Below are 51536 nucleotides of genomic sequence, written 5' to 3'. Positions count from 1 at the left end.
CACGTTCCAATTTTCTTCCTCTCTTAATTAATGTCCGAGTCTTTCAAACAAAGTACACATACAAAATTTTTTGTTTTTTTCTTTAGTCCGTAAATCAATCCATTTAATCGATACATAAAGAAGAATAGTCCATGATTGATTTAATCATGATTAGTCATAACAAAATTACGTCAAAATTTGAACATAACTTTACATACTTATAATCAAAATTAGTCTCATGAAAAAATAATTGCTTAATTATTAATTTAATTCCAGATTATTTTTAATTATTCAATTTGATTTTCAAATTTTTAAAAAATACAATCTGATCTTTAAGTTCTTAAAATTGAATTAATCTAGTCCCAAAAATTTGAAATTCAATTTAATCCTCAAGATTTTAAGAAAATAAATCAATTTGATCTCCAAATCTTTTAAAAAGAACCAAATTAAACCATATAGAATAATTTAGAGAGTTTCTCTTCATCCTTCTTCTATCTATCACTCAAATGTATGGGGAGTTTTCAATTACCCCAACGACTCACTTTACTGTCAATGACCAATTCAAGTTTTTTTTTTATCAGTCAATTCAAGTTTACACATTTAAGAATCACTTTCTACCTAATGAATTAAAAATAACAGAAAAGATTAATTATTCACTCTTTCAAGATTACACAGTAGTTTGTACAAGCATTATTGATCAACATTAAATTTTTGTGCCCGGATAAAAGCACTCAATGCCATTTTCCTTGATCTTGAAGTGAAAATTGTGAGTCTTAACGGTTGAAACTCCATGTCGATGCTGTGTTTCCTTATCTAACACCATCAACTGCATATGAATAACAAAACATAATCAACCGAAAGTTCACATGATATGATTTAATCCTTAGTTACAGATAGCAGTTGCTATACTAAATCATCTTGAACCGAAGAGAAATCCATGCAATCAAAAAGGTAGCATGAGCTATTAGCAGTTGCAATGTACCAATACATTACTACAACATAATTCAACAACGGGAAGATAAACAATAATGATTTATTTTCTCCTTTATGTTTAATTGGTAGGGATCAGAATGCCTTATACATGCCCTGAGTGCCACTGATGATAGATATTTGGAAGGATTCAAATGGTGAGCTGGAAAATTGAATTGTGAAAAATATCATTGTTTTTCAAGGTCTGCAGATCAAGTGCTCCACTTTATTATGAGGTGACCAAGGGCACATGACGCAAATAGAACAAATTTAAGGTATCATAAAAATGAAGACAATTTTCCTCGGTCATTGGGATGTAATACAGGAGGGCGAGCCCTGGTGCAGCGGTAAAGTTGTGCCTTGGTGACTTGTTGGTCATGGGTTCGAATCCGGAAACAGCCTCTTTGCATATGCAAGGGTAAGGCTGCGTACAACATCCCTCCCCCATACCTTCGCATAGCGAAGAGCCTCTGGGCAATGGGGTACGAAGTTTTATTGGGATGTAATACAGAAGGAATGACTGAAATTCGAGGAACAACCCTTGGAGCTCCTTGTATAAAGACGGTAACATTTAATTATCAAGAAGATGAAAAATAGATCAAATACAAAAGACAGATGGTTTGTAGAGGAAGAGTGAAAAACATGGGTCTTGAAAGAGTGACTCCGTGAATTGCTAACATAATGCTGCTTTTGTTTGAATTTCAGCTTCAATTCTTCAATTAACTGTAAAAATGATAAATTTGAAAAGGGTACTAACAATGAATAGATCTAAAGGAAAAGTCAAGTCATTTGATTAGTACCCAAACACCAGAAGGAATCAGAGCGAAATAAGCTCACCATATACCAATAAAACTTAAGATCAAGTTTCTTAGTAAAGATCAAACTCAAGACCTTGTAACCATATTGGCCAAAGGTATATAGCAACTTTAGTAAATTGTCACTTTTTTCTTAGCTTTAAAGGTCCCTTAGACAGTGAGAATGCTTTGTAACAAGTAGCCTCTTGCCTTGAAGATTTTTCCTATTCTGTATTCCAAACAGAAAAGCAGCAGTGGCAGGGTATATATTTAATCAACAAAATGAAATAATGGAAAATGACAGTTTTGTCATTAGCTTAGAAATTAGACCTAGATGGAAAGCTAGGAACTCCAGGTTCCCTTCATGGTGTAGGTGTCAATCTCTACCAAATGGAATTAAATAGGTCGTTCTAAGTAAGAAGATAATATTTTAAAAAAATGTGGAATCATATATAGAGCTGCAGAATGAATTTATTATATTGCTGAATGATACACTATACCTGCCCATGCACATCTTTTGCCAAACCAGTGGCCAATGGTTCAGCCTTGACCAAAATGTCAGCAAGGAACTCCATCTCTAACATAACAGCAGTCCTGTCTCCGTTCAAATAAATGTCCTTATGGTCAAGTGCAATAAATGCACAACCCTGTGTCAAGAACAGAAAAATAAAAAACTAAAAACATTGGAATAGATTTCAAACACAGGTAAGGTAGTATTAACTTACATATTCTGAATCAGATGTTAACGTATGGCAATAATGCACCAAGTTTAAAACATCATTGGAAGAGCCATTAGCAGCAACTTCAAGAAAAGATATATCATCTATCATGATAGAGATGAATTTCTTGTCTTGATGTAATGCAGTGATCACTCTTTCAATTTGCTCAAATACAGAAGCAAGCCCATCATGATTGGCTTTTCCTTCATCTAGTCATCAATAAAATTGATGTTACTCAATCAAGTATATAATCCATCAAATTTTATAAATTTCTCAATTTCTTTATTCTCAAATAATAAATTATGCCAAATACATTAAGGATAAGACTCAAAAGTAAGGATTTTAAGCCACTATAAGACCCAACAATACTAGACTTAGCACAAGGCCCGTGGCAGAAAACTGAAAATGAAAAAAGCAATACTTATCCTCTAGGATGCCAATGTGAACTAATAAAATTGGACAAGTAATATAATAACTATAACAATTTAGAGGGTTTAGACTAGGAACTAGCAAACAAATTGCAGTCCTTTGTTGCATGTGGTTGAAAAATGGCTGGACAAAGTTTTAAGAAGGCACACATACCTTCCCTTTGACTCCCTAGCGTTCTAAGAAGAGGTGAAAAGCCCCCCTAGAATGAATGGCTTTTCTGGATAACTTTTGATCTTTCAACTCATCTCAGGTATTAAAATACACCCAGCGCATGGGGCTCCTACTCTAAACTTTAAACACAATACACTGGTAACAATCAAACACAAACAATTGCAACGAATCCATTCTCACATCATTTAATTTTTATTTCAAACAAACAGTAAGACCAAAGTGTCAAGAAAATAAAAAAGAACCAAATACCACCAATACCTGAGTTTCTCACCTGGACACTGCAACATAAGCATGTCAAGGAAAAACAATCTTCCATTATCTCTTTGAGCAGCTAAGTTGCAACCCTATCACAGGTACACATGAAGATTGTCAAACATCGTAACAGAATACAAACAGAACAATCTGACAAACAATTGACTAGCATGCAATGAAACAAAGAAAAGGCACGGGGACACTATCATATTTCCTTTGGTACTGTTGTCATTAAAAACAACATTAATTGATAGAAGCAAAGACATCAAATGTAAAACGAAACTTTAGTCACCTTATTAGTAACAAAATCAGTTTCACCACCAAATAAACATTAGAACATAGGAGTTATTACAAGGTTGACTTGGTGGTTGAAAGGAGAAGAGGGAGGGAGAGGTTGTGGGTTCAAATCCCTCTCACTAACAAAAACTAACAGACTAACATTTACTGATAAATACAAGGTGTGTTGGGTGGTTAAGGGGAAAGAACGTGGGTTCAATCCTTCTGCTAGCAAAAAAAAAATTATCAATTAACAACTAACATTTGGCGATTAAAAAAATATTAGAACATAAATAACAGAACCAATACACACATACATACTACGAATAAAATGTTTATATAGAGAGAGAAGGAAAGTTACAAGCTTTCTGAGGACGCGATCATAGTGGGAAAAAGGGTGAGAGAAAGCGAGGAAGACGACGGCGGAAGAAGGGTGAGAAGAGAAGGAGCGTTTGAGGATTTGGTGAAGAACGAAAGCGGCGCTTGTGTCAACACAATCTTCCACAAGCACGAAGCGACCACACAGAGGCCATGGCTTCGCATTGTTGTTGTTAAGCCCTAAAGCTTCATCGAGAAGGTTCCAATTTTTCTGCTCCATCTTCTTCTTCTTCTTCCGCTTCCAGTTCTCTGGCTCTCCTATGTGTCTGTATATAAAACTTCGGATCCAAATGCATCGGGTACGACCCGGGAAAATGTTCTTTTTTCTTGACCCAACGACCCTACCCGTTAGTTAGTTATCTAACCCGGAACAGTTGAAGTGTGTGTTTATTAGAGGAATGTTTGCAAAATTAATTTTGAATGAAATGAAATTAATTTTGCAAAATTAGTTTTAGTGTAAAATTTCAACATAACACATGCTGTTTTTATCACTTTTAAGTTTTATGTTCTAATCAAAATGAGGTTTTGAGGCAAAATTAATTTTACTTAACAATAACTAAATATTGAAAGTTTTGAAAAATTAAGTTTGATCAAAGTTAATAAATTCTCACCAACTAGTAAATCAAGCACACTTAATGAATGTAGATTTGTTAAAGTGAGGTATGATGTGGAAAATTAACCTTACCTATCACAAGTTTCATCAAGGTTAGATTGTTATAAATCAATCAATTTTGTTATATATAAAAAGTGAGTTGACTCACTTAGAATTTAGCTCACCCAAGTTGAATCTATAATAAGTTGGATTGGGACTAGAGCATTTTTACTTTACTTTAAAGATTTAACTATAAATTTTATCATTCAATTTTCTTTTTTGCAAATTTTATCATTTAAATTTTTTATTTTTTTACATATTTTATCATGGTTGGCACGTCATAGAAAATGTTAAAAAAATCAAAATGATGTCATTTTGTTACCAATGCAATGATAAAATATGTAAAATAAAAAAGTTTGATTAGTAAAATTTGTGAAATGATAAAAGTTGGATGATAAAATTCACAAAAAAAAAATTAGGTGATAAAATTTATTAAATGATGAAAGTTAGGTGATAAAATTCACTAAAAAAAATTGAGAAATAAAATTTACAATTAAGTTTTACTTAAATGTTAAAAATATACAAATTATAAATATATAATATGTCACCCTTAATTATTTGGTAATTATAATCTTCAATTCCAAATGCCGCAGCATTAGTTTTAAAACTTTATTGAATGTCTAATTATTTTAATATTTTTGTCCCAAAAAATGAAATAATGTATGAATTTTATTTTATTTTTAAAAAATGATTTTTTATTTATTTAAGGTAAACCAAGTTTTAATCCACCCGCACGTGGTGGATTGAGATAGATTGGCTATTTCTTGGCTTGCCAAATAGTGAGTCGGATTAGGCATACTAACCTTTTGAGCAACATGTGATGAATCCAATTTAACAACTTTGTATATGTTTGATTTTGCGTTAAAATCATGCGCATAAAGAGACGTAAAAAATTTAATAAAAAACTTCGAATATATTTTTTATTCCTCAAATTTGCTTTTTTTGTCCCTCAATTTTTTGTTTTGTTTAGTCCCTCAATTTTGAAGAAAAAAAACATATTTTTTAGTCCCTTTTATGATTAAAAAAAATTGCTATAAATTTATACATCCAAACCATAAAAAATCAGTTACTAGGGGCTAAAAAGGCATTTTTTGAAATTGAAAAACAAAAATGATTAAATTTGGGAAGCCAAAAACAAAAATAACCCAAATCTGAGACATTTAGTATCTCAAAAGAAATTGCTAACCTAATTTTAAATGAATTTAGTATCTCAAAAAATGTATACAATGACATTAATGAGGATTAATTTTAAGCCCGCATGCATTTATCCTAACCTCCCACCCATTAGGCTTAGGCTGATCCTAATAGTTTGAATTCAGTGTCTCTAATTTTATGTTATGTTATTCTACCGATACTTTTAATGGAGATCCCACAAATTTTATGCACTTCTCTTCCGTAAACTATTATATAACCACAAATTAACTTACAGGGTTATAAATTTAGAATCAGGTCACCTTAATTGATTCTCATTTTCTCTTTTTTTTTTTTATATAAATCAATTAAGATGATTTAAACATACAAAAAGCTATTGGAGTCACTGGTGACAAAAATAAATCGTATGGATTTTATCCCTATGAAAAGGAGGATAGATGGAGATCAAAAAGGACATTAAAAGAAATAATTAAAAGGGGAAGGGGTCTCATGGTTTTTAATAGAGTCCAAATGTCCAATAGTGTTGTGTTATTCATGTAATCCATTCTCGCCTAGTGGAACAAGATTATTGTTGTTAATGATGTATAATGAACTTTCACATGAGTAGATGCTTTATTAGTAGCTTTCAGTATCAAAATATTTGATGTGTCAATCTACAAGCCTATAGATGTTGCTCCATGTAAGATGATGCATTGTTCTCTAAAGCAACATCACAAGCAGCCCAAAGTTCTCATCATGTTTTCGCAATTTGCAAGACTCAAGACAATTCAGCATTCCCTAGAGTACAGACGTTACTGAGTCACAGGAACCATATATTGCACCTAAGTTTTTTCATATCTACCATGTTTCTGCCATAGTCCATTGTTGGCTTGTTGCCAACCACCATTAATAACATTGGTACTCAATACTTTAATTATGTTTTCTTACTAAATGTAACAAATGAGTAGACACACTTAAATGAATCTTGCTCTAGTGGCCCTGTAGAACAACTGCAGCACCAAAAAGGAAAGGAAAAGGAACCTAAACTAAGAATTGAGACAAAAAGAAACAAAGTGTAGAATAGCATTGAACACATTTATTGGAAAGTCGTCTTGTTACAGCTTCAGAAAACTTCATAACCTCAGTGCTATGATAGATGAACCAGTGATCCTGGTGAACTCTTAACTTTGTTTACTATGATACGATGAGTAAACTCCCGGCTAAGATTTCACGAGAATAAGGATCGGTTTTTATTTCGTTCCAATCGTGCTTCCCTCTGTTAAAACAAGGAGAAGGAATTACTCAACTAGCCTGGATAATAAAAGGATGCTCCCAGAAAAATATAGGCTGTCCGCTGTCTGTTTATATTATATAAGGGAAAATCTAATCATCAAAACTTGTAAAACCATATTTAGCTAGCAGTCAAAACATTTCAAGCAGCATTATCAAGCAATGGGTAAAACAACAAAAAATAATTTTAAAAACAATATTTGATGAGTTACCCAGTACATATACGTCAAAGCAAACACACAGGAAGACTTTGCCAAAGATCTGATGCATTAATGAATTTAAGTCAACAATGAGAAGCTGCCAATAATAAGTACAGCAATGAAATTCAACGTAGGCTTAAGAGATATTTATGACCATTTAATTTATGAAATTCCTTGAGTTTAGAATTTATTTTTATATCTGGTATTACCAGAAGGAAACATTCAGGCAATGTGAAATTTAGAATAAGAACAAAACAACCAACAGACTTCTCTCACTAGGTGGATTCAGCTATATCACCCAATACCATAATATTCTATCATAAAACATGTTTATATATATATATATATATAGCAGAACACCCTGTCTGCCACCAATGCCATGCAAAACCCGCCAAGTGCCATATCCGCTTTTGGACAACATTACAGGAAATAACAACAAAGTTAAACCAACTAGGGATTCTATGACACAATGACTTCAATGGTCAATGGCGTGAAAATTACTTATTTTGACAACATGCTTTGGAAAGGGAGAGCAATATTAGTGCTCTAGCCAGTACAGAGTGTATATGTGTAGTGAGTACCTTAGAATAGATGGGAGAGTACACAAGATAAATAGGAAAATTTGGGTAGTATTTGGCATGTAGACAAAACTGATGTTCTATTCTGTTCTCTTTGATTACATCTTTTTAGTGGGACCAAAAGGGCAAACCCAATGCATGAGGCTCCCAACAAGTGGGGTCTAGGGAGGGTAGATGTATACATCCTTAACCCAAACAAGTAGAGAAGATTTTTCTAGGATTTGAACATGAGTCTGCGACCTTGGCCACAAGAAAACAACTTTACCATTAGGCCAAGGCTCGCCCTCTTTTTAGTGGAACCAAAATGTTACTTTTTTAACCCTATATATATTCCGTCATGTTCTAACCTGTCTATTAAATGATACCATAGGTTGACAAACAGTCAGAAAGGTAGCAATGGATATGCTCAGCTGTTCAGTCATTAGAGGGATTTTACACCAGTGCCGGGTGCATTGTTTGTTCAACAGAGTGGAAGATGCAATTAGAGGTACATCTAGATATCCATACCCTACATGGCATGTTGTTTAAAGGAAGCATAACCATAAAAGATAAATTTCCTTATCATTCTGATCGAAATCACATTTACTACAGCTTTCCAAACTCTACTAGACATGGTTTAACAGAAGCACAACCTTAAGAGATAAATTTCCTTCTCATTTTGATCGAAATCATGTTTCCTACAGATCCCTACAAGGCGTGGTTTAAAAGAAGTATAATCTTAAGAGAGAAATTTCCAGCTCATTCATATTGAAATCATGTTTATTACAGATTACCTAGTATGGTAGAGAAGTACAATCTAAAGTAAACAACATATTTAACCGCCATAGCTTAATCATAGTAAACAAACGCCTATTTATTTCTTTCCATGGTACAACTGGTTTCAACAATCACATTAAAACAAGGGATCAGTAAAAAAACAATAAATACACAACCCAACCAGATAACAAAGATCATAGCTTAAAATTTTGCACACCTAGATGAAGGATATTTTGATTCAAATAATAAGAGATTTGGTATAAAATGAGATTTTATAAACAAAATGTAGAGCAACATGATGTTTTCAAAACCTCTTTTTGTATTTTATATATAGAAAATGCCACTAGATCTGATATAGCTCAGCTAATTGCCCATTTGAAGTAAAGATTGACTGGTGGAGCCTTGCCTAACTCAGCAGTTTGCTCAAAAGCTTAAATTACCATGAAAACTTTTTTCCCCGGTGTTTTTAAGGAAATCTACAAATATTTATGGCTTCCCAGTAAACATTCCCAAGGAAGTGTGGTGAAAGAGAGAACATGGACAAAGGAAGTAGCAGTTATGCTTAAGAACAGAACAATGCTATGCAGACATAATTCACATAAAACCAAAATGATCAGCCCACTTGAGAAACTTCTCTTTTTGTATATCAGCATCACATTTCAGGCAGAGATACATGCTTCATTTGAAACACCTAATCCTCTTAGTCCTAGGATCCATGCTGCCACTTTCAAAATATGCAATGCAAAACATTAAACAAAGGTGCTGAAATTTCCCGTACCTCTTTTTTCTTGCACATCTTGTAAACATCAAAATGTTCTTGACATTTACTCTTATCAGAATTAAATTCTTCTAAACCTGGAAACGTTTAAAAACAATGTAAGATACACTAATAATTGGCTGAATAGCCCAAGGTCAGTCATTAGTTACCAGGCTTTCTCTTACTTCCCAAGCAGTGGCATAGAATTTTCAACCATTTAAAGACATTAGTCATGATCCCATAGAGGAAATGTGAAACATTCAAATTAATCATATAACTATGAACTATCAAACTTGAGTATACCAACAACAGTTGCCCTGGTCCAACATTCACTCCACATTTATACTTAATTCAACCATCAATCAAAAGATGGCACTCGTTGAAATAAACAGTATGATATGAAAGTTTGAAGTCAGAAGCCATAAGTCCACAAGTCCTTCCATTTTCTTTCTTATTTCATCTTTGAAAAGATAACTGCTTGATTCCCACTTGACACAATCAGCTAATCCCCAATTGAAATCACTTAATTATACACAGTTGCAAAACGGTAATACCAAAATTATTAAATATATATATATATATATATATATATATATATATAAGATATTTCTTAGGTATGGAAAATACCCACATTTTTTTTTATTCTAGGTAAGTCACCACAGGTGTCTTCCAACGCACTGGGTTAACCTAATTCCGCTCGCTGACTCAGGAGAATTTTACACACAGTGAAAACCAAATACGGGTTCTTCTCCCACTAAATAAATTGTTCTCACTCGTGAAAACACATCGAGAACTTACACCATAACGTTAACCTTTAGGTTAAAATACCCACATATCTGTGAAGGTTAAAACTTTCTTGGGCCATTTCATAATCAGTCATCAGAAAACGTACCCTATGCATTCAATTGGAAAAGTAAAAAGTAAAAAGGAAAAAAAAAATAAAACTGTAAAGGATGAAGGAGGAGAGGAACAAGAGTGAGTATCTGACATTTGAGAGAAGCGGTGTATTGCGGAAAACACTGAGAATCAGAGATTCTGGCAGCACTGGGATATGGAGCTGTTGGAGCTTTCGACGCCATCACCGTTTTCTAGTTCACAATATTGGATGGGATTTTTCTCGAATCAGATTTCCAAAAAATTTGAACTAGCCTGCGTGATAAGCACGGGATACATTTACTCCGTGTTTGGGAAACACGAAGAAGATAGAGTGAATTTTACAATAAAAAAAAAACAAGAAGAAACTGAGTGAAAATGATAAGTAAAAAAAAAATGAGAACTATATAAGAAGTATAATAAAAGTATAGGTTGTTTGGTCCAAAGGAAATAGAATAAAAAAACTATTATAAGGTTATTCAATTTGAAAGGGAAAAAAACAAAGAAAAGAACTAAATTATTAATAAAAACATCATTAGTAAAAAAAAAATGGTTATATTAACAAGATGGAGTATAATTGATAGATTGGTTGGATTTCTTAAGCAAAACTTACTTCAGAAATCTGAATGACTCATAGTTATTGTCATGGCTTTTGGCTTTATGAGAATATTTTACTTCCAAGAAAAAAAAATAACAGTATAAAAAATTACACTATCAATTAATCAAAAGTATTAATAATATAATTTTTTAAATAATTATTATACAACAAATTTATTATATATGATAATTTATAATTAAACAATATAAAATTATTTTACACTAAATACATAACATATTTAATCTAAATGTAAATATAAATACACGTTATCAATAAGGTTCAACTCAATTGAGAGACCATATATATTTTTAGAATAATGTTCATATTTATCTTTCATACATTTCAAAATAACAGATATTTATTTATTCCTAAGGCATACTAATTAGCAAAATCTTTAATTTCAAGCTAAATATTAAATAACCGATAAAAACAATCAAGATATTAAATATTTAATTTAATTACTCGTTTAATTTTTATACATGCTTATCTCTATGTTTCCTAACACTTAAAAAGTACTCATTCTACGGTTTTAGTCCCCCATATATACACTGTTCAACTTGTTTTAACCCTTATATATACATTTTTTTAATTTGTTTTTAGTCTTTACAATTTTGAAAGCAGAAACTAAAACGGATTAAAAAATACACTTGCAAAAACCAAAACGAATCATTCATAAATGTAGAAACTGAAACGTACATATTATGGAAGTATAGAAGTCAAATGAGTGATTAAACTTAAGCCTGTGAACAAGCATGGGCACCTCTAACATATTTTTTTTTTAAAAATATAGAACATGAAAAGTATCTATTAATGTTTGAATATATATTTGAAACTGGGTGATTATTATAGTAAACAAAACCATTTTTCTAATTTGTTTAACAGAACATACTCATACATATCCCTTTACCGAAAACTAGTGAACACTAAGAAGAAAAAAGCATCGTCAGCTAGTATATTTTAAAACAATTTAGTATGTGGCGTTATGCTTGATTGCATGTCCCTATACACATTGACATGATGCAGATCAATATGCCAGTATATTTTCATGGACAGTTTGAACTTTGAATGATACAAGACTGCTGAAAAAGTAAACCCTCATGAAAGACATGATATATAACTCAGCCTAAAATTTTCAGACGCTTAACTGAACCTTTTATAATTGCAGTGAAGATATGGCAGAAATAATCTTTTAGACAGAAATCCGAACATAAAAATCTCCCCCACCCACTCCCCCATGGAGAAAACCATTTCTGCAAATTTGAGTATCCCCTATTAGTAGCACTAGACATGAATAAATATATTCCTCTATGAGCATCTCTACCCCTAAATAAATTTCTCTAACTTCCTTGATTTAAGAGGTTCGGGTGGCCGGAAGGTCTCCAACCGCAAGTTGGAGCTCGTGCAGATCTCACTCAAAACAGCATCACCCTTTTCCATTTTTATTACCTCCAATGTGCTTCCAAGAACATCAGCTGCAAGTCCAGCTTCTAAGAGGCTCCCCGGTTCCTCTCCACCCTCATGTATTAACCGCCCAATCTCTTTCAAAGAGACTACATGCTCTGTTATAGCTTTGGCAAAAACACGGCCAAGAAACTCTGGTGCTTTGGGGGCATCGTTAACCGCGTCTTCCAAAGTACTGAGAACAGATTCAAACCTAGCCAAGATATAAGAAGAAAAAAAGGGATGAGTGAACAATTTATTTTTTTTATTTTCGGAATGATAGATTCTTACAATTAGTCATCATACTATCAAATAAATCTCACCCTTTGATGAGCTGGGCTTGACCCAAGGGTCCATCCTGAGATTTCACAACCTTGACAAGCAGCTGGGCCAAAAGATCTCTCTCGTTGTCCTTTCTCTCAAATGAGTCTGTGACCCAGAGAGAAACCATGGAAGGATGAAAGCCTGGGGAGTTCAGATCTTTGATGCATAGAACAACTTCATTCACATCTCTAGCACTGGATTGAATAACCAACTGTCAGAAGAATATGCAACAAGACAAAATAACTTGAAAAAATACCATCACCGCAACACTACAAAAATTAGAATCAACTTTCTTTGTGACAACGTAAAAAGCAAGGTTATCAAATAGAGATTCAAATCGTGAATTGCCAAGCTAATTTTTTAATCATGAATCATAATTTGTATTGAATCGTAAGACTCAACAATTAAAAATTACTTCAAATATATCATATAAATGATATTTAGTGTTCAATTCAATGTAATAATTTAAATAGAAATAAATAAAATAAATTAACCATAAGTTCTATAAAATCAAATTATTAGTAGTTATATCTAAGCCTTTATTTTAGACTAATGGAATAGCCAAATAGAGTGCAAGCATTGAAATTGAACAAGTGGGGGATAAATAAAGTAGTGAATAATCAAATAGGATAAATTCAGAAATGATCATCAATTTCTTTTCATTTAACAACTTTTTTATGAGAATTGGGTTAAGTAAAAAAAGAAGAAAAAACAACGGATCACTGAATCATGTGATTCATATCGATGACACAAAATCGCACAGACTCATTCATGTATTGTAATATACAGCATTTGAAATTCAGCTTGTGATACGGATCTATAGATGGCGGAATCATAGGATTCAAATTGTGAATCGTAAGATTCCAATACCTATGCTTACAAGCTTAAACATTAAATCCCATGGTTTGAATAACAATTTCAATAAAATTCTAATAACTATATTATGAAACATTTTCAACATTTACCGGATGTTGCAGCAAAATAACAATTCAAAGTGATTGAAGCAATAGCAACAAATACCCCGTATGAATCCTCAACGGAATAGAACTAACAGCAGGGAGAAACAAAAATGAATCCCATGGTTCGGCCATCACTTTGCACCACGTGGATAAAAAGGTAATGAAATGATGTTAAGATCTTAACATGCCATTTTTTTATCAAATCATAGGGTTGGAAAAAATAACCAGGACAAACAGTGAGAAATAAATAAAATAGTCAGAAATTTTCCTAAAACAGGAAACAGAAGCCAGTTTAACACACTGCAAGTCTGCAGCCATAAAAAAGTAATCATGTACAATCATAAAAGCCATGGTTCAAAACCATAAAGAAATTATTTCGTTTTAGGAATGAAAAGTAAACCCCATGGTTTGGTCATCACTTTGAACCATGTGGATTAAAATAGTAATGAAGGGTTGTTAACATCTTCACATGCCATTTTTTTAATCAAATTATAGGGTTTTATAATAAAAATAATAAGGCCAAACAATGGGAAACAAATCAAATAATCAGAACATTTGTGTAAAACAGTAAACAGAAGCTAGTTAAACGCGTACTGCATGTCTGCAACCATTAAAAAGTAATCACATACAATCATAAAAGTAAGAGTTGAGTGAAACGGTATGATAGAAAATTCATAAGCAACACATCCCACACACCCATAGGCCTAGCAAGAGTCCAAACAAAAACACCCTAATCTATACAGGAAAGACAGCTTTGAGGAACTCGAGCTTGAGGAAGAAAATAAGCAGCTAAATCAACTATGACAGATCTAAATGAAGAAAATAAGATGACACAACATTCAACAAACAAGATTACCTCTTATCCATGTTAGGCCCTCTTTTTCTCAACTAGAATACATTACTTCCAATATTAACTTCAAATGTTAATTTATACCCAACTCATACTCATCCACTTGTAATTTTATGTTTATGTTTATATAGCTATTAAAAATGGGTGTATACATCACATCCGTACTATATGCATATTTCCTTCACATTTACTAATGCCAGAACCCACAGTATCCTGTACATTGAACTCCAACATATCATTTCATTGTTTACAAATAATATAAATATCACAATTCTAACCCCTATAGGATCAGTATTGTAATATGCTTTGAAAGCAATACGTTTACTGAAACAGAACAATACAAGACACAATATGAACCAAGAGAATAAAATCCTTTACCTCAGTAATAATGTCTTGGTGAAACATGGTGTTTTCAAGTGAGAACAAACAAAGAATTTGCCAATAAAGAATTTGAAGAAATTCAGTAAATTTGGAGGTTATAATTTTTTATAAAAAAAATTGGATGCATAAGAAACTATAAATCATTTTTCACAAAGAAAAAGTGCAATTGGCCTAACAACTTGAAACAAAGGGGATAAAATCATCATGAATAGAAAGCAGTACCTATAGTATTCTCTGATTGCTGCCATGGACATGTCCTGCAGTCGCTCTGGAGAAATACTCAGGGAGGCTGCTGTCCCTTGTGTTCGGGCAGGAGGTGAAGTTACAACAGGTTTATCAAGAATCCTATTTGCATTTCTCAAGTCCCTGTTACCATAATTCATATTACGATCTTGAACAATAGATTGATCGTAAGCAGTCGAACCAGCAAATCTATCTGGAGTATATCTTGATGCAGGGTCCTCCCTAGAGCTGTATGAAGTGCGCTCTGACAAATTATTATAACCATTACTAAGACCAGTTGAACTTGAAACTGCAGGTGGACCTCTAATGGACATTCCTCTGGCAAGGCCACCCATTGGTCCCAAGGTTATTGATTCATCACCCAAAGGTCTTTGAGGCAAGGGAACTGACAATGTCCTAGCCTCATAAGTTTGCCTGTCTTCCATGCGAGCATCCTGAGAACCGTACCCGCGAACTTGAGTAGGCAATCCACGCAGTCCACCCATCTGAGCATTAGGAGATAACATTGATGATCCTCTTGGACCAAAATCCATAGGGATTCTTCGAGGTGGATTGTTGCCTGGACCACGACCCAGCCTACTAGCTTGGGCCAGCCTCTCTTGAGAAGCATCTCTGTGCACCTCCTCAATCTTCTTCGGACCTTCAACCTTTCTTCTTTGTTGCCATTTATTCTTTCTCAAATCAATGACATCCTTCAACATGAACCTCAACCTAGAAGATAAATTCATGTTGTTTGATAATGATCTCATCATTTCAAAATATGCATCCATATGTTCCTTGGCTTTGGGATGGTCAATCATCTCCCCAATAGTACTCATCAGCTTGCACAAAGCTTCAATATCTTCTTCATCTGGATCCTGATACTGACCCAATAACTTCTTGATGCATTCATGCATTATCCTTTCTGTCAACATTTTCTTCTTATATAGTTCTCCAATCAATCTGATATTCCCCAACATACGTCTTCTTGCCTTGGTTCGTTTCTCTTCTCTTTCCTCATTAGACAGCTTGACCTCACCCTCATCAGCCTTATTAGCTTCTTCTTGCTCTCTTTCCCCCCTCTCAAATTCTTCCTGGCACTTGTTTAACAATAATCTCTTGAAAGTTATCTTTTCATTATCTTGACTGAGATCAGGTAACACAGCTGCCAGATGAAAACAGAAATTGGCATACATTTCACAGAAGGTAGGCTCCATCAAGGCCTTCTCAAAGATTTGCGAGATGACACCATTGAGAGTGACCACGTTGTCAATATTAACTGCTCTAACCTGATCAAAAAGCTTCTCAAAATTCTGAGGAGTTAACTTGTTTAATATACCCTTCAATTGCCTCTGCTTTGCCTGTTCCTCATCTGTCACTTTACCCACCTCATATTTCTTTTCAGCTTTGTGCATCATCTGTAAAGGAGTTTGAGGAGTAGACGGAGATGGAATTAAACCCCTCTGCTGGAAGCTATTAGTGCGCTGCCACCTTTCTCCATCAGGGCTATTTCTTTGCATTCCTCCCTGATTTACCATGGATTGCATTGGACCAGAAAGAATCCCACCAGCATACTGCAGAGGTGTCTGTGTGCGTGGATTCCTTAAAACACCAAAATTGCCTCCTTGGCCAGGTCGAAATCCTGCATTACCTCCAACACCATCCAATCGCATACCGGAATGAAATGCATTAGAAACTTTATTCCATTTGTCTTCCTCAATAACACCACTCCCACGACGAGACATCCCACCTGACCTATCAATAATTCTTCCAGTAGAAGAATGTTCAATTACATGAGAACTAACATTAGCACCCATCAAAGCCTCAGCTATGTCTGCCGTGATTTCAAACCCTCCAGGAAGATCAGTGCACTGCTCTGCAAATTTCAAAAGGAAATCTCGAGAGTACTTTTTGGCAGTAATTGCACTTCCATCACTAACCTGTCCGGTTTCATCAGAAACTTCTAGTTTTGGTGTAGACATGTCAGCAGCATCCTCCCAATCATCAAGTTCAGCTTTACTCTGCTTAGATTGCTCAGCTACAGCATCTGGCTGAGCAGTATCAGTTGGCAACTGCTCTAAATTTTCAGAAGTGGAACCACATTCTGTTTTCTCTGAACTTAAAACAGTTTCTTTCTTTTCTTCAGGTCCCTTGTATGCATTATAAAGATCAGATGTTGACCCGGCAGCATCGGCCTTCTGAAGAATCTCTTTTCGTTTCTTTTTCCCCTTTGATGTAGGTTTCACCTTACTAGACTCTGAAATTGGTTTGTCCTTGGTACCTGATGCTGGAAGAGACACTGAACCACTGCCAGCATTCTCTGCACTATCATCCTTGCACTGTTTTGAAGTTGTTTCTAGGAGATCAGCAGACTGCTGATCTGATGTGCCAGAATTTGAAGAAACAGCTTCATTACTAACTACACTATCATTTCTATTTAAACAAACATCTTTGGAATCCAAAGTGGTAGAGATAGATATGCCCTTATCATCAGCCGTCCTGTCACATTCTGCACTACAACTGGTAGACTCGTCCTGCCCTTGCCCTTGCTGCACGGTCCTCAAGGTTACAGCCTCAGTGCTTAACTTTGCAGCACCTTGCTTGGGTTGTTTTAATTCTGTTCCACCATCACTAACACTTTGTTTACTTCCTTGAAGAGACAAATTTTCTGTTTTACGAACCATTTCCAAAATATCTGGCTGTAACGGTTTATCCTGTTGTAACAATTCATCTATCTCAGCATTCTTATGATTGTTCAAATTATCCGCCACTAGTGTAACGGGTCCTTCAGCTGAAGCACATGCAGAAACTTGTGTAGAATCATTAGTTTTCGTTTCAACAGCAGAAGTTATGCTCTCACTGGTAGCTGATAACATGTCTGAAGCTGCAGCGGAGAGATCTTCACTGGTAACTGCCGCAGAATGGTTTGTTTTAGTTCCTACAGTTTCAGAAACTTCACCAACAGGGATATCACCATCAACAGCTTGGGAAGGCACATTAGCCACAGAAGGAGATTGCACAGCAACCTGTGAGAAAAAATAGTAACAGAATTTTCACAGTAATTGAAGCAAGCCAAAATCAAATTTGGAAAAAGAAGGTTTAACAAATATTGACGAACGTACCTGATGCTGTGATTGGCCTTTCTTGTGTATTTTCTTCTGGTTATCCTTCAAAGAATTTGACCTACTAAGAGATTCCTTCTTTCTGCCCTCATTATTAGGCAGAACTGAAACAGACTCTTCACTCACAGCAGATGTAGGAAGTAACAAGGAAGCTGATGTAGGCTTCACAGTACATGCAGCAGACAGATTTGGCAATGAGTTCAAAGCTGATGAATCACTGGACACCTTAGACTGTTGTGAAGAGATTTCAGTTGTTTCAGACCCTTTTAGTGGCACAGAAGAGAAAGCATCACCAGATGTCAATGAAGAACTAGGAGATCCACTCTTTTGAGTACTGGAATTGGAAAATGATGAGTCCACAACACCAGATCCACCACTTGGCTTAATAGACACAGAAGTTACTCCTGAAGGAGCTGACAAGAATGTATTATGCACATCCCAGGAAAATTCTGGATTAGGCGGTTCAGCATTGCCAGGAATAGAAGTGCCAGCTTTATTAACAGGCAGGGAACTATGAGATGATGAATTTACAAAACTAACATTTTGCGGGCCATGGTTCACTGCATAATTAAATCTGGGTGGCTGAGAGTTAGGAGTTATCTGGCTACTTGTTAATGGAAGAGAACTGGGAGTTGGATAAAAGAGAGGATTGGTACTGTAGGAACTGGATGGATAGTAATTAATGGGATGGGAAGCTGCGAATTGCTGGGCAGGCTGAGATTGAGAAGGCATGCCAGAATGAGGCCTTGCACCAGATGACCCACCATCTGAATATGCATCTGTCCTTTTATCAAGTCTTAGCTCTTCATGTGTCTCAGGGTGAGTTATCTTGACAGGAGTAGTTTTACGAGGAGCAGCAAATTTTCCTCCTTGCTGTGGTGGATATTGTGGGCTAATTCCAATACCCATGTTGCCTAACTGATGGGGCAACTGAGGGCCAATTTGAGGATTGAAACCCATGCTTTGGCCCTGATGCATGATTCCCTGAGGATGGATAGGATGAGGTTGAAGGCCTGGAACAAAAACCTGTTGTTGCACTTGTGCAGCACTTCCAATCGGTAAAGGCATTGGTAATGGCATCTGAAGAGGTGCCGATGACATACCTTGAGACTGAATCTGTGGATTAGGACCACCAAAGTGTACAGATGCCTGTGACTGGTGATATGGCATTGGCATTGACATTCCAGATAAAGAAATGACAGAAGGCTTCTGCATCTGGCTTGCTGGGGGTAATGGTGACACTTGAGTATCCTTTTTGGCCCTAGTCCCAGTATAAGTCTCCCCAGTGTTAGATTGGTCAGCAACACTTGTATCCTTCTTCACTGCCTGCTGCTTTGGAACTGGAGGTGTTGGCATTGAGGGTGCGGGTCTAAAAGAATCATGTCGAGCCTGTTGAAATTAGGCACCAAACAAATACTGGAATTAGTATGTAAACAAGCGAAGAAGACAACTTCAATAGACTGAGTACAAAAACATAGAAGCACCCCATGGCCCATTGTCAGATTCTATATTCTGCAAAAGAAATCCTAATGAACTTTCCAAGACAATAGAGGAGTTGAAATCAGTGATCAACAATTACACCCCTTTCCTTCTAAAGTATTAGGCCGTAAATTTATATCTATATTGTTGTACATATAACAAGGAGAGGGAAGGAGCAGAGAATAAACTGCATACTTGCTCACGCCTCTGCTCATCTATATTAGGAGGAGCTGAGCTTGTGCGAGCAGGAATCTGCAAGTAATAACAGAACATGATTAACCCCCATAATTCCAGGCATTATGTAATGCACTAAAAATAACTTCAGGTGGACAGTAGGAAATTAGCAGATATGAAACTTACTGCCATCCCATTCATAAAGCCAGGACTAATAGATCCAAATTGGAAAGGGAATGCCTTAGATGCATCTGCTGGGGCATAAAACAACATACAGATCACTCTCACAGGTCAGATGTAATGGATAAAGTTATTTCATAACATGTCACTTAACTATGACCTCAAACTACACTTCAGAAATCATAGAACTTATTCTGAACTTTATGGACAGCATTAAAAACCTAGAAGAGTGACATACCCTTAGCTGGGGTTGTAGGAGCTGCTGGATAAGAACTCATGGCGGGAGGTTGAGAAGTAGGAGCTTTTGGAACAGTTCTGGTGCTCCTCTGTGCAGCCAACGATTCAGATGGCTTGGCAGTTGCATTTGTAATCGGTGCATCAGATCCTCCTATATTGTACAACGTAAATAGGTGAATGGTGTCCATGAAAGACTATCACATTTTACCAAAAACACTTAAAGTCTCAAACACATAGATAAAATCTGCATGTTTTTTCCAGCAAAATGGAATGCAAACAATTCCACTCAACAACATAACCATGCACTCAAAAACCAATTTTTAAAAACACATATATCTTCTTCATCAAGCTTACCATGAATATGTGGCTGTACATGGGAACCGTTTGGTACAGTCCGGGCTGCATAAGTACTATTAGACTCAGTCGAATTCACCGGAGTAGGGTTTACCCTAGATTGCCCACCTTGTGCATTATTATTAGACTTCTTGTTAAAACTAACACAAGCAACAATAAGAATCAATAAGAATCGCTAAAGAAACAAACGCAAATCATATAAACCCTAGGTCACCACGAAACAAACCCAGTTTCAAAATCCACAGCCCCCACACTGAAAACAACACAATCCAATTACCACATAAGAAAAAAAAAGGTCAAATAAAAATCACAATCCCGTATTCCCATTATTCATAAAAACACGCAATAGTTCAACGATAATGAAAAAAAAGGAAAGAAAAAAGGAAGAAAAAGATGAAATTGCAAACCCTAAAAAACTCACCTCCGGTTAGAGGAGAGCGACGGAGAAGGCCCGGCGCCGCCACCGCCGCCCTTGCCGTACGCACCGCCGGAGGGACCGCGCTGCTGATTGAAGCTGCCGGGTCGCCCGGATTTTCGGTACACAGCGTCGCTCTTATCGGACTTTGATTGATTGAAGGACATAAATCCCAACCCTTAATTCCTCAAAATCAAAGTTTTCTTGAAACAACAAAAAAGAAACACCAAATAAAAGAGGAAAAAAATTGAAATTTTCTTCCTCAATCTCCCCTGCAACGAAACAAGCAGATCCACGTCATCATCGCGCGTAACAAAACCAACCCCGTACGAGGAACAACAACAATTACAAAAGTGGAGTTAGTTGGGTAAGAGAAAGAAAAAGAGAGTGAGGTACTCACCAGAAGAGTGTGCAATTAGGGTTTCTTTTTCTATTTTTTTCTGTTGTTGTTGTTGTTGTTCGGTGGTTGGTGCTTCGCAGTGGGGTGTGCGTGTGTGTATCCGCGAAGAAGAAGGGATAGAAGGGGAAAGAAAAAAAAAGGGTTATTTGGGAAGAGAGAGAGAGCGAGCGTGGTAACAAAAAAAAGAAAGGGTAGGTTTTTTAGGAGATCATCAACACTTCTACAGTGCTGAGTTTAAGGTCTATAACTTTAGTAAAGAAACTTTCAAAGAATATTTTTACCTTGTAACAAACACACTAGATATCCTCTCTCCCTAGTCTCTTCTTCTAATTCCTTTCTTCATTCACCATTTTCAAATATAATCACTTTCATTTTTATCATATTTTTTTACACTTTTATTTCCATAGAGAGGGATCAAATGAGACATCCACATGGGAATAAAGGGAATTACTTCCTAAAATACCACTATTTTTTAATGATGTTAAAAAATATTTTCAACAATATTAAAATGTAACTAAATATTTTTTTTAAATACGATATTCTCGTATTATATTTTTAAGAATGAAAAAATATTTTGTGAAACAAACGCCTTATATATAATTCCTATATAAGTATATTTATTTTCCTATTGTAAAAAATAAATATTTAAATATATGTAATTAAAATTTCTATTAAATAAATATTGTTCCAGATATAAATTACATTATAAATATAATTCATAATAAAAATATTTATATTATATAAATTATATTTTTATTTTACAATAAATAATTTAAATTGTAATATACAATTATTTTAATAAAAATAATAAATTGCAAGGGATATACGATTACGAAAATTAAATACACATAAAATGATAAAGAATGGTTGTTTAAGATTATTATGCTGTAAAAAAAATATTATTAAGAAAAACTTTTAAGTTGTGAGAATTGTGGATAAATACACATCTAAATTATAGAAGAGAAAAATACTAATAACATACTTTCTAATACCCTCATCTTAATGCAGTTGATTATTAGTTTTAAAAAATGAACAATAAAACTATAAGTAATACTCCCTGTAATTCAAAATAATAATCTTTTTAGTATTTTTTTCTTTCAAAATAATAGTATTTTTTATAAGTTTTTGTTTCCAACAATACACCACTGTATGACTAAGAAATAAATAAATATTTGGATTGGAAAGAGACATCAACCATAAAAAAAATAGTGGATATGGTCTAAAAAAAATATTTCAGTTAATTTTTAATTTTTTTATTAATCAAAAAGTTCATTTAATTGTTTGATAAATAAGCTTTATTTAATAGTTTCTCAATCATTTTTTGTATTTTTTAAACCATACTTGAAATAACGTTTTTTAAAATACTAACTTCTAATTTTTTATATTTTCTTTTATTTTTATCATCGATATATTTATGATTTTCATGTTACCTTTTTAAAATAAATCCTAAAACTATTATTTTTTGTTATTTTACATTTTTCAGTTACTTTAACCGTTTTACTAAACACTTTTAATTTAATAAACTAATTTTTCAATTTTCAACTAACATTTTAGCTAATTTTACCAAAGCCATAAAATATATTAGTTATTGATGGACAGTAGGATAATTATGATAATATTAGTTTAAAAGTTGACGTTATTTTTGTCTAAATTTGTATCAATTAATTTTTTTTGTGAAAATTTGTATCAATTAAATATTTTTTAATTGGTGTATGTAATCTTAAAAGGTTATTATTTGGAATGGAGAGTACTCAATAATAAAAATTTAGATCTGTAAATTTTTAGTATTTTTTAATAAATTTAATTTGACAACAGAGAGTGTATTAAAAATGTGTCAGTAGCATTATTCTTATCTAATTGAAATTCTAAATTATATATTCTAATTTACTATATAAAAATATATTTTAACGAAATCCATACATCCTAACTATTTATGAAATTTTTAACTATTTTATCATACATTTATTTAATCTGGCCAAACCTAATCATTGTCTTATTGTAGTTATTTGGTTAAAATTTTAATAATTAATTATTAGTCATATTTTAAACACGATTATAATAAAAGTGATTTGAAGTATCTTTTGCAATAAAAAAATGATTTTGAGATGAAATTCAATGAGTGTCCCATAGAAAATCACATAACTAGGTAACGCCACAAAATTAATGTCAATATTGGTGTTTTAAAACCAGTCCTATAATTAGTTTTATCTAATTCCTTGTAATTGAATTTTGTTTGCTTGACAGAAAAAGGCTTGCTTCAAATGAACTATAAGATCCGATCTAATATGAAGAGGGTGTCATTTTAGTTAAGATTCGAATTATTTTTTATAATATAGTTCAAATAAACTCACTATTTTCACTAATTTGCCCAACTATTAGTATTTATGATTTTTAAATTAATACAATCAAGCATTTAAAAGTATTTTTTAGTTAAATGATTTAGGAATAATTAAAAATAATCAACAGGGAATATCAGTAAATAATTCAAATACAAAAATGGCTAACCTTATCATTATCTTAATTCTATTAAATTAATTAGTTGTTTGTTGGTTTTGCTTATGTGTCACACTCTGCATTTTGCCAAATATTGGTTCGTATGGTGTGTGTGGCATTTCACCGCATACTGTGTTTTCGACTTTTCGTCACTTACTTAACGCATACTTCATTCACGGTATTTGTTGTTCCACTGCCAAGTGCTCGTGCACGCGCCACTAACGATTGAGATTGAATTTTTGTACTTGTCCACTCGACTTAGAAGGTTACTAAAAAATGTGTTTACTTTTTAAGGAAGATTCTTTTTCCTCCAAATAAAAATACGTTTGTTCCTTTGTCACAAAAAAAAAATGAAAACACAAGAAAAAAAAAGGGTGAATAATTGCCGGTGGTGGATCCACACTTAATTGAGAGGGTGCATATACACTCCTCATTTTTTTAAATTTACATATAATTATCTTCAATATGTATATTTTATTCCTTCGTAATTTTGTATATTTAAAGTCTATGCCTCTAATTTTTCATTCATTTCATTGATAATATTTATTATTTTTTGTTTTTTAAATAAATTATTCCTCTAACTTAGGGTCTTAAATTCGCCATTGTCAACGAGAAGGTGATTATTGTTGGAGATGACTTTCGAACCCCACTAGTCTTTTTTATTATTAAGCATGTGGGTTAGTTTGTATTCAATTAATTTGGAGGTGAACTCGAGAATGTTTTAAATGATAGTTTAGGGGATTTTTCAAGAACTACGGATGAGGTAATAGAATCTCTTAGTCTTAAGTCAGATAAACCTCAACAATGATTTATTTTACTCATAAATTCTTTGTGGAAATATCTTCAATTTGGTTGATTAGGATTAACAAGATCTTAACTAGTAAAATGAAAATGAAAACAATTATATTAAAAATAGTGAGCAGTTAAATAAAAAAACCTTCAATTATCTATTCTCGGGCTCTCAGTGGATAAAAGATTAATAAATCTATAGCTAATCCATTAAGTTGAAATGATCAAATGACCATGAGGTGGTTATGGTCACATATCCACTAGATTTTTCAATAGAAAAAGGTTGGCAAAACCTAGTTGGAGATAATTTGTCATCCATTTTCTCCACAACCTTGCAAGGTTATGTGTTTTTAGTAATCTAGAGAATCTCTAATGGGTTGCTCAAGTTATTTTAACAAATAAGCAGGAATACTAATTGAAAAGTTAGAAAATATAACTTCTATAAAAGTTGAAAGCAAAATCAATTTTAATTTATGGGAGAAATTTGATTTTTATTTTATTTTTTTATAAGTACTTACTGAAAATTTTATCCAACCATTACTACAAAAAAAACGTTTGAAAGACAATTATTTAACAATTTTCATGACACTTTTGAACTATCTTTGAAACTACCATTGTAAAAAGTGTTAACTTTTCACAACGATTTTTAAATCATCTTAGAATGTCAGTTTTTACATTGTTTTTTTAAAGAAGTCATCTTAAAATCTTTGACTTTTTGTTTAAATAATATTGAAACAAAAACCATTTTAGAATGTCTACTTTTTAAGATGTTTTTTATTTCAAAATTACATAAAAGACCTTATAAGCACTTTATGAAATAAACATGTTTATTTAATAAAAATTATTTTTTTATGCATGCATCATATGCCCATTTTTTAATTAAAAAAGACGCTAAAATACGAATAATAGATAAATGAAAATCAAATGAGAAAATTATTACGATGACTTTCCAAAGGCCCGCCACTTAACTAGTTGAGAAACATAAAGCAGTATAAACAAACAGAAAAAGACCAAAACAGATAGAAAAACATAAATGCCTATCCTCTCACAATATTTCCAAATTTAAATAGAAACGAAACTATGAGAAGATAGAATATATACTAAAATTGTCTTACTTTAGAAGTAACCTCAAGATGACACCACACCTATTCATCATGTTCTCTCAAAAACTAGGACAATTGATATCTCGTAATGGTTGAACGGATTCCCATAACACTGTTGTCAATCAATAGCTCAATGAAAGCACCACGACAAGAATAACAGAGGTTTAAGAGCAAGGCTTGAGTGCAACCGGACTCAGAAAATTAACTTTTGGATTCAATACAAAGACGGTTTAAACTTCTTCTCCAATCTATGATGGTTTTCACCAAAATCATCGTCATATTGAATGGTTTTACGACGTTTTTACCTAAAATCATCGTTAATGCGTCCACTTATTTATGAAAATGTCACCGACAAATTTTCTACATCGATTTTGGTACAACCACCGTTGTTCCGACGTTGTAAAAAACCTTTTGTGTCGTAGTGAAACATAGTTGCATATTAGCAACAACGGTTTAAAAAAATGTGATGATTAGGGCACATTAAAATTTATTTCAGCACTAGGAAAAATGATTGTTTAAATTGGGTAAATAATATACAAAAAAAAAAAGTAATATATGATGGTAGGGATCACATAATAATCATGAAGTTATAAAACTCCAACGAGATGCACTACTGGAGATGTTCTTTATATCCAATTCATTACTATATTCAGTTTGAGTCATAATGCTACAAAGTGCTCTTAGTGCCATGGTTTTCAGAAGTTACAAAAGTTGGAAAGTTGAACAGATTGACTCCATATTTTACCCTTTTCATTGAAGCTTTTCCACAAAGAAAATTCCATCATCTATAAGGGAATATCAACAAAAAATAGTGCAATGTTAGACATTTTGTCAAATAAAACTATTCACTAATCAACAGAATGGTAAAATCTGCTATCTTTGGTGCTAAGAGAAAATAAGGAACAACTGGTGCTACCAGGTCAAGTTCTATTTTCATATCTTGGAAGGAGTAATGGAAGCTTCCAAAGAACATTTAAGGTAAAACCATAAGTTAAATGATGATACAAACGGAATATATACATGTAGGGCCACTCCAAGTAACATGGTTTTGAACTGTCCTTTTCTTTTGGGTTTTGTTTATTGGGAACACCATCAAACAAATAGTGAATAAGCATTATCTGCAGTTTTTTATAGTGAACAAAACATATTCGATAATTACACCTTTGGAATTTGGATACTTGAAGAGAAAGAGAGGGACTCAAAGGACTAACACTCAAAGCAAAGATGGCATCTTCCATTTGGAATCCACTACACTATCCTTTTCTGCTTTCTTCTTTTTCTTTACCTATAAATTCCAAGGTGCTTCTCTTGTCTTCAAAATTTGCATATATAGAAATTACTTACTAGTTACTTCTGACCCTTTGGTTGTCCCAAAACTAGTTTATTTGATTGTCACAAGCCAAGCACCTGGAAATTGGGGAGTAAGTTTCTTTTGCTTGTCATACATATTCCTTTCTCTTCTTGTTTAATCTACTTCATATCTTGTTGGGCATTGGAGAACATTTGGAGTTTGTGACTTATCAGAATATCATATGACAAATGGTTTGAAAGATTTTACGAATTGAGAATTTCTGGTGAACATCGTATATTCATATAGATGTTGATTTACAGAAAATAATAATAATTCATTTATGTGACTTCTCCATTGCCTAGCCGTAGATTTGATTTGTTCTGGTTGAGAAGAATAGTGTTGTGTGGTTCACGTAGCCAACGTCATCTTGTGGGATTGTACATGATGATCTGATGTTTATCAAGTGAAAAATATCAAAGACCCTATTGTTAGATTAGTATTATACAGTTTTCAAATTGAAATTATTCATTTTGATCCTTGATCATTACTGGAATTTGCTTAATTTAAGAGTAAAACAATATATTTTGCGTGGCTGGTGGAAAATTAACACATGATTAATTCCTTTTTATGTTTCCTTCTCCCTCATTACAAGGAATGCTAATCCTAATCTTACCTTTTGCTTTCTTCTGAAGTCTTTTGCCCAACAAAATGGGAGCAATAATGTCATGTATTGGTATCTCAAGCAAGAAAATGTGCTTGGATGACAAGCTTGAAAGGAAAATAGCTGAAATGAGAAGATATAAATTTGGACAAAGCAAATTGAAATCAGTTGATAGTGTAGTTATGCTGTTCCCTATGTTCAAGGAGAGACTGAAAACATTAAGAGGAATGTTTGAACAGTATGGTAAGTTTAAAAAACAACCCAATCATTCTTATCTTTATAAAACACAGCTCTTAATTTTTGATAGAAAAGTAAAATCCTTTATGTTGTATCTTTCACAGATGAGGATTCTAACGGATCTATAGAACCCAACGAACTAAAAAAGTTCTTAGAACATCTTGAACTTCATCTTAAAGAGCAAGAGATTGAGCATCTTTTTCAGTACTGTGATCTTGATGGAAGCAAGGGCATACAGTTCAATGAGTTTATAGTTCTTCTATGCCTCATCCATCTCCTAGCAGAACCTTCATCCTCTGATATTGTACTCATCAGAAACTTAATGTTATGCTTTCTTGATCTTGAAATTGATATATCTGCTTAAAGTCTGTAATCACTATAATGATTATATTTCTTTTCTCAGTCATCCAAAGCTGAGTTAGCACAGGTTGGAGAAATTTTTAATACCATAGTTGAGGTCTTTGTATTTTTTGATCAAAATGGTGATGGAAAGCTTAACCAAAAGGACATGGTCAGGACACTGAATGAGACTAATCCAAGGGAAAGGTCACCGGCGCGTATCTCTAAACACCGATTTCGTACTACTTACCTCACTTCAATGCTTCTTCTATAGCAAGATCTGTTGTTTCATCTTTCATTTCTCCATCCTCATTTGTATGTTACCTTTTTGACTTTCCTTTCTGATTGTGTTCATTGCAGAAGAAATGGACTGGGACAAGAATGGACAGGTCACGTTCAGAGAGTTCCTCTTTGGTTTCATTAATTGGGTTGGAATTGGTGATGATGAATAGATACATGAGAAGAAGTTATACTACAGAGAGGAGTGCCTGAAGTTAGATTGTGTTGAATGTGTGTGAGCTTGAGTTTTCTCATTTTTTAAGTTTGTGTTTGAGAAGTTTATACACTTGTGGAATTGAAAATTAAGTATGAAAAGAAAAACATAATCTTTGCCATGCTTCAGCAGAAAGATACATTGATATATATGCACTTGTGGAATTGATTTTTTTTTTAAAAAAATGAGTACGAATTGAAAAACATAATTTTTGCCATGCTTCAGCAGAAAGATACACTGATACATTAAGCTTCTTTTATATACAACCTAGTATAGATAACAAGCAGACAAAATAGATAAAACAGAGAAACAGAAAGAAGATAGAGCTTTCTCTATTTTACAAAAATTCCAGTTCACATTAGGTAACTTCAATGTCTTTTACAACTTCTTACTGTATTCCTAGAGCTTGAATTCTCTTAATCATTGACAAAGAACAATCATTTCTTTCCCTCCATTCTTCTCTGCTCTCCTTGTTATTCTGGATAAGTAATTTGTCATTGCCATCAAGGATGCTTACAATTTGTCTCATGCTTGGTCTTAACTGCGGGTTACATCTGGTGCAAGCTATTCCTAACCTTACCAATCTCATCAATTCTTGGTCATTGTACTCTCCATTGAGTCTTATATCAGCTAATTCCTTCAATGGCCTTTTTCTCATCTCAAATTCATGAACCTTCTTAACCAAAAGCACCTCTGGCTGCCTGAAATCCACTGCCATCTGTCCGCTAACAACTTCAAGCACCACCACACCAAAACTATAAACATCAGCCTCAGTGGTTGCTTCACCTGATTCAACATATTCCGGTGCCATGTAGCCAAATATCCCACGAACCGACTTTTTAGTATCAATGACTACATGATGACCATTCTCATTCCTTGACAAAAATTCGGCTAGAGCAAAAGAGGTGAGTCTTGGATTCATATCTGGTTCAAGAATGACAGCTGAAGAGGTAATGTTTCTGTGGATCACTTGTTCATCCCATTCCTCATGTAGATAGAGAACTGCAGAGGCCAGTGCTTTCACTATGTTATACCTGTGGTGCCATTGGAGGACAGAACTCCCCCTTCTACTTCCATTGCTATGATGCTGAAGCCGTTGGCTGAGAATTCTACTTGCTGAGTAATCATATAAGACAAGCATCTCTCCTTGCTCGGTGCACCATCCTCGAAGCTGAACCAAATTCCTATGGCGAAGCCTTCCAAGATTCCGAAGTTCGTTGGAGAATCTATCACGCAATGCAGGACACGTTTTCAGCCCAAGGCGTTTCACCAAAACATGGCACTTGTCATCAAGGATGCCATGGTAAGCAGTTCCAAAGTCTAGCTCAGCCACCCTTCTCGAATCAGAAAAGTTATCTGTAGCAGAAACAATCTCCTTGAATGATATTTCCCTTGGAGTTTCAACCACAGGAAATGGTTGCTGGTGGTGGCTCATGCTCTTAGAAGAGATGATTTCACTGTTTTTGTACTCAGCAGTGACATACACAGTTTCACCTGCAGCTGTGACATAGTTTGATGAAGTATGGTTGGTGATTATGCTGCTAGCATTATCTGTGGTGGAGGAGCTAGTGACACTTGTGCTGCTAGGACTATTATTAGTATTAGAAGGAGAAGACAGAGAGATGTATAAAGGGTGGGAGAGGAAAGAAGGGAGTGATGGTAATTTGAAAGAAATGTCAGAAAGTGCTTCCACTACCCATTTCATGCTTGGCCTCAATTGAGGGTCATGGAGTGTGCATAGGAGGCCTATGTGAATGAAATGCTGCATCTCTGAAAGCTTGTATGATCCATCCAGTAACCGAGAATCAGCCGCTTCCAGAAGCTTCCCTTCATCAGAAAGCCTTCTAATCCAATCAAGCAAAATGATTTGTTCATCAGGGTGTGTTAGGTCAATTGCTCTCCTTCCAGACACCACCTCTAGCACAACAATCCCAAAGCTAAAGACATCAGATTTGGAAGTAGCATTGCTTGGTTTCTGCAAGCTTTCAGGTGGAAGATACCCAATTGTGCCACCAATTCTTGATGTTTCTCCCAACCTGAAGTGGCCACTTTTGGTTGCGATTGTTTTCCTATTGTTATACTTGTACTCATACTCAAGCTCATGTTCTAGCCACCTTGCCATGCCAAAATCGCCCAACCGAGCATTGTAATGCGAATCAAGCATCACATTGCTGGTCTTAACATCCCTATGAATGATTTGAGTCTCTAGCTGCTCATGGAGATAGTACAATGCTGCTGCCAAACCTTTCAAAATCTTCCCTCTTTGTCCCCATTGAAGAGGCTCAGCCTTCGAATTCTCATGCCTTCGAAATAGTACGCGGTCGAGGCTTCGGTTAGGCATGTAGTCATAAACAAGATGCAACTGATCCTCATTCACACACCAACCCCTCAGCCTCACAAGATTCTTGTGGCGAAGATCTGCCACAGCTGTTAACTCAGCAGCAAAACTCTTCTCAAACTGCTTCCCTTTCTCTGCTAAACAGCACTTCACAGCAACCTCAGTTCCATCACTTGGCAAAACAGCCTTGTATACTCTTCCAAACCCTCCACTCCCTAGAACTTGGTCTTCACTGAAACCATTGGACCCTATGAACAACTCAGCATAGCTGAAAATTCTGGGGTTGTCCCTGCCAATGTTGACAGAAACTTGCACACCATCCATGTCATGAAAAAACACACCAGAGTTGTTCTTCTCTTTGTGTTCTCCATGTTGGCAAATTCTCCACCACCTTGAATCATATAACTTGGTAAAAGAATCACGAAGCAAATCAAGAACTTGTCCACCACAAGCCCTATGAGGCTTCTTGGCCTCAACTTGTTGCTTCTTTGGTGTTTGAAAGGGTTCTTCTTGTAGGACACCCTTTTCAAGTGGCACTACCATTTCACCAGAATTTGGTGGTAAAACTATGCAGAGGCGATTGAAATGCATGGTTGTGGTTTTGGTGAATGGTTTGTGAGAGAAAAAAAAAAGGAGGTATTTGAACATGAATATTTGAAGATATTGAAGAGATCCTTTGGTATTTGATTATGACATTTAATTGTTGTTGTTGGGGTGGGGGATATATTTTTCAACGCGTTTAGTTTGAATATGTTGAATTTTATACTCGAAATTGGAACCTACCTCCAAAGGCCATGTCAATGTTTCTTAGAGATGTTTATTTATTTTATATTCGAAATCTTGATTTGTTATTTGATCTTCTAAAAAAAATTCAATAAGTGGTTTCATATCTTGACACTAATGTGAAACAATGAAGTCGGATGTTTTTCGTGACACATCTAGAAGAAAGGAAAAGATAAGACCGATATGCCTTTTAACTTCATTTAAATAGCCGTCAAGTCCCCATATGCATTCTTGACTTTTACTTGTACAGAGAGGTGATTAATTTATACTTATAAGAAGAAAAAAAATGTTTTAATTATTTTTTTTTCCTATAATGATAGTGTTTTCAAAATATTTTTTATTTTAGAGTTTTATTTTAACTCTTATTTTTATTCTATGCAATTAATATAAAAAGTATTTTAAAAAATGAATTAACTTTTTTTATTGAAACTATTAAAATTAAACAAAGTTAACTAATTTTTATGATGGTGTGATTTATTTATTTATTTTTATTTTATATTTCAGTTCAGAACGAATAAGATTTAATTTTTTTGACAAAAGATTTAGTTATGAGTTTATCAATTGAGAAAAAACAAGTATACACTAATAATATAAATTTTTTTCGATGTTATCCAATCACAAACTATCCTAATAATTTTATTGACTTTTATGATAAATAATTTAAAAATCATATTAACAATTTACACCGTCAAACAATTAAACTCTTTTCAATTTATCTATATTTATACTACCATATATAAATGAGATTTCTTATATTGATGTTCAATTTGTGTTCTTTTTTATCACTATTAACTCAAATTTTATATAATCCTAATCCAAAGTTATGGAGTCTTTTTTATCATTACTTTTCTTAAAAAATTAATTGACACGATATGATTGAATCACGCTATAAATACAAGTCCATTAAATGAATAAAAAAAAAATCATTTTCAACTAAAGTGTGTAAGTTAAGTAACGTGCAAAAGCATTTTTTTTATAAAAGAAATCTCTGTTTCAGCACAAGTATCGGGCATGGAGACAAAAGTTGTGCATTATTAATAGTATCAATTTCATGAAAACAGACAAAATTGTGTAACTATTAGGTTGAATTTAGGTGAACTCTGCTAATCAGTGAAAAAACATTCCTCAAAGAATGGGCCAAAAACACAACAGAACTACATCAACCCGTATTAGAAAATGGGAAAGATACTAGCTGAACTTCGAGTTTAGCTAGTTCATGTGAAATTCATTTGATAAGAATGTGATGTGATTTCATTTGATAAAGAACCATTACCCGCTAAAGTGTATTGCTAACAGCTCAGCAAACCATGCATAAAGAAAATGAAACCATTTTGAATTCACATAATAGCTCCATTATCAATTAAATATGAACATGTTTAAGTCCAATTGGTTGTCCCAATAGCGACTGAGGCAACGATGAAATCGAAATCAAATAAAAAACCTCATCCACATATCCTTATCCTCAACTTATTGGTATTTTCCCCACAAAGGTATTAGGTAGGGATATAACTTTTCCCCTTGCCTCGCCACATTTAGGGAGAAACTGGCGCAACTCACAAATGAGGTATATGAAAGCAAAAGGAAACCCATGAGAGCATGAAGAAATGGGTTTTGAATTAGATAAAATTGAGATGTGATATATACACAATAATTTATATGATAATATTATTTTTTGTATTTATCTTCGTCATTATAATATGTAAGATTATTTAGAAATATTTTTAGAAGAAGAAAATAAGAAGACAAAAATAAAATAAGTTTTATTTATAAACTAAAATTAACTTATGCATAAACTAATGTGTAAAAGTTAAGCTTTTTTATATAATTTTTAAAAAAATTCACAAGTTTTTTAAAAGTTAGGGACAAAATACGTCGAATTAATTTGTTAGTCATAAAATACAATTAAGCCTAAAAAGTAAATGAGTCTTAAAATATTGTAAAAATTAAAAAGAAGTATTATCTTTGAGTTCTAAGATTGAATTTGTTTGGTAATCAAGATATAATAGAATAAAATAACTTTTATATCTTAAGGTGCAACAATAGGATATGATTTTGTTATCTATTATTTTTACTTGTTATAGTAAAATACTATTTCATAATTGAGGGTGAGACATGTTTAGAAAATAAGATAAATAAAAAAAGTAAGATAAAGTAGTTATTTTTTCTTTTTGCTCTTACCACTTTCATCATTGACATCATCTCATCATATTATTGACATAATTATATTATTATTGACATTGTCACCACTTTCTTCATGTTGTTATTGTTGTTGTCACCATAATTACTATTATTACTACTATTATAATTTTTATCATTATCATTATTATCACTACAGTTATCACTATCACCATCATCATTTCATATTGTTATGACCACCAAAAAGACTTTTAGGATTTATGGTTTAAGCCTTTAAGGTTGCAGGATTGAATTTTACATAGGACAGATAAAGGACGTAGTCAAAATGCTCATCTAACTGCCCGTAAATGTAGAGACAGGGTAGACAATTGCAACAATTATACGAGGATGGATTCATTATTTTCTTAAGTATACCGATGTCAAATTTTGAATTTGAATTATATGAACTTCACACAATTTCTAACTCAACAATCGACACATTTTAATACATCATTGACTTTAGGTGTTTTTTAGTAATAGACTAAGAGTAATGCGCGAATGTTTTTTTTTTAATTATAAAAGGAAATTCCATTTTAACCGCAGGTACCGGGCATAGAGACAGAAACTTATATATGCTCATTCATTGATATCGATAGAGTCTTACTACTGACAGCATTGTATTAAAGACAAAAGCTTAAATACAGCAATGAATTAACTGTTACGTTGAATTTAGTAGGCCATGCAGCTCCGGGAATCAGTAAAACCCCACACACATGTCAACGGAATTTGAAAATTGGATCAACAAAATACCCTAAAAAGTAAATGCACTATAGATGGTGTAATGCAACTAATTTGATAAGAGTCACAAATCACAATCAGAGTACAAGCTCAGGACAATCATATGCATGCAGAAGGAAAATGAATATTCAATCCATGTATCCAGGTCCAAATTCAAATTTTTGTCACAAATTGTAGCGCGGGCTCTAAATATTCGAATCAAATAACCCAATGAACAGTTGAGTACTAATATTCATTCATTCCATTTTGAGTTGGATGGGAATAGAAAAAGGAAAGAGATAGAGAGAAAAAAATGATAAGAGAGAAATTGATAAAAATAATCGGCGATGTAACACCTTTGGCATTTTTTTATGGTTTCAAAACCACCAAAAATGATAAATTATGAAAAAAGTTTGATAGGTCTTAATCTCTAAAGAATTATGTTTATGTTTTTAGGATATCTACCATTAACATAGACAGTTAAATTTATTAATTAATAAAATAGAGAAAGGATCAAATTACTCATCATTTTTATTATTCATTTTCTTGAATTCTAATGGTTAAAGTTAGTTACTTATTTCAATGTACTATTAGATTTTAAGAAAATAAATGGGAATGATAAAAAGTAACTCTCTTATAATTACTTTTGAGTTATTTAATCTCTCCTTTATATATGTAATGCTAGCCTCAATTTTTTTAGCATTATATCACATTTTGAATTCAAACACTTTAGTTGAAGTTATGGAAATGCATTATGTTGTGGACATGACACATGTGGCAATTTAAAGATAACCTATGTCGATTATCTTGGCCAACAAGAAGTACTATTATTGAAGTTAGTGATTTAAATTAAAATCTTGCTTAAATGACCAATAGAGAATTTAAGGTATACATGATTTGAGTTACTTTTCATATCATATGTGATATTGACTAGGTATTGATGTCATTGGACCTATAAAAAATCATATTTAATTAAAGTTGATGGGTTTTCTTAAGTCTCATGTTGCACTGAACTTGGTGTTCTAAGTTGCTTTTGTGTATCATGTACCTCCTATTTTTTTTAAAAAATCTCAATCAATCCCTTCGATCTTCTTCCCATTTTTCCTCTTCTTTCTCCCACAGCATTTGCACACCCTTTCATTCATTCTTCTCTTCTTCTAGTAGCGCACCTTGTTTTCCAGTTCTTTTCTTCTTCTCCAACTCATGTTCTCTTCCCGCAACAATCAAAGGTTATGGCGCAGAAGTCCCTCTCCTCCTCCAACTCTTCACACTAGCTACGTTTCAACGCTTCTCATTCACGTTGTGGACATGTTTTTGGAACAAGCTTTCCGGAACGACTATTCTGGAAAATCATTTTTCTAGAACACATTTTCCAAAAGCAAAACTATTCTGAAAACCTATTCTGGAGTGCACTTGTTACTTATGAAATGGACGACCATTCCATAAAATAGTTAAACAACTTCCAAAATAGATGTTTCAAAATAGAAGTTCTAGAATAGTTATTCTAGAACATTTGTTTCTGAAATAAGCGTTTTGAAACACGTATTTCGAGCACTTGTAGACCTTCCCTACTAAAACCCAACCCCCCCATCAATCTACCACCAAAACCAGAACCCAACCCCCACTCCATGGCAAAAGAGACAAAAAGGAAATTACTCACCTTCAATGGCGATAAGCAGGTTCCAGTCAGATGGGAGGTGTTGTCACCGTGGGAAAGGAAGTGTTAGGGTTAGGGGTGCTATTCATTAATGGTAATTTAGTATTTTCAAAGGTGGTTAGGAGGTATAGGATATAGGTATGGGGTGTAGGATTCAACTCTCCTTTATCGGGGGTCTTGTGTTGCACCTTTTCTCATCAAAAGTCATTGGATTTGACATACCCAATTTTTTTTTCTATGGGCCACTACCATCTCATAAATAATTAGTTATTTGAAAGGATATATATATATATATATATATATATATATATATATATATATATATATATAATTATATTGATACCTAAATAATTAAATAATAAATTTTAAGCTAGTTAAAATTAATTTTGTGAAAAATTGTGTATTATTGTAAAAGAATAATACAAATTTATAGTAAAAATTAATAATACACATTATGTGAAACTAATGATTAATTAGTTATTAAGTTTGACAATCTAAATTAATATAGGAATTAAAATTGATAAAATTTTCTTTAAGGGACTTAAAATGAAAATTGAGATAAATACGAGATTATTTATATAATTTACCTTTTTTAGATAATTTCGAAATCATAAAAAAAAGTCACATCATACAAATAGTCCGCATAACATGTTTTCATGATATGTCTTAGTTAACATTACTTAATATTCAACTCAACTAAAAAGTAAGGATCTAGAGATGAATCAAAAAATATGAAAGACCATGACTAATTAGTAAAAAAATTAGGAACCAAAAATAGAAACATGTATGAAATGAGGGATCAAGGGTTAATAAAAAAATGTTGTTATTAAGTGTTGTTAGAATATTATGTAGGAAATCAATAACTAAACACCTCTATTCAAAACAATGACAATGCTTTAGATAAAGTGATGATATATAAGTAATTTATACATCAAATACTTTATGAACACATTATTTTTATTTTTTTTCTTCATTTATCAGATCATATCATTTATTTATTTATATATAGAGATTTATTAATATACATATAATTATTTTTTTAATATGAATGTGTTAATAAATTATATTAATATATTTTATAATATTTTAAATTATAATTTATTAAGAGTACTCATACTAAAAAAATCAAAGATGTGTACATTAACAAAACCTCACTAATATTTTGTAAGGTACACGTGTGTGAATGCGAATGGTCCCTCCCTAGCTAGCTTATACCTCATGACTGTATGTCAGGTTATATCCACGTACGTATTCTACTATTGTAGGGGGAACCGGGGAAGTTTAATTTCTTTATTTGCGATACACCGATTTCAAAATTTGCTGTTAAGAAAAAAAAAAGAAAGGAATATGAATCAAATAATAATATTGATAAAAATAAATTGATTTGAAATCTACAAATAAAATAAAATGTGACTAAAATATAATTTGTGGCTAGATACATACAATAAATAATAAAAAACTGAGAAAGGAAAAGATAAAATTTTAAAAATAAAGATAAATTAAAAGGAAGAGTGTTATTTTAAAATTATTGTAATAACACTTAGTAGTCCCTGACTATTTTTAATTGGCAATTAAGATTAAGAAAATTAATTTACGCATGTTGCCTATAATATAAATTAATTGAAAGGGAAAAGAAAAGGAAGATGTTTCTTCAAGCAATCCTCTTTTGGAGTTAGGTGTTAAAGATGCTAGAAATATACTCTAGTATATTTTTTTTTAATATTTTCATCTAAGAAAATATATTCTTTTGAATATATTTTATTTTATTGGTTAAATTTCTAAGAAATTATAAAATTTTATGAATTTCATATCTAAATTAATAATTTTTCTAATAATTTTTTATTTTTCAATAAATTTTAACTAATAATAAAGAATGTGTTAGAAGGAGTATATTAAAAAATATTGTCACAATTGTAACACGGTAGCTTTCTTAATGAATGTTTAAGTGATTTTGATTAACTTGTAAGAATAATTAAATTTATTTTATGTTGTTGAAAAATAAAATATAAATCAAATGAATGATCTTTTATATTGTTTGCTAGGGTTAAGTTATGTTGGTCCTTTAAGTTGGGCTTCAGTGAACAAGTGAGTGGCCTGTTATTTTCACCTTCAAAATTGCTATTCTCATCATCCACGTGAATGTTTTCTTTACCAATGTTCAAAAATACCCTTCCTACGAAGGTATCTTTTCATCAAGTGTAAAATGAAATCACACTTTTGTTGCAATGCATGAGGTGGAAACAAATATATGCTATAAAATTAGGATTCTGTTGTACAATATACAACTGAATCACACTTTTGTTTCATATATTTATGTCCCCCTTTGAGGATTTTGTTGTACATTATACAATAAAATCATGTTTTTGTTGATTTGTTTCACACACAACCTAAAGTTTTGATAAAAAATAGCACCTAAATAATAATAATACAACAACCATGACCAAAATGTGCAACAATTAACAGGCTTTGCACTCAACATTAGAGGACTAAAATCAACACACATAACATAAAAATAGAAAGCAATAACAATAATCAATACAAGAGTAATTAACTAAAATTAATTCCTAGTAATATCTACTACATATTGAGATTCTCTAGTTAAATGAAATGGTATTAATTTGAATTCTTGTGTGCATTACAGGTATAGTCTTTGCCATGAACGAGCTTCAATAGTGTAGTATATTCTCCATTGTGGTGCGATAAGAGACTGAGGGAAATCATTCTTTAAAAAAACTAAATAATGATGAAAAAGAGGATGAGGTTAGTGAACAATTTTACATGTTTTCAACTAAATGTTCATTTTAAGTAGATTATGTATACTTGCATAAAGTGATTTTCGTTAACAAATCCAATACCAATGACACGTTGAGTAATAGATGTTGCTCGACTCCTAAGTGAAAACAAAATCCAACTTCCAACCTAGATAAGTGAACCAATACAACATTATACCGATTAGCAATTCATGTTAGGAATGGTCATTCACTTTTTACTAGGTGCTATTGAGACACTACATACAAAGAGAACCAATACTTCTTTTGTGCAAAAGAGCACAACATAAAGAGAGTGTCATGTTTGAAGGTTCCGCAATTAGATCTCAAGATTTCTCACCCTAACTTAGCAAAGTTGCAATTGTCATATAATTATGATTTCAATTCGGTCCGACATCAATAATTTTAAGGATGAATTGTTGCAACTTATCAAAATTCATCCACATAAGACATCATTTTGTTTCACTTATTGTCATATACAACTTTGCGAACCACACTAGGAGTTCCTAAACAATCTATCATTGTGTTAATTGCACATTTAGTAGATTCCACAAAATTTGGTGCACCTTTTGTTTTTACATTCTCTTGAAAGGGATACATTGAAGTTGCATCCAAAATTGAAGTTCACAAACTTTAGTCTTCATTGTGATTTTTCCACATACGTCAAGTTGTGTAAATTTGTTTAACAATACATCAATCTCATTTGTCAAAGTTAAGTTCTCCCAAAAAACCACATGTGTCGTTTGCACTAACAATAACATCTTTCAATGCACATGAATGACATCAAAGATACTGAGCCTAACATAATGCTATATATAGCAAAATGATGTTTTCATTGATGGCCAAAGGTGAGAAAGGGAAAATGAATTAATTTTAAGATTATGGGAGTTACCCAATAGACTCTATTCAATCTCACCTATTCTTAAAAGATAGTTGTTGGATCTAAACTTTTCAAAATTATTAAGATTCAAAAGTGAGAGAAGAAGTTCATATTTAAAAACTGGATACTTGTTAAAAAATTTTCTCAAACAAGTTTTCAAATATTATATATATATATATATATATATATATATATATATATATATATATAATATACAATAGCTAGATATTTTTTTTGCATTTAAATAGATATAAATAATTCAGTGTGTAGAGGATTTTTTTAAAATTATGTGGTTTAAAAAACTCTACATAAGTAAGAAAAATAAAACCCTCCTTAGGCATTGAAAATGTTTAGAGTGTATTTAGCAAGACATTTAAGTTAGTTTTTAATTTTTTTACTAGTTTAAAAACTTGTTTGACTGTTTGATAATCAAAGCTTTTTATACTAGTTTTTGGTTAGAGTTGTCAAAATGGGCTCAAGCCTGTGGGTCCACCCAGCCCACCACGGGTTTGAGCCTGCCCGAGCCCAAAAATCCACAAAAGGTGCAATTAGGTGAACATCTAAACTCAACCCACCTACGACCTGACCTGAACTTGTGGTGGGCCGGGTTGGCCCACCTAACCTGTGTAAAAAACCTAAGTGACTAATTGTAACCCTAACCCACTAGCCCGTTGGACAAACCCTTCACGCTCTCACTCCAAACCACTATTCTCCCTCTTCAACACAGAACAAACTTTCATTCCCATTCCTAGTCGCTAATATTTTCTCTTAGACCTTCTCGTTGCTTCTCCGTCACCTCTGCCACCACTGCGCCGCCTCAATTTGAGGATTTTGATGTTTCCAATGTCATTTCGCCCAACAATTGCATTTCGGAAATCATCATCATGAACTTTCTCAGCTTCAACAAGGTATCCATTTTTATTTCCCCCTTTTCTCTCATTCAAAGAAAAATTGAATGTGAAATGTTTTTTTCGTTGCATTGAATTGATTAACTGACTAGATAACATTGTTGAACCATATTCTGACCGTAGAGCATGGAAAGAAAATTGCAGATATTGAGAACGAGGTATTATGTTATGGAATCCGCACAATTCGTGGTTATGAGATCTCGAATGTCAATGTGTTGCTTAGTGCTTACTCCCTACATTGTTTGTAGTTTGGTGAAATTGATTTAGATGGTTCTTTGGTTGCTGCAAAAAGTGTTGGTGCCGAAGATATTATGATGTTGAACAATAACTGCCTTTGCTGCATTGTCAATGGTGACCTTGTCAAAATGATTTCTAAATTAGTTGCTAAGAATAAATGATTTTTTTTTTAAAAATGTTTTTTAAATTTTAGGTGGCTTGGTGGGCCAACCCATTTAACCCACAACCCGTGATGCCCAGGACCATTATTTGCTGGAAAAAGTTATAAGTAAGTTGGATTGGACTGACCCGTTTAAGGGATGAGTCAATGTGGGTTGGATCCAACGGGTCAAACTAACCCGTTTTAATTGGTCTACTTTTAATAATCTCTAATATGTTTACTTGAAATAATATTTTTAAAAATATTATTTTCTAAGTTTTAATTTTTTATATTTATTCTCTTTTTTTCCTTAAATATTTATTAGATTTTTTAAAATATTTTTATTTAAGATAAAATTTTATTATTTTTTATCAATTTATTCAATTTTAAACTAATTTTTTTAATTAATTTTGTGAAATATAATCTTAATGTTAACGAAAACGGTTGAATTTGGCGCGTAGCTGGTTTCCTTACGACACACCGCACTACCCATTCAACGTTCGGAATGAATTCCAGTAGTCACAACAACGTCAGTGGATCCCACCAACCCCTTCAGTGGACCCCACCAGGGGTTTCAAAATTTCAAATTTTGAAAACGCAATCTTACTTTCGTTAAGACAAGAAAAACGTCTAAAACGGTGCGCACCACGATATATCATCGCATATTCGTATCCCTGTGGTGGTCTTCAGTTCAACTAGTGCGTGACCTTTGTGTGAAAACGAAAGCCACAATACTCTTTTCTCTCTCCCTTCTCTTTCTAGAATCTGCGTTTCCTTTTGTTGCTCTGCTTCGCGTTCGTGTTCTACGTCGTCGTTTTTGAGCTGGTTAAAGGGATTCTATTCTAGGGTTTCACGCAAGAAGAAGAAGAAGAAGATGACGACGACGATGGAGAGCTTGATTGGGCTGGTGAACCGAATCCAGAGGGCTTGCACGGTGCTCGGTGACTATGGCGGCGCTGATAACAACACCTTCTCTTCTCTCTGGGAAGCTCTTCCTTCTGTTGCTGTTGTTGGTGGCCAGGTTCGTCTCAAGTTTCAACCTATCGTTTTTTTTTTCTTTTACATTACATCATTTTTAATTTCAAAGCTCTCGGTTTTTGCGACGGGGAATGGAAATCCGAAATTCAGAAAAAAATGGTGCTTTTTTGCTTTCTGCGTTTGCAATTTTCAAGTAAACTTAAAATTTGGCGTGGTTCTGATTTTTCTTTTTCTTTTGTTGAAATTTGATTTGAGCTTAGAGAGTGTTCAGTTTTGACTTTTGAAGAGTGGTTTTGGCGGTAGCCGGTAGGTATTTTTTTTTGTGTGTTCTGTTTAGTGGCTGTGGTAGGTATGAATCCTTGAAATTTGCGGCAGAGAAAGTAGAATCAATTGGATAATTGGAACTTGTAATTGAGTGCTTTTCGTTTTTCTGTTAATAGTGTAATTTTCTCGGTGTAGTTCTAAATTTTCGTTATCATTGTTTTTTTTCAATAGTGAGTAGAACACGAGACAGTTGTTTTCGGGTGCCTTTTTATTTTCATGTTTTAGTTTTCTTTTTTCTTAACGGATGAGTCTGAAGCGTGAATTTTCCTTTTTCTTTTGAAAAAAAATTGTAGAGTTCGAGGAACTGTTCAATTTATATTTTCAAGTTGATTAGTCTTTTAACAACTGTATTTTGAGTGTGGGTCTGAATTTTAGTTTTTCAAGTTAGCAGCGAGGAATAAAAAAATATCGACTTTTTAGGATTTTTGTTTTTGTTAACGGCATGTGGGTTTGAACTTACTTTCTTCACCTAATGAGTGTAATTCAGTTGGCAACACACCCTGAGTTTTTTGGGGAGGACCTAAGAATGAAGAACTTTAAATGTGATTAAACTCCGAAATGAGTGATTACAGTTATTAATAAAAAAATCTTACTTTTTTTTTTATTTCTTTTAAAATTTGAGCAGAGTTCAGGGAAGTCTTCAGTTTTGGAGAGCATTGTTGGTCGTGACTTTTTGCCAAGAGGATCAGGTTTGATCTCTTTTTTCTTATTTTTCCCATTATATAAAGCATAATTTAGCTCATTTTTTCCCCTTGGTGTGAATGAATTACAGGGATTGTGACTAGGCGTCCATTGGTGTTGCAGCTTCATAAACTCGAAAGTGGGTCGCAAGAGTATGCCGAGTTTCTTCACCTGCCCAGGAGAAAGTTCACTGACTTTGGTACGATAGGAACCCTCCCTCACTACCCTCCTTACATATATATAGTAACGGTGTGATTTTCAATAATCGGAGGATGGCTTTTGTTTTCTGGTTGCTCAAAAAGAATTTTAATGCTTGTTAGCATCTTTTGTGCTTGTTGTTTGATAATTGCAAGTTCACTAATGTGCCCTCTGCCACCTGATTTTTTTATTTAAAATTTCCCATTATATGTCTGGTACATTTCTCTCATTTTTCTTGATAACATTAGAGCTGTCCTCTTGTGTCCTCATGGTTACAAAGAATTTCAACATGTTCCACAATTTTTTTTTTTGGATTCAAATCAATATTGTTTTTGAACAGAATCCTTCGGTCAAGTGTCAACAATTGTGTTTGGCTAGCAATTTATCATATGATAATTGCGGCAAATTGTGACACTTTCCACTTAGTTTACTGGGTATAGGATTTTGTATACAGTGGATTTTTTTTTCTTTAGTGTTATGTAGCATAATGTATAAAATATGTTAATTCATTTTTAAAACAATTTTTTTCTGTTGCAGCTTTGGTCCGCCAAGAAATTCAGGATGAAACTGATAGAGTAACAGGGAAGACAAAACAAATATCTCCTATTCCAATTCATCTTAGCATCTATTCGCCAAACGGTGTGCTTCTATTATCATTGTCTCTTGCTTTATCCAAGATCTTTTAAAAATTAAAACTAATCATATAAAATAGATTTGACCTCATTTAGATTATATTGATTTTGTTTTAATATCTAATACTGTGATAGATTCAACTTTATTTTGATTTTTGAGAGGGAAAACAAGAATTGAATGAAGTAATTTAGGACTTGAGAAAATCTTATTTAGGAGATGGAGGGAGTTGCATTCAATTAGAATTTTAAAAGAGTATTTTGGCATAAAAAATCTTGCGTATTTTAAAAGATTACTTAGGATTAGGAATGACTTATAACATTTTTTAGGGGAGTGTGGAGCAAGCTATTAGCTGTGTTAACACAGCACAGTTACAACAGAAATATAACTAACTTAACTAACCGAGAGAGAAAGGGATTGCCTGTTACAGAGATAAGAATGATTATTATACAACCATAGTAAAACAGAACACTGATATTGCAGACACATGAGAGACAGCCAAAGAGTGAGCTAAAACGGTAAAACCTTTTCACAAACAAAAGAGGTATCCGATTCCATATGTTTACTCTTCCAAGATAAGTTTACCATTGACTAGAACTAGTGATATGAATTGCTGGTGTAGCATCCAAGATAAGTTTACCATTGACATGAACTAGTGGCATGAATTTGTGATTTGTGACGTTGAGTTGTGCCCTAAGCCCAAATTCTAAGAACTCTTTTTAATAAGGGTTGATTATCGTATTTAATGGGCTTGGACTAGTACTTGTAGGCTATGAAACTATTTATATATGAATGGTAGTGTTACTGTATTAGGTTTGTGTATTGTATCATATTATGTATAGTCAACTCTTAGAAAAAGGATTATGGGCTTAACTCAACGCTACAAAATTAGCTTGTAAAGTGAGGGTTACCCCAACTTATATACACTTAATTGGCCATATCTCTAGACAGTGCGGGATCTCCAACATCAACAATATATTCCATGTTATTGTTAGTTGTCTTCTTTTCTTCTTCCTTACTCCTAAAATAAATTTATTTTACTATTAACACATCCCAACCATTTTGACAAGCATGGTTATTTTGAACAGTTGTCATACGCAATATAATTCCTTTATTTTCTGACTAAATTTAATGCCTCTTCCCTTTTGTCTTTTGAGCAGTTGTCAACCTAACTTTGATTGATTTACCGGGTCTGACTAAAGTGGCTATAGGTATACTTTGTATATAATTGCTAATTTTTAATTATAAACCAATTGTTTAGATCAAATGATAATCTTTATCTTTAAATTGACAATTGTGTCCATCTTTTTCAGAGGGACAACCTGAGAATATTGTTCAGGAAATTGAAACTATGGTTCGTTCTTATGTTGAAAAGGTAAAAAATGCTTTCCTCTTACAACACTTTCTTTGGATTCAAGCATCTTTTATTGTTACTTGTTAGATATGCCGATGGGTCCTTTTAAGTACATGTGCAACTGCTCCTTGAGCTTGGAAGCTTTCTCTGATCTTGGGATGGGGCAGCCACACCTGTCCTTAAAATTTATATAATATCCCAATTTTTCCTGTATTTGCTAATAATTATTTGAATTACAAATCAAGTGAAAATGATATAAATAATAAAAAAATCTAAATAAGGGATTATTTGCTACTTGCATGGCATACAGCTGAGATCAGTATTTTCTTGAATCAATTGCTTTATGCTTTATGTTCAACAGCCTAATTGCATCATACTAGCAATATCTCCAGCCAATCAAGACATAGCAACTTCTGATGCTATTAAACTTGCCAAGGAAGTTGATCCCACAGGTACCTTTTGTTTGCTACTTGGAATTGCCAATTATTACCCTTGTTTGTGTCATAATTTTGTACTAAAGTTTATGTCTGTAATTTGGCTAGGTGAAAGGACATTTGGGGTGTTGACAAAGCTAGATTTGATGGACAAAGGAACCAATGCTTTGGATGTAATCTTCCTTACTTTCTTAATTGATGCATGTACCTTTAATGTTAATGTTTGAAGTGTGCCTGTAAAATTATACTGCTTTATCCTCTTTCTCGCTTTTATTCCCTCAAGGTCCTTGAAGGAAGGTCTTATCGTCTGCAACATCCTTGGGTTGGTATAGTAAATCGATCCCAAGCGGACATCAATAGAAATGTTGATATGATTGTTGCTAGACGTAAGGAGCGTGAGTATTTTGCAACCAGTTCTGATTATGGGCACTTGGCCAATAAGATGGGTTCAGAATACCTTGCAAAACTTCTCTCACAGGTTTGCTTTCGGAAGATATTTTTTGCTGACCTTTTACTGAGATAAATTGTATTTTTAATCCCGTGAGCTTATTTTGCAGCATTTGGAGTCAGTAATCAGGGCAAGGATACCTAGTATAACATCTTTAATAAACAAAAGTATCGAAGAACTTGAATCGGAGATGGATCATCTTGGGAGACCTATTGCTCTTGATGCTGGGGTGAGTGGTTTGTACTTTGGACTTGTGAATCTGTGATGATTTCTTTAAAGAGTAAAATTCTTTCTATGATGCCCTTCTGAGTATTTGTTGAATGTTGATTTCTTATTCAGGCTCAATTATACACCATCCTAGAACTTTGCCGAGCATTTGAACGGATATTCAAGGAACATTTAGATGGAGGGTAAATATCTTCTCTTGTGTTCCATTTTTAAGCTATGTTTGAATGCAATGTAAAGGAGGGGGATGGGAGGGGAAAGGTGATGGACAATGAACATCTTTGGTTGGAAGGCTTTTAGGGAGGGGGATGGAACTGGATGCATTTCCCTTTATCCCCTGAGTGCAAGCTAAGCAGAATGAAGAAATAAAAATTCTTTACTTAAAATTGAACTAGTGAAGATGGTTCTTGTCTTTTTCTCAAAGCTTGTAGATCCTGCCTAGGATTGGATTAGGGATAAACATGTAAAATGTGAAATCATAGCATGGAATAAAGTACCTACCTTAATTAAAAATTCCCTATACATTACCTTCGCATAGTGAAGAGCCTCTGGGCAATGGGGTACGAAGTTTTTTATTACAGTAGCCAATTGTGCCAAATAACAGTGCTGTTGCAGTGGAGACTAACATCGCATAGGTCTGTTGCTAGTTCTTGTGCCTTGGTGTCACTATTGATGCATAAATTGCAGTGAAGTTGCAGCCCAAATCATGAGCCGAAAATTAAGATAATTCTGCAGAGATATTCATTTCTTTTATAACTAAATTCCTTTTCAACCCTCACTTGTGCTTTTATTTTTCCTTCACTTAATCTAAGGAAGTCTATTAAATTTTGTCCTCACTTAAATTCATGTTCTTCAACTTCAACCGATCAACCAACTTCTAGGCTTTGTTTGGAATAAATAGAATGATGCAAAATGGAACATAATTACCATCCTGTTCAGATATTTTTATGATGGACTAGGGAGGAAAACACTTGTTTCCATCCCATACCCCCAAAATTGGATGGAAAGAAAAAAGAGGGGTGTTGAATGGAATGGAATTTAATCCATCAAGTTTAATTCTATTTCATTCTATTTTTAATAATTCAAACAATGTTCCTCTATCATTCCTTTCCATCAATCTAAACTTATTCTTAGGATTTACAGTAGCCTCTCCTCTGTCTTGCACAAGCTCATTGAACACAGGGGAAGAAGGTTCTAGGAGGATGTGGAGGAGCTGAGTTGACAGGTTGTTAGCGCGTCTCTATAGGGAGGCAGGGTTGGTGTGATTAAGGGGAGGAGGTTTATTTTGTTTGTTAGGCCTTTTGGCTGGGCAGAGAAAGTATCTTCTCTGAGGAGCTTTTGCTCTAGGTGAGGAGGTGATTTCTCTATTGTATCTGCTCATTGAGCTTGTTTTCAGGGGTCTTTACAGCCAAACGGCCATTCTATACTAATCCCTCAAAAACAACTTCAGATTGTGAGGGGAAGAATGTAAGGTTAATATTGAACCACTGAACTGATTATCAATGGTCAGTAGTTTATTGTTCCTAAATGGAGATATTTTTACTCAAAATGTGCTTTTAAGTTTTCATTTTTCAGCATTGATCTATGATCTATATATTATATGGGATTTTGCAGTCTTGCGATAATACACTTGCTTTTTCTGAACTATCTAGTTTCTTGTTTTTGGTTTTTTAGCTGCTTATATTCTAGACAAACTACTATATTTAGTTACTTGTTAACACTTTTGCTGAATGAAAGCATGTTTTCAGCAATAGGAACCTTTGTGATGTTGTTTGTGTACTGTATAAGCTAAAATGATCATGGCCAAAACATTTTAGATTGATTGTTTGGGTGTCAGTTTGTTATCACTGATGAACTGGTTGATAGGTCTCTTTATTTATATAATAATTTTCTTTTTTATTCATAGGCGTCCAGGAGGAGATAGGATATATAATGTCTTTGACAATCAGCTTCCTGCTGCTTTACGGAAGCTTCCACTTGACCGGCATCTTTCTCTCCAGAATGTAAGAAAAGTGGTGTCAGAGGCTGATGGTTATCAGCCTCACTTGATTGCCCCAGAGCAAGGTTACAGGCGCTTGATTGAGGGGGCTCTCGGTTACTTTAGAGGCCCAGCTGAAGCTTCAGTAGATGCTGTAAGTATTCCAGTTGTATTATCTGGTTATTAATTTTCATCTAACAGAAAGAATTAAACTGAGTCGGTCTTGATTTTCTGTAGGTTAACTTTGTTTTGAAAGAACTCGTAAGGAAATCAATAGCTGAAACAAAGGTAAATTTAGGAAGTATATTTTGTATTCACCTTGTTCATATATAGTTGGGATAGTTTATAGAGATATACTAATATGTGACTGCAGGAACTGAAGCGCTTCCCAACATTTCAAGCCGAACTAGCTGCAGCAGCAAATGAGGCTTTAGAAAGGTTCCGTGAAGAGAGTAAGAAGACAACTGTTCGGCTTGTAGACATGGAATCTTCATATCTCACTGTGGATTTCTTCCGGAGACTTCCTCAAGAAGTGGAGAAATCTGGAACTCCTGCTGCCACAAATATTGACCGATATGCAGAGGGGCATTTCAGGAGAATTGCATCAAATGTGTCATCCTATATAGGGTTGGTGGCAGACACGCTTAGAAACACAATTCCAAAGGCTGTTGTCTATTGTCAGGTCAGACAAGCAAAACAGTCATTGCTAAACCATTTCTACACCCAAATAGGGAAGAAAGAGGTACATTCTCTCTGCTCTTATTTTCTCTCTTAAGAAAATACACCTTTTTCCTTAATGGATAGCCATAAAAACTTTAGGAAAATCTAGGTTCCCGTACATTTGGTTTGGTAATCAAGTTGGATCTAAACATCCCTCCACACTCCGCAGCTACCAGCATCCATGCAGGCAGCTGTGCACTAGCCCTCTCTAGCTAATCCTGGGCTAACACTACAATGCCAACGTCACCACCTGTGTTGCTCACTTGCAGCCAAGAGACATGATGAAAAACTTAGATAAGAATCTTGGGTAAACCACAGCACAAAAGCTGTTGTAATTGGAGAGCCTGGGGTCTTAGAAACCCTACATTATAATTTCATACTTCCAATGTGGGACTCAAGTCCCATACCTTGCAATTGGATCCTAAGTCCTAACAAATTGTTGCTGTTCTGTAACTTAAGCTAACCCAGATTGACTCTGTCAATCATAAGTATCTAGTATTGAGTTGCCTTTCTAATATTTGATTTATCTTTACATTCACACTTTTTGGTAAAAACTATTTCATACTTGTTAGGGATAGTGAAATACTTTTGGAGACAATTAGTTGCATATAAACATCTTTCTCTACATGGTATGGTCCTAATAGCTTTACCATGGAAAGATAACTCAGTTGCTTCCAAAGTTATATCTAGGGGTAATTCTGTCTAAATTTTATTAAGGCGGATTTCCAACTCCTATGCTTTTAGTGCTTTAATTACAAAAATTATATACAATTGTGTATTTCTTTGAATGTGAAATAGTTTGAGCCAGCCATGAAGAGGACAATTGTCATCTTAATACTTTTTCTGTATGTCATGATAAAATAATCCCCCTTTAGTTTGATGTAACTATTTATATCCAACTCCGCTGCATGCTACATTATTTTGTACTCACTATTTTAATTAATTCGAATATATCATTGATAAGAGTTAACCTACTATAGGGTAAACAGCTATCGCAAATGTTAGATGAAGACCCTGCATTGATGGAGAGGAGACAACAGTGTGCAAAAAGGCTTGAACTATATAAAGCAGCAAGGGATGAAATTGATTCTGTTTCCTGGGTACGATGAGCTTGGATTCTGTTGCCCTCATCTTGATGATAGTGATCGATCATGGGTTGGCTGGACCCTGATGTAATTTACATATTTACTATCATATTTTGTTAATGTTCTTGATTGTAGGATAACATTGGAGTTACGTTGATTGTCTGAATGTATGGTATACTTCCATACAGACCTTGGTGATCCCTTCTTTGGTTGTTACTGTGATATGTAGATAGTAGATTAAATTTGTGTATTTGTGTGTATTCTTTGTGATCTCCTTCTTTGGTTGTCTATTTGTGTTTTCTTTGTAATCTCAGCCTTGAGTCTCAAAACGACTATTTTGGTATTCCAATGTTTATCTTCCTTTTCTTGACACTGAAAAACCAAAAGTGGCCGAGAAGTCGTCAGCCCCAGAGGAAAGTTGACATGAGTTGACGATGAATCATACCCAAATTGAAGATTGATTAAACTTCGGCAAAATAGAGATACGCAGAAGAGACAACAAATTGAGTAAAAAATAACTCATCTAATTACTAAGGCAGGAAGTTTTACAACTGATCTTGTTCAAGTGGCAAGGTTGAAGGTTATACAGAAGATCGTTGAAAAGTTCCAAGGTTTGAAGGAAATTATGGAAAAGTGCCAAAGAAAATTACATGTCGAAGAGGACGCCTAATTAGTTAGCAGATTCCAATGTCTTCTGTACAGGATTTTTTCTTATTATTCTATCTGTAGTTGCACCGTTTTCTAGTTGGTCCTGGTTAATGTATATATTAACTTTTTTAGAGCTATTTTGTTATTGTTTTATTATTATTCTATCTATTATTTATCTTGTTCTGTTATTAATCTATTCACGTTAATTTCTCGTACCATGTTATGATGGTTGGTTGAATTGGCACTAAAACATCATAACTGTTGACTGTGCTTTCTTTGTTTAAATTTCTCATAAACAAGTTGATTTAATTTTTTTAACTACTGTTACAAAATCATCACAAACAAAATCAAAACGGAAAGTTTAAATTAATAAATTAGGGAATTAAAATTATTCTGAAAATATTTTATAAAAAATGGGAAGTTAAACTTAAATTAGGGAATTAAAATATTCTAAGATATTTTATAAAATAGTAGAGATGCTACATT

The 51536-nt window shown here is 33.5% G+C and overlaps 6 protein-coding genes across 9 annotated transcripts; 2 read left to right on the top strand and 4 right to left on the bottom strand.

Annotated features, from left to right (window-relative positions):
- Positions 1 to 475: 475 nt before the first annotated feature.
- On the bottom strand, positions 476 to 4259 carry LOC114423636 (elongator complex protein 6). Its single transcript, XM_028390468.1, has 5 exons — positions 3951 to 4259; positions 3333 to 3405; positions 2468 to 2670; positions 2243 to 2389; positions 476 to 805 (listed from the first exon to the last, which is right to left on the bottom strand). Exons 1-5 carry the CDS (start codon positions 4185 to 4187, stop codon positions 683 to 685), a joined length of 783 nt encoding a protein of 260 aa, XP_028246269.1. The 5' UTR covers positions 4188 to 4259; the 3' UTR covers positions 476 to 682.
- A 2112-nt stretch (positions 4260 to 6371) lies between these two features.
- LOC114423633 (cytochrome c oxidase-assembly factor COX23, mitochondrial) lies at positions 6372 to 10585 on the bottom strand. Of its 2 annotated transcripts, none has more exons than XM_028390463.1 (3): positions 10320 to 10579; positions 9353 to 9429; positions 6372 to 7026 (listed from the first exon to the last, which is right to left on the bottom strand). In XM_028390463.1, exons 1-3 carry the CDS (start codon positions 10408 to 10410, stop codon positions 6979 to 6981), a joined length of 216 nt encoding a protein of 71 aa, XP_028246264.1. In that variant the 5' UTR covers positions 10411 to 10579; the 3' UTR covers positions 6372 to 6978. The 2 variants fall into 2 exon arrangements, with proteins under 2 accessions (XP_028246264.1, XP_028246263.1); XM_028390462.1 differs by having other exon boundaries at positions 6982 to 7108; positions 10320 to 10585.
- A 1144-nt stretch (positions 10586 to 11729) lies between these two features.
- LOC114423631 (eukaryotic translation initiation factor 4G-like) lies at positions 11730 to 21599 on the bottom strand. Of its 2 annotated transcripts, none has more exons than XM_028390460.1 (10): positions 21340 to 21599; positions 20946 to 21211; positions 20525 to 20664; positions 20172 to 20321; positions 19940 to 20007; positions 19775 to 19831; positions 18101 to 19489; positions 14979 to 18004; positions 12566 to 12760; positions 11730 to 12456 (listed from the first exon to the last, which is right to left on the bottom strand). In XM_028390460.1, the coding sequence occupies exons 2-10, from the start codon at positions 21104 to 21106 to the stop codon at positions 12126 to 12128; spliced, it is 5517 nt and encodes a 1838-aa protein (XP_028246261.1). In that variant the 5' UTR covers positions 21107 to 21211; positions 21340 to 21599; the 3' UTR covers positions 11730 to 12125. The 2 variants fall into 2 exon arrangements, with proteins under 2 accessions (XP_028246261.1, XP_028246262.1); XM_028390461.1 differs by having other exon boundaries at positions 19940 to 20004.
- A 5316-nt stretch (positions 21600 to 26915) lies between these two features.
- Positions 26916 to 28876, top strand: LOC114423630 (probable calcium-binding protein CML22). Of its 2 annotated transcripts, none has more exons than XM_028390459.1 (5): positions 26916 to 27145; positions 27708 to 27919; positions 28018 to 28217; positions 28317 to 28459; positions 28613 to 28876. In XM_028390459.1, the coding sequence occupies exons 2-5, from the start codon at positions 27724 to 27726 to the stop codon at positions 28674 to 28676; spliced, it is 603 nt and encodes a 200-aa protein (XP_028246260.1). In that variant the 5' UTR covers positions 26916 to 27145; positions 27708 to 27723; the 3' UTR covers positions 28677 to 28876. The 2 variants fall into 2 exon arrangements, with proteins under 2 accessions (XP_028246260.1, XP_028246259.1); XM_028390458.1 differs by having other exon boundaries at positions 26921 to 27145; positions 28317 to 28491.
- An 89-nt stretch (positions 28877 to 28965) lies between these two features.
- On the bottom strand, positions 28966 to 31761 carry LOC114423629 (receptor like protein kinase S.2). Its single transcript, XM_028390457.1, has one exon. It carries the CDS (start codon positions 31729 to 31731, stop codon positions 29134 to 29136), a length of 2598 nt encoding a protein of 865 aa, XP_028246258.1. The 5' UTR covers positions 31732 to 31761; the 3' UTR covers positions 28966 to 29133.
- Positions 31762 to 41995: 10234 nt separating this feature from the next.
- LOC114423628 (dynamin-related protein 1E) lies at positions 41996 to 51187 on the top strand. Its single transcript, XM_028390456.1, has 15 exons — positions 41996 to 42368; positions 43275 to 43338; positions 43422 to 43529; positions 44066 to 44167; positions 45319 to 45369; positions 45472 to 45533; positions 45874 to 45964; positions 46055 to 46119; positions 46230 to 46424; positions 46504 to 46623; positions 46734 to 46804; positions 48526 to 48751; positions 48835 to 48885; positions 48971 to 49339; positions 50298 to 51187. Exons 1-15 carry the CDS (start codon positions 42222 to 42224, stop codon positions 50424 to 50426), a joined length of 1851 nt encoding a protein of 616 aa, XP_028246257.1. The 5' UTR covers positions 41996 to 42221; the 3' UTR covers positions 50427 to 51187.
- The last annotated feature ends 349 nt before the right edge of the window (positions 51188 to 51536 follow it).

The sequence above is a fragment of the Glycine soja genome, chromosome 8, assembly GCF_004193775.1.
Source record: "Glycine soja cultivar W05 chromosome 8, ASM419377v2, whole genome shotgun sequence".
Taxonomy (NCBI): domain Eukaryota; kingdom Viridiplantae; phylum Streptophyta; class Magnoliopsida; order Fabales; family Fabaceae; genus Glycine; species Glycine soja.
The sequence above is the reverse complement of the archived record's forward strand: the minus strand, read 5'-3'. Positions and strand labels throughout refer to the sequence as shown.

Coding starts and splice junctions, on each gene's coding strand:
- LOC114423630 (XM_028390458.1), top strand. CDS start 27,724: ATGGGAGCAATAATGTCATGTATTGGTATCTCAAGCAAGAAAATGTGC. Junction 27,920..28,017: donor AGGAATGTTTGAACAGTATG/GTAAGTTTAAAA, acceptor TATCTTTCACAG/ATGAGGATTCTAACGGATCT. Junction 28,218..28,316: donor AACCTTCATCCTCTGATATT/GTACTCATCAGA, acceptor TTCTTTTCTCAG/TCATCCAAAGCTGAGTTAGC.
- LOC114423636 (XM_028390468.1), bottom strand. CDS start 4,187: ATGGAGCAGAAAAATTGGAACCTTCTCGATGAAGCTTTAGGGCTTAAC. Junction 2,671..3,332: donor GCTTATGTTGCAGTGTCCAG/GTGAGAAACTCA, acceptor ATTGATGACTAG/ATGAAGGAAAAGCCAATCAT. Junction 806..2,242: donor CAAAAGATGTGCATGGGCAG/GTATAGTGTATC, acceptor ATTCATATGCAG/TTGATGGTGTTAGATAAGGA.
- LOC114423633 (XM_028390462.1), bottom strand. CDS start 10,410: ATGGCGTCGAAAGCTCCAACAGCTCCATATCCCAGTGCTGCCAGAATC. Junction 9,430..10,319: donor ATACACCGCTTCTCTCAAAT/GTCAGATACTCA, acceptor AAACGTTTCCAG/GTTTAGAAGAATTTAATTCT. Junction 7,109..9,352: donor AGATGTGCAAGAAAAAAGAG/GTACGGGAAATT, acceptor TAATATAAACAG/ACAGCGGACAGCCTATATTT.
- LOC114423628 (XM_028390456.1), top strand. CDS start 42,222: ATGACGACGACGATGGAGAGCTTGATTGGGCTGGTGAACCGAATCCAG. Junction 46,120..46,229: donor AAGGAACCAATGCTTTGGAT/GTAATCTTCCTT, acceptor TATTCCCTCAAG/GTCCTTGAAGGAAGGTCTTA. Junction 46,425..46,503: donor TTGCAAAACTTCTCTCACAG/GTTTGCTTTCGG, acceptor CTTATTTTGCAG/CATTTGGAGTCAGTAATCAG.
- LOC114423629 (XM_028390457.1), bottom strand. CDS start 31,731: ATGTTCAAATACCTCCTTTTTTTTTTCTCTCACAAACCATTCACCAAA.
- LOC114423631 (XM_028390460.1), bottom strand. CDS start 21,106: ATGTCCTTCAATCAATCAAAGTCCGATAAGAGCGACGCTGTGTACCGA. Junction 19,832..19,939: donor GCTTTATGAATGGGATGGCA/GTAAGTTTCATA, acceptor TATTACTTGCAG/ATTCCTGCTCGCACAAGCTC. Junction 19,490..19,774: donor ATGAGCAGAGGCGTGAGCAA/GTATGCAGTTTA, acceptor TAATTTCAACAG/GCTCGACATGATTCTTTTAG.